Here is a 72,089-nt window from a genome sequence, read left to right on the forward strand (position 1 = left end):
ACAAAAGACAGCAAGAGAGGAAGAAGGGAAGAAGGGGACTAAAAACAACTAAGATGGTATTAGTAAGTCTATACCTATCAATAGTTAATGCAAATATAAATGGATTAAATTCCCCAGGCAAAACACATAGAGTGGCTGAACATTTTAAAAAAAAAGAGGCAAATATATGTTGCCTAAAAGATACTCACTTGAACTTCAACAGTGCACAAAGTCTTAAAATATTAGGGCTGAAAAAAATATTTCATGTAAATGGAATCCAAAAAAGAACAGAGTTAGTTGTTATATTTATATCAATAACAAGAAACAAGAAACAAAGAAGGTCATTATATAATTATAAAGGGCTCAATTCATCAAGTGGATACAATAATTATCAGCATATATGAACAAAACTTTGTAGCACCTAAATATACTAAGTAAACATTACAGATCTGAAGATAGAAATACACAGCAATGCAATAATAGTAGGGGACTTCAATTCCACACTTTCAAAAATGAATTGATTATCCAAACAGAAAATCAAGAAGGAAACATTGGACTTGAACTATATAAATACCAGATGAACTTAACAGATATGTACAGAATATTTTATCCAAAAGAGCAGAATACACATTAACCTCAAGTAAAGGCAGAACTTTCCCCAGGATAGCTCATGTTAGGTCACAAAATAAGTCTTAGCAAATTTTAAAAGTTTAAAATCATTCTAAGTATCATTTCTGACAACAAAGGTATAAAATTAGAAATCCGTATCAAGAGTAAAACTGGAAAATTCACAAATATATGGAAGTAAACAATATCCTCCTGAACAACCAATCGGTTAAAGAAGAAATCAAAAAATTACTTGAACAAATGAAAATGGAAACACAATGTACAAAAACCTGTATGATGCTGCAAAAGCACTTATAAGAGAAAACATTTATAGTAATAAATGTCTACATTAAGAAAAAAAACCTCTCAAATAAACAAATTAATTTTATGCCTCAAGGAACTAGATAGTGGAAGAAAGTAAGCCCAAATTAGCAGAAGTAAGGACATAACAAAGATCAAAGCAGAAATAAAGAAAATAGAGACCAGAGAAACAATTTAAAAAAATCAACAAAGCTAAGCTAAAAATCAAGAAAGCTGTTTTTTGAAAAGGTAAACAAACTTTTGACAAAACTTTAGCTACACTACCCAAGGAAAAAAGAGAGAAGATTCAAATAAATCAGAAATGAAAAAGAATAAATTACAGCTGAGACCACAGAAATATTAATCATTATAAAAGACTCCTATGAACAATTTTAAGCTAATTAATTGCATAACCTAGAAAAAATAAATAAGTTCCTTTAAATGTTAAACCTGCAAAGACTGAATCATGAAGAAATAGAATGTTTGAACAGATCAAGAATGAGTATGGAGATTGTATCAGTAATCAAAAACCTCCCAACAAAGAAAAGCCCAGGATCAGTTGGTTTCAATGATGACTTCTACCAACACTTAAAGAATTAACACTAATCCTTCTTAAAATCTTCCAAAAATTGAGGAGGAGTGAGTACTCCCAAACTCATTTTATTAGGCCAGATTTACTCTGATACCCAGAGCCAGGTAAGGTCACTACAAGAAAGAAAGAAACAAATAAAAACCAACCAAAAACTATAAGTTGATATCCCTGAAGAATAGAGGTGAAAATATTCTCAACAAACTACTAGCAAGCTGAATTCAACAGCACATTAAAATGATTAAACACCATGATCAAGTGGGATTTATCCCTGGGATGCAATTGTTCCACATCCACAAATCAATGTGTATATATTATATTAATGGAATGAAAGACAAAAATCATAAGATCACCTCAATGGACGCATAAAAATTTATTTCTCAAAATTCAACATCATTTTATGATTAAAAACCCTCATCAAATTGTGACTAGAAAGAAAGTACTTCAAGATAATAAAGGTCATATATGACAAGCCAACAGCTAACAACATAGTCAATGGAGCAAAGATGAATGCTTTTCTTCTAAGATCGGGAAGAAGACAAGGATGCACACACTTGCCACTTTTATTCAGCATAGTGTGGAAGTCCTAGCATGAACAAATAGGTAATAAAAAGAAATAAAATGTATCTTGATAAGAAAATAAAAAGCAAAATATTCTCTGTTTGCAGATAACATGATTTTATATATAGAAAACCCTAAAGACTCCACCAAAAAAAAAAGGTTAGATCTAACTTACAAATTCAGTAAAGTTGCAAAATATGAAATCAACATACAAATTCTGTTGCATTTCTATACACTAACAATAAATCATGTGAAAAATAAACAAGACAAATAATCCCACTTGCTATAGAATAAAAAACTGTAAAATACTTAGGAACAAATTTAGACAAGAAGGTGAAAGATTTGTACAGTGAAAACTATAAGGCACTAATGAAAGACATTTTTTGTGGAGAAGTCACAAATAAATGAAAATATATACCGTGTTCATGGATTGGAAATCTTAATATTGTTAAAATGTCCATACCATCGAAGCTATCTACAGATTCAATGTAATCCTTATCAAAATTTCAATATTTTCCCCAGAAATCAAAAAACAATTCTAAAATTTATATTAAACCACAAAAGACTCCAAACAGCCAAAGCAATCCTGAGAAAGAAGAACAATGATAGAGGCATCACACACAGAGATGTCAAATTATATTAAAAAGTTATAGTAATCAAAACAGTGTGATACTGGAATAAAATAGACACATAGTACAGTGGAAGAGAATCAAAAGGCTGGAAGTAAACCTATGCACATATGACCAACTAATATTTAACAAGGGAGTCAAGAATACTCAGTGGTGAAAGGGTAATCTCTTCAATAAGTCATGTTGGAACAACTGGTTATTCACCTACAAAAGAATGAAATTGTACTCCCTTTTATTACACCGTTCACAAAAATTTACTCAAAATGGACTAAAAAGTTAGATATAGACCTGAAATTCTAAAACTCCTAGAATAAAATATAGTGAAAACTGTACTTAACATTGGCAACAGTTTTTTGGTTATGACACCAAATGCATGAACAACAAAAGCAAAAATAAAAAAGTGGGACTACATCAAGTTAAAGAACTTCTGCACAGCAAAGGATATTATTAATAAATTGAAAAGAATGGCAGAATATTTGCAAACTCTATACCAGATAGTCACAATGAGATACACCTCACATATGTTAGAATGACTAACACCCAAAGACAAGAGGTAACAAATGCTGGTGAGGATGTGAAGTAAAGGGAAACCTTGTGTGTTTTGGTTGGAATGTAAATCAGTACAACCAGTATGGAAATTAGCATAGAGATTCCTCAAAAAATTAATAATAGAACTATACCATATGGTCCAGCAATCCCACTTCTCTGTATATCTGAAGGAAAAATAGTCACTATCTTGAAGTGATATCTGCACTCCCATGTTCATTGGAGCATTATTCACAATACCAAAGACATTGACAGTGTCTCATGATGGATGAATGCATAAAGAATATGTGATTTATATATATATATATATATATGTATGTATATACATGATAGAATGTTATTCAGCCATAAAAAGAAAGAAATCCTCTTATTTGCTACAATATGGTTGGACCATGAGGGCACTATGCCACATGAAATAAGTCAGACAGAGAAAGACAAATGCCATATGATCTCATTTATATGTGAGTCTAAAAAAGCTTAACTCAGAAAAAGAGAGTAGAATCACCATTGCTGGAGGCTGACTATGGGAGAAATGAGGGGATGTTGGGCAAAGGGTACATATTTTCAGTTATAAAATGAGTAAGCTTTGGGGATCTAATGTAGATCATGATAACTCTAGTTAACAATACTGTAACTAAAAGTTGCTAAAAGAGTAAATCTTAAATATTCTGAACACACACAAAAATGATGGCTATGTGAGGTGATAGATGTGTTAACTAACATTGTGGTAAGATGTGTTAACTAACACTGTGGTAATCTCTGCAATGTATACATAGACCAAATTATCATGTTGTACATCTTAAACAATGTTATATGTCAAATATATCCCAATAGCGTTGAGAACTAAATAAAAATTCATGTAATAAAATGAAAAGAGATAATGACACAACAGAGGTTCAATTAGCATCCAGCATGGTAAGTACTATAGCAGAAAAGAGTCCAGAGTCATGAAAGAGATTCAAATCATTCCAGGGTGATAACCAGTGAGCCATTAATCTCATTTCTGGGTAGAGATGGAGGAATCACAGTGCAATGTATGAGAATTTAGATATAGACCCTGAGTGGAGAGGGACCTGGTATATTTGAATAACATTAAATAATGACTGTGTAGCTTGGAGTGGATTACTTAAGGGAAGAGGGACACAGTTTAGGCTGGAAAGTTCTGTGCTTACCAGAAGATTCATGGTCCTTCAGGCCATGGTAGAAATTTTGGAATTTACTCTGGATTCTCAGAAAATATATTTCATATTTTAAAAACAAGACAGGCGTCATCAATTTGGATTATCTTACCTCTGTATGAAAAATCTTTGACACTGAGTAGGAGTGGATGTATTGAGAACAGTGAGTATATTATTATCCAAAGAAGATATAATTGTGACTTGTAGTAGAATAAGTTAGCGGGATTGGTAAAGTGGAGATTTAAGGTTTATTTAGAATGTTCATCTCCTCAAAAAAAAAAATCAAGCTGTATTAATCAACGTGTATATACCTTATGAAATATGTTGAATATTAGCTTACCTACAATGAAAATAACAAGCAATAATTTAAAATGTACAACTTGATGAGTTTTAATAGTTGTACACATTCATCAAATTTACTACCATAATCAAGTTACAGATCATTTTTATTCCTTCTTTATAAAGAAGTTCTTTATGACCTCTGGTAAACCATTCCTCCTTCCATCTCTGATCCCAGTCATGCATTGATCTTCTTTTGTCAGTGTAGTTTAGTTTGCATTTTACAGAAATAGAATCACATAGAATATACTATTTTGTATCTGCCATCTTTCTTTTATCATAAAGGTTTTGAGACTCATCAACTCTGTTCATGGATCAGTAGTTTGTTATATATATATATAAAATATATATATATTATATATATATAAATACATACATCTTATGAAATATGTATAAATATAATATATGAGGAATGAGAACTTAGTGTTAGGTAGTATATATTTTTAATGATAACATACATATCGAACTTATTCAGAAGCCTGTGGCTAAATAAATTAATTAATACACTTTAAGTACTATATATACTCATGTTTTACAGATAATAAACTTTCCAAAACTATACATTATTATATTATATTTGCCTATATATTTTCTCCCATGCTTATGTGGGCAAGTGATTAGAGAATTCTGTACAACAATAACTCAATTAAAATGATAAACATAGCCATGGGGAAGGTTGATGTATCTTTCAGAAGTGTCAAACAAACCTAAGGATGGGATTCATTGTTTACCCAATTACTTAGAAACTCCACAAATAATATACTGTAAAATTGTGCAATGAGAATGAGAACACTTTAATGTAAGTGGTTAAATTGTTTTGGCAGGTGCAAGAAGTGCAATCATCAGAATTTTATACCTAAAATATCCTAGTAATTGGAATTTTTAAACATAAGATTGCTGTCTTAGAAGAGGTATTCAATCAGAAAATATTACAATCATATAGAGACAGAAAATATTCTAGCAATTTATTAACAAATATCCTGAGTTGACAACTAGATTAAATAAATGAAAAAAATATAAAAGGTTGGAGACAAGCCATCATGAAAGGAAACTTGCTAAGTGAAGCTGAAATTAATGCCATTAAATATGATGTTGCAGAAGATTTGCCATTTAACCAAATAACAAATGAAAGCTCCCTGCTGTTGATATATCAGGACATGGAAATTAAATGGAGAGGAAAAAAATAGATGAACAAACAATGAACTTGGAATGTGTGTGAATGGAGAACATAGTATATATATATATATATGTTGGGTTGGCCAAAAAGTTTGTTTGGGTTTTTTCATAACATCTTATAGAAAAACCCAAATGAACTTTATGGTCAACCCAATATTCAGTAGAAGGTACTTTCCTCCAGAAACTGTAGTCTCTTACAGTTCAGAAGTAAGAAAAAGAAAAAAGTAATGAAGCTTAATGATCCTATTAATCCTTGAGGCCATTACACTCCTTAGAAACACAGGATATATATCAAAATTGCGAGATTTCTCAAAGGTCTTAAAATGCTAGCATTGAAATGTTTCTTTTGGTCCTTTCTCTGTTCCAAATCTTCTGACCTCCCCACCAACTAACATTTTCCAAAGTAAACATAGACACACATGCATGATTATGTGCACACACACACAGACACACAGCCAGAAAATCAACTGCTTAAATTTGTTTGCTTGGAGGACATGTTTTTTTCTCCATTATTCTGATGAAAAATAGCACGACTAGTAAAGTTTTTAAAATTTAAACCATATCTAAATATTCCATACTTACCGGTGTACTCTGTTATTGAAAATATTCCCAAATGGCTACCTTCATATATTGAAAAGTCGAATATTTCATAGATTTATTTATCCTACCAAAAACAAAGACCACTGCAACAGCATCATAAGAGTACAAAATGTGGACAAGGATAAATCATAGTAATTAGTTTGGAATGAAGAAAATGTCTTACTGCAAATAAATAGTCATTAAATACCAGGAAGATATATCAACTATTTTGCAGGATAAGGTCAACAAACATCGAATGTAAATTGTTCTGCCATTAGTTTAGTATATCTTACTTGCAGTGTTAGATATCTAACACATTAATACATCGCAGTGGATATATTTTGCCATAATTCCACATAATGAACATAATGGACATAATTCCACAAATATATAACAAACATAATTCCACAAATATATAACAAACATTATATTGAGCTACAGAATACAGATAATACAAAATATCCATCATTAATAGAGTGAATATACATTTATAGAGGGTACATATAATACCTGACACCCTTATAGACCCGGGGGATACAACTCAGAACAAGACAAAATCCCTTTCCACATGTTACTTGCAGTCAGAGTGGGGAGACAGAAAGTAAACAAATAAATCAATTAGTGTATAATATATAATGAGTTTCTGACATTACCTCCTTAGACAGGGCTTTACTGACTAAGCTCACAAAAATAGTGGTTCCATAATTCACAATTATTTTACCATGCTTTTTTTCATTTATGCTTGGTCTAATTATATATAATACACCAATTTATTGTTTTAATTGGCTACTCTGATACCTGTCAGCTCAGCTCTCTATCAAGAGTTGTAAAAGCAACAGGCCAAAAGTGAAAGTAACAGTCAAGTCTTTAATCAATTACAGTGATTAAGCAAGGGTTAAAATGGAGAAATTGGCTACTCCCCACACCTCCACCTGCCTCCCCACACACTAGGTCAGGTTGTTGAGCTTAGATGCAGTTGTTGTCTCGTTGCCAGGGAGCCCTGAGTCGAAGGCTTCTGCAGTTGCAATTTTATGAACCGTGGGGGCAAGGGGTAGCAGGGAAGAGCTAGGAGTGGGAAAAGTGCTGAGTAGTGAGTCAGAGTGGAAAAAAGTGTCTTCAAGTTTGCCTTCTCCCTCCAATAAGATGATGTCAACAAAGGCTTCTGAGAAAGTCCTCTGCCTAAGGTTCTAATGGAGACCCCCAAATGAAATGCACCAGAGCTAGAAAAGAAAATAATGCATAAGAGCAGGGCTGGAGAGAGGGGCATGAGACCTTGATTTCAACTTTCTTCAGATACTGCAATGCATGGCAATGCACCAAATCTGGTGTGGGGAGGGTAATTTTCCCCTGTGAGGTCTGACGGGTAAAGCCTTCATAGTTGCCTATAGTCAAACCTAAAATATCACACATAGGTCTTTAACAAGAAACCAGACTCCTCAGTTATCATTTGGAAAGATAGCAGAATGAAGTGATGTCACTTTAATAAATTAATTTATTCATAGAAAGCTTATTTACAGATTACTCATATTCCATGTAGGTGATAGGAGACACTAATTTTATTTAAATTTGTGCAAGTACAGTATGGTATTTATCATCATGGGACTTATATTATCTTGGTGAATATATTTATTTAGCAAAAATATCAATAATAATAACAAAAAATACGGATCTTAATCTTTGCTAGGCTTTGTTCTAAGTACTTAAAATATTGATTAACTGAAGTCTCATAAGAACTTTATACAGAAGCTTTGCTAATAATTTCAGTTTGCAGATAAGGAAGTATAGATACAGAGAAACCAAGCATGGAGGTGATAGCAAATATGGTCACAGATTCTCTTCAAATACTTATTATTTGTGACATTCAATTTCCTTTCTGAGATCAGTTATGTAACTAGTTTTGGTCAGCATAATATTAACAATTGTGATGTGAAGAGAAGTTGTTTGTCCTCTCTTATACTGTTCTTAGTACAAACTACTAATATGTGCAAAAACCAGGACCATACTGATTTGAAGACAATGGCCAAGTTATCCAAATCCTCCCACCCAAGGGCCAGCTAACTTCTAGACAATTGAATTTTCTTCCTTTTTCTGTCAGCTTAACTTGTATATAAATATTTGTATAAGTGAACTCAACTGAGGTCAGTAGATGATCCATCTAATATAGTACAATACCAGCTACAGATTCTCACAGTTACAAGCCACATAATTGGTTAATGTTTTGAGATACTAAGTTTAAGGGTGGTTGGTGGCAAGGCAATAAATAATTTGTACCATGGAAAATACTAAAACTTAAAAGCTAATCATGGAGGTTCCTTTACATTATGTTAACATGTTGGCCTCTCTACCTAATGTTGAGAAGGCACAAATAATATTAAAATAAATTTAAAATTCAACTGTTTTACTATATATCAACAATGAGCAAATTAAAAACAAAATACTATTTACATTAGCTCCCCAGAAATGAAATATTTAGACACAAATCTAGCAAAATATGTACAACACCTCTATGAGAAAAAACTCTGATGAGATGAACACAATTTAAATAAATAAATGAAGAGATATTATGGATAGGAAGACTCCATACTGTCAAGATGTCAGTTCTTCCCAAGTTTATTTGTATATTCAAGGGAACCCCAACCAAAATCTCAGCAAGCTATATAATAGATATCAGTAAACTAATTCTAAAATTTATATGGAGAAGAAAAAGACCCCGAATAGCTAAACAAAATATTAAAGGAGAAGAACAAAGTTCTTTGTTGAACTGACAAAAGGAGAGCTGACATTACCTGACTTCAATACTTAATATAAAGCTACAGTAAACAACAGAGTATGGTATTGGTGAAAAGATAGATCTGTGGAACATAATAAAGAGCCCAGAAATAGACTCCCCTACATAGAATCAACTGATCATAAATAAAGGAAAACATGCAATATAATGGAGCAAAAATAGTCTCTTCAACACATGGTGCTGAAATCTAGACACAGACAGACCTTACACACTTGACAAAAATTAACTCAAAATAGATGATAGACCTAAATGTAAAATGCAAAATTATAAAATTCCTAGAGGATAAGAAGAGAAAACCTAAATGACCTTGATTATGGTAATACCTTTTTAAAATAACTTTATTTATTTTTTTTTTGGCTGCATTTTGTTTTCTTTACTGCGCACAGGCTTTCTCTAGTTGCAGCCAGTGGGGTTTACTCTTCATTTGCGGTGCACTTGCTTCTCATTGCGGTGGCTTCTCTTATTGCAAAGCACAGGCTCTAGGTACACAGGCTTCTGTAGTTGTGGCACACTGGCTCAGTAGTTGTGGTCCTCAGACTCTAGAGCACAGGTTCAGTAGTTTGTTGCTCCATGGCATGTGGGATCTTTTTGGACCAGGGATCGAACTCATGTCCCCTGGATTGGCAGGAGGATTCTTAACCACTGCACCACCAGGGAGGTCCCGGTAATTCCTTTCTTGATACAATATCAATAATAAGTAATTGCTAAGCTGGACTTAATTAAAATTAAAAACTTCTGCTCTGTGAAATACAATGTCAAGAGAATAAGAAGACACAGCACAGAACAGAAAATATTTGCAAAAGACAAATCTGATGAAGAAGTATTATCCAAAATAGACAAAGAACTCTGAAAACTCAACAATAAGAGAACAACAACCCAATGAAAAAAAGGACCAAAGACCTTAACCGTCATTTCACCAAAGAAGATATACAGTGACAAATAAGCATATAAAAAGGTATTCCATATCATATGTCATAATAAAAATGCAAATTAAAACAACGAGATACCATTATACAAACTGCTGGAATGGCCAAAATCTGAAACAATGAAAACACCAAATGCTGGTTTTCATACATTTCATAAACTTTCATACATTGCTGGTGGAAATGCAAACTGGCACTGCCACTTTGGAAGACATTTTGATGGTTTGTTACAAAATTTAACATACTCCTACCATATGATCCACAAATCATGCTCCTTGTTATTTACCCAAAGGAATAGAAAGCTTTGTCCACACAAAAACCTTCAAACAGATGTTTATAGCGCCTTTGTTCTTAATTGCCAAAACTTGGAAACAACCAAGATGTCCTTCAGTAGATGAACAGATAAATAAACTTTGGTACATCCAGACAATGGAATATTATTGAACACTAAAAGGAAAAGAGCTGTCAAACCAAGAAAAGACATGGAGGATCATTAAATCCATATAACTAAGTGAAAGAAACCAATATGAAAAGGCTAAATACTATATAATTCTAACCATATGACATTCTGGAATAGGCAAAACTATGAAGACAATAAAAAATCAGTAGTTGCCAGGATGGGGGAGGGGGAATAAATAGAGTACAGAAAATTTTTAAGGCAATAAAAATACTCTGTGTGATACTAAATTGATGGATACATATCACTATACATTTGTCCAAACCCATAGAATGTACAAACCCTCAAATTAACTCTTGTAAACTACAAAAGGTGGTTATGATGTGTCTATGTAGATTAATTTTTGGTAAAAGATGTACCATTCTGGTGAATGATGTTTATAATGGAGGAGGCTATGCTTGTATTAGGGCAGGAGATAGATGGAAAAATCTCTGTATTTCCCTCTCAATTAAGTTGCAGGATTAAAACTGCTCTAAAAAATTGTCTTTAAAAACCATTAAACATAAATATCATTACACATTAGAAGCAAATGGAAGAAAGTGTATTCTATAGAAATAAGAAGAAATAAATGAAAACGGGTAATGTCAAAAGGGAGGAGATACCAATTCAAATACATTGAAAATTTATTTTTGAGCTCAAAGTACTAATTCAACAAAATTATTGACTTGAAATTTAAAAATTATTTCTAAATTAGTGGAAAGAAATTCTATTTTATAAACTAAGCTTTTGATAAAGACTGATTTATTCTCATGTGGTCTGAGAAATATATCTAAATAATATATATATATAAATATCTAAAGAATATATGGACAATGATTGTAACATGACAACTCTTCACAGTTGCTTAGGACAAATTTTCTAACTTAAGCCTGTGTTTAACATAATGTTTGATAATTTATTAAAACAATTTGACAAATAACAGAGCATTATTCCACTTAATTAAAGTAGTTTTTACTCATAGACATTCTTAGCTTTCCAGTTCAAAGTAACTTTACTGTCAGTATTTAAAAACAGATAGTTTGACATTTATGTCTAGACCTTTCAAGAAACTTCCACAATTCTAGCATAAGAATTTATTTATATATTGAATTAAATATTGCCTATGAATTATGTGTTATGACCAAAATGTATTTTTTTAAATATTCAGGTGTACTTAAATAGTGCCAATTGATTAAGATAGCACTATTTTTAGTAAACACGTAAGATTACTCTTCAGATCTCTTTATGGAACCAGTCATTAGAAATCTAATATGTTCAAATTTCATTTTAAAATAGAATTTTTAATTAATTACTTTAACCTGTATTTCCAGAATTTAAAATAAAATGGAATTTTAAGTTGGTAAGCTTATAAATCAGTGTGATTAAAAGATCACCATCTGTTTTAAAGTTCTATAGTGTGCACATTTATCACAATTTGTCCTCTGCACAGAAGTTATAATACATTTACATATTCGCTGTAATAACTTCAATGATACTTGCTTGAAATTAAACAAGTAGTAAATAAATTTACCCAATGTTACCTAAATAATCCTTATACCAATTAATGCAATTTTGTTACATTTTTCTCTTGAAAATACAGTCATACATTAACTAGCAATACTTATTTTCTTAAAGGCAATACTTTCAGTCAGTATTTATCACTAGTTTTTTAGACCTTGTTCTTTATCTGCAGAGCATTTGAAGTCAACCCTCATAACAACTCTTTGAGTAGCTGAAATCAGCCCTCAGCATTTTGCTTCTCCTCTGGGTCATGCTTTCATTTATCATTGTTAATATTATATCATTAAATTGCATGTCCTATATACTATCACTGATATTGCAGCTTGAAAATGAAGAATAGATAGAAAGTAGAAAAATTTATTGCATTTTTTTTCCCTTTAAAATGTCATTGGGTCCAGACAAATGACTAATTCCACATTTTCTGGTCCCACTCTTTTCAATTTCTTTCTAATCACCAAATTTTTGAATGGGAGAAGAGATGCTATCACACTCAGTTCTCTAGGCTCCCTTTCTGTATAGAAGTCACTAATTTGACTTCAATAATTTAGGCTCACAAATATTTCTGTCATGGTATTTCGGTGATGCCTTTGTGAAATACACTCTTACACCACCTCAAAAATCTCATTTAATTGCCTCCCTTTAGCTTTTCTTAAGCAAAAGAGAGAGGACCCATGGTGGTGAAATGACAGGGAAGAGTAGCTAAGTGTTTCTATCTTATATATAGCAACAATATTTCAATTTTTAAGTTAACTGCCAGAAGTCATGATGTAAAATTATTATATAAAATAGAAATTTATATTATAGATATGTATACATATATATTTATATTGTTATAGGCATTGTTTTAAAATAACTTTTAGTGTATATTAAAATTATTATCTGAAGCATTAAGAAATCTGAACATTTGTTGACACTATGATGAATGAGTCCAACTTAGTTGTTTAGATATATATACTTATTAAAATATTAAATTAAAGTGGTACATTCTAGATGGTTAACATAAAGTATGACGGTTAGGTTATCTCAAAAGGATGCATAACACTGTTGTAAGGGATTCTGCTTTCAACAATGCTGAAGCAACTTCTTTAAAACTAACACTCAGCAGAGAACAATGAGAAAAAATTTACTGTTTTAAGCCATCACAAAACTTCCAGGACAGAAACATTTGTGCGTCTAAGTTACTGAAGTGAGGAGGAGCCTGGAGAATCAAATATAACATACAAGATATCTTTTCTCATTTACAATTGTGCTGAGTAGAAAGAAGCAGGAGACAGTGGTGGATAAAAGGATAAAAAGCTGACCAGAGCATTCCTCAACTACAACTTTGGATAAATATCCAAGTTTAAGCCTGTCAAGAAGGAGGTACCCTATTAAATATCTAAAGCTTTCAGAGAGCTCTGCCCTAGAAGTAAAGTACATTGAAATAGAATAAAATAGATCAACCAACATAAAGACCAAAGTTCAGTTTTAGATCATTAACCCTGAACTCTAATTAAGAATTGCTTCCTATCATAATTGCTTTCTAGAAGAAAAGTAAATCCTCTTGAAAGAGAAATAATGTCATCTAGAGTCTCAAGTTATCTTTATACCATTTTATACATAATAGCCAGTAATCTACAAAAACTACTAGGCACGGAATAACCAAAAACCAACATACCTTACTAAGAAACCAAGACAAAAATAAATAATATAAACAGATATACAGGGGATTCATTTAAAGGGCTCAACACACAGATATGGACTTAAAAATATATGTGGAAAATCAACAAGATTGTGGAATAAGAGGTGCCCTGTTCACGTTTCCCCTTAGAAACAATAATTTCATAGACATCCATGGACAAGTATACCTTAATGGGGCCTTTGGGATCCAGTTAAAAGGAAGTAAAACCTTACTGGAGTCCAAAGCCAAGGAGGCCATTTTGAGAAGTTAGGCTGTGCCAGCGTGGCTGACTCACCAACCATGGTCTCAGTTACAGGCTCAGAAACAGCTCCATGTCCATCTCTGAGGACTTGGCTACAGTCCCATTTGGCTTTGGTTGTGCCACCAGCACAATATGCCAAGGGACCTGATAGGAGTTCTGCTGCCCATGTGCCACTTAATAGGCCCATAGAACTCCATTCCAGCTGTGGACCCTAAGGTGATCCATGACCTGGCTCTAGCCTCTCTCAGCTGTCCCAGAGCCCTTGGGGGCAGCCCTTGATCAGACTATAACTGTACCCACTCCTCCTAGCCATAGCCCATGATCAGTCCTATTAACCCTGGGACCTGGTGGGATACACCACCACTTTTGTCTCCAGAATTCCTAAAATGGCATTATACTTGGTTTCAACCACTCCCAACAGTAGATCATGAACAGTTCTGCCAACTGAGGGTCCCAGCAGGAGACATGCATTAGAGCCCTGGGTGGTAGGCCAGCCAAACTTTGTCTGACAGAGATCCTGAAATAATGCTATGACTTGGCTCCCACCCCTCCCAAGCCCAGTACAATAGCAGTTCTTAGACACCCAACAAGAGACACTCCTGTCTGTGCCCCCTGAGGTAAGCTCACCAACCTAGGTCTCACTGCAGACCCTATCACTTGACTCCAGGCCCTCCCATCCACAGTCATGGAACAGCACTGCCTGCCCAGGGACTTGGTAGGAGACATGCCCAGTGGAGACTCCAGAACCAGACTCCTAGATCTCAAACCCACTTGTGGACCCTGAAGCAGTGCTAGGACTCAGTTCCAGCTCCTCTCAGCTATGGCCTGGGAATAGTTCTGCCCTCCAAGGGACTCACCAGTGAACCAACAGGACCCTTCTCAGGGACCCGGCAGAAACCACACACACCCACACATCTGTAAACAGACTCATTGTTAGCAGACCGAGCCACAGACCCTGAAGCAGACCCTTGTCCCAGCACTACTCTACTGAACAAGGTCCTGGAGACAGTAACATCTACCCAAGCACCAGACAGGATCTAAACATCCCCAAGTCCCTGTAACAGACATGTCAACTGCAGAACCCACTGTGGACCCAGCAATAGCCTCTAGTGTTGCTATGACTTGGATTCAGTGATCCAGCTCTAATCTAACATAACTATGACTCTGGAGGTAATCTCATTAGCCCTGGGAACTGAACGAAAATCTTTGCTTGCTGAAACCTGTCTGTAAGTTTGAAAGAGTTATTTGCTTCTTCGAATGCATAGACACCAGTGCAAACCTACATGTATCATGAAGAATCAGGCAAATGTGACATCATGAAAGGAAACTAATAAAACTCCAGAAATGAACCCAAAGAAATGGAAATCTAAGAATTGCCGGACAAAAAACTCGAAATAATCATCTTAAAGAAACACAGTGAAATGCAAGATAACATAGATAGACAAGTAAACAAATCAAGAAAACAATGAATGAACAAAATGAGAAGTTCAATAAAGAAATAGAAGCCAGTGCTTCCCTGGTAGCACAGTGGTTGAGAATCTGCCTGCCAATACAGGTGACACGGGTTCAAGCCCTGGCCTGGGAAGATCCCACATGCCGCGGAGCAACTAGGCCTGTGAGCCACAACTACTGAACCTACGCATCTGGAGCTTGTGCTCCACAACAAGAGAGGCCGTGACAGTGAGAGGCCCGCACACCACGATGAAGAGTGGCCCCCACTTGCCACAACTAGAGAAAGCCCTCACACAGAAACGAAGACCCAACACAGCCAAAAATAAAGAAAGGAAGAAAGAAAGAAGCTTTCATTTAGAAAAAAAAAAAAGAAAGAAAAGAAAAGAAATAGATGTCATATAAAAGAACAAAATACTAATCCTGCTGCTGAAGAATACAATGACAGAACTGAAAATTCAATAAATAGCTTCAATAGCTGACTCAATCATGCGGATAAAACAATCAGCAAACTCAAAGATGTAATTTTATCCAGCAAGGCAAACAAACAAAAAAATGATAGGATGGGATGCTTGTGATATTGACTGAAGTGGTGTGTAATGGGGCAATTTTGGGTCACTAGTAATTTTTTATTTTATTTCTTAACCACAATAGTAATTACACAAGTATATTCAATTTTGGTAATTCTTTCACATATAAATTTAGAATTGGTCTTTTTGTCTCAGTTATATTGTCTCTTTAGACAGCATTTCCCCCCTTGGATGTACCTTGGCAGAAGTGCTGAATAATACAGCTTGATAGTTTTTCCCATACAACTGCAACACAGCTGTTCTGGGAAACTCCTTCACCTGCATGGTGATTTTTAAATTTTTTCTTTTTTCTTTGTTGAATACCACTTTTTCTCCTGGATTTCATGTCTTCTTCTATATTTATACTTTCACTTCTTTAAAATTGCCACTTTCTTCAATAGCATCCTGTAACTTAGTGTGTGAAATACAAATATTTTTGAGACTTTAGATTCTTAAAATATCTCTAAACAATTGTACTTTATTTATATTTAGCTCTATTCAGAATTCCAAGGTAAGAATCTAATACTACCAAAATTATAAAGGTTTTATTCTATTTGCTTTTGAGTGTCACTCTTGCTCTTCAAAAATCTGATGTCCTTTGTGCTCCAAAATTTTAATTTTACCTTTAACATAGTCTTCCCCTCTGTTTCCATACTTGAATGCCGTCAACTAACAAACAAATAACATTTATAGTGTTCTTTAATCTATTGTAATGTTCTTTAAATACTCAATGACATGCCTTTCATTAGATCTTGCTGTAATCATTGTGTTTATCACTCAAGGGCTCTTTTAACAAGGAAACATGTTTTCACTCACATTAAGTAAATTTGCATCACTTTTTGTTAGTTTTCTTGTCTCAGTTTCTTCTCTTTATCATTCTAGGTATTTGTGTGTGTGTGTGTGTTGTTCTAGACTGGACTGATCTTGTATGTTTTCTCATATTACACAATTTTTTTTCTTTGAGATTTGGCTTTTATTCTTAAGCCCTTCCATTGACCTCTCCACCAACCACCACCCCACCATGTGTTTAATACACAGGAACTCAGACAATCTGAAAAAATCCTGATATACTTATTTCATGAATATAATATTTTATCTCACATCTAAATAGTATATTTTAAACACTATGTACTATGAAAATTATGACAAGTCTTTTCTATGCATTTATTAATTTTGGTCTCTCTCTGTCATGTTAGAGACTTCATTCCCAAATCTGGTGATATTTGAATGTCTATTCATATTTAACAAGGGAAACAATTAAAATGTCAGTATTTGCAGGAATTTGACTTTGGGCCACTCAGTTCCTCCAGAAATAATTCCTCAGACAATCTGACATGGGTAGTATTATTCTAGGTATTTATTAGACATTATCCAAAATCTTCCTGCAACTACTGTACCATGAAAGCTTTTAGAGTGACATATCTTTAAAGTGTTGTCTTAGCTTGTTATTTCTAATTCTTTTCCTCCTATTCTCTATTGAAACCACTAACATAGATTTTCACAAACATTCTGCCATTGAAGAGTTCTTTCTAAAATCTCATATGACTTACATGATGATGAGTTTTAGCAAACCTTCAAGGAGCAGATTATTTCCATTTTATATACACTGTCTGAACACACAGGAAAAATATTTGAATGAATCTACCCAACTCAATGTCACAAGTTAACATTCAAAGAAGCCAAAAGTGTATATGTATATAATTATATGTAAACATTAAACATAAACACAATGTGAACTGTATGTAAAAATATAACAAAACACTAGTAAATTAAATACAGAAGTATAAGTACCACAAAACATTAATATATTTTGGTTCAGCAATGTGAGAATAGCTTAAAAATTAGGAACTACATTCATGTAAATCTTCAAATTAACATATTAAATAGAAAAATTATGAAGATTTTAAAACAATTAACTAAGAGAAATGATTTCTTACTCTTAAGCCATGCACTAAATAACAAACTATTTAAAGCATTACCATTAAAGTCCAGAATCAATTTATGTTATTTAAAGTTACTGTTTTAACATTTTACTGGCAAAGGTAGTCAATTCATTAAGATAAAGAAAAATTATAAATATAAAAGAATCACAATGAAGATATAAAACATTCATTAGTTGCAGAAACATGTTATTGCATACCTGGCAATCTCAAAGAAGAAACTGACAAGCCATTGGATTTAATCAGAGTTTTGTAAAAGGTCGTTAGATGCAAGATCAATGTCAAAAAATTAACAATTTTTTAAGTTCCAATTATCCAGAAATGTTTAATTTCCTCTATTATCTTTTCTCCTCTTCTCTTTTAGGTACATAAACACTAATTTTATTATAGCAATTTGCCACTGTGATTTAAAGACATATTTTAGGTCTTATTTGTAGCTAGTTTAGGCCATGTGACAAATTTTTGACTAATGAACTATGAACAGAAGATTAGTGGGTGATTTCAGGAAGACTTTTTAAATAGAGGACATAAGCTATTTCTGCCTTCCTTCATGCTTACTGCCTGGAACTCAAATGCAAAGGCTGGAATGGCAAAATACATAATTTTCTTTGAAATAACCTTGAGTTTGAAAGCCACAGATAGTAGAGAAATAATCCAGAACAATCCACGTAAGACTTGTGTTCTTGAAAATATTATAGATTTGTTACCTGTGAATTCCTTTTATATTTTTGAAATATTACCTTTTCTTTATAAACCACTATCTTCTTAATCTTGGTTTTGCACATCTGAAATTAGTCAAAATAATTTTAAAACAGCACAGTATAATGAGGAAATGGATTTCAGAAAATTGATTTCATTTACAACAGAAATTTATATTATAGTAAGATAATGGCTGAGAATAGAATACAGTTAATTTTGCTTATTTGCTTATACAATCTAACACAGTTTTTACAGTTGCTTTTACACTTTTAGTGGCCATTTTGTCTCAATGATCCCTTTTGTGCATTTGTTTATCATATTACTGAGGCATTGAAATTTGTTAAACTTACTGGTGACTGTCATCCAAAATCTGGCATATTCATGACTAAAAGTGTTCTCTATATCTTACCTTGGGGAAGATCTAGAAATCCTATGCTTTTCATTGTAGTTTTAATAAAATTGAAAAGGCTTGGTGAGTTACATAATGTAGTAATACTTTTTTATTACCACATCTGTCCAATGAGAGAAGACAGCTTATGCTAAACAATGACATAAAACCAGAACAAGCTTGAAAATAAAGAGTACTCCATACCTTCCTTTAATGAAGAATGCTGAAGTTATTAATTGATACCTCTAGAATCTGAATTATTTCATCTTCTAAGTAATTAGAATGGGAAGAATATGTGTTTTCAGAGAAAAAGAAAGATCACATGTAACACCATAGAGGAAACTTAGAAACATCTCACCCACTCATGCACTCCTTTGACCCCATTTTGCCTTATGTCATTTGAGAAGTGAATTTCCCCCCATCATCCAAATAAATACAGATAGCTGGAAAAGAGCTATCTATATTGGGATATAAGTATCCCAATCACAGAATGTTATTTCTTTGAATGTATTTTATGTTTGCATATTAGTAACAAATTTAATAACATGAACTTTCTCAAACAGTGAATAAAAGCTGACTTGCTTACATGATAATATTTGTTAAATATTGTATAAAAGTTAACAGGTTAAATTCAAATATGTGAGTTAATATTACAATTTCAGCAAATGTAGTTAATTTTTTAAGCAATAAACTGGAAAAAAAACTATAGTTTGTTAGAATGTTATTTTAAAATATTATCCCTATTAGAATGTCATTTTAAAATATTATCCCTGACACATAATCTATTTTTGATATCATTGAAATATGTATAGATACTTTCTTATCTACATAAAATTTAATCTCTGTATGCATGCCTTTATCCAAAAGAAGCTATTTTGAAATTACTTATAAAAATAACTTTTTCAGATGATAAAACCAATCAATATGGAGTTTAAAAGGGAAAAACAATGCCTTTGGAATTGTGATTAAAACGACATCTGGTTGTTAAATAAATAACATGACAATGGCCTCCTTTTGCTTTAGAAATGAAAAGAAAAGCAGATGAATTCATAAGACAATAAATTATCAGGTAAAGTTGAAGTTTACATTTTCAAGTAGAAGAGTCTTTTAAAATACAACATTCTACCAGGGCTTCATTTTTCCTTGTTTACTGATAAATACAATATAATTATTAATGTCTTCAGAGGTGCTAAAGTGGCTTTTGCTTATTTTGCACTGTAATTCTATATTTTGAATAGACTGTGATCTTGTAAATAGGATGTCTTAACATCTCCATTTGCCTATGACCTATCATTGTGCCTAGAGTTTAAAAATCAACCAATAAAATTTACAATCTGAATATTCATGAATAACTTAATAAAAATGGAATATTCTTTAGGGGAAAAACAGGTGAAATCTGAACAAGGCTGGCAGTTAATAATATTTTACCAAAGTTTTTTTAAACTTTTTAAAATGTACCATGCTGTTTAAGGTGTTAGCAGTAGAGGAATCTTTTTGAGAATGTATGAGAAGAATCTGTAATCATTTTTCAATATTTCTGTCAGTCTAAAGTTATTTAAAATATGAATTTTAAAAATAAATTATGGTGAGATTAGATAACACTCTGTTTTCTTCCATTTCATATGGAAATACCAAGTGAGTAAAATAGCAAAACAACTTTACATATACAGAATCATGTTCAAGGACACATTCTAACTGACTTGAAGGCTTATAGTAAAGACAAATTTATCAACATACCGTGGCATACACATAATGATAGAAAAATAGATTGATTAAAAAAAATAGATTGATAGAACAAAACAGAAAAGACTCACTAATTTTAGCCAAAAGTTCATAGCAATTCAGATGAGAAATGACAGCCCTTTTAACCAAGGATTCTGGACAACTGGATAATTGGATAAAAGGGAAATTGAACTTTGATCTTTACCACATATCATATACAAAAATTAACTCAGTTTCCTTAGTAATAATTGGTCTATTTCTTTATAATTCAGTCTTGGTAGACTTACGTTTTTACAAATTTATCAATTTCTTCTAGGTTGTCCAGTTTGTTGATGTATTAATTATTCATAGTAATATCTTATGATACCTTGTATTTATGAGGTGTCAGTTATAATGTCTCTTCTTTCATTTGTAATTTTGAGTTCTCTCTTTTTTCTTGTTAAGTCTAGACAAAGTTTTATTTATTTTGTTTATTCAAAAAGCAAGCTCTTAGTTTCACTGACATTTTCTACTTTCTTTTGTGTGTGTGTGTGTCTATTTTATTCATTTCTGCTCTGATTTTTGTTATGTCCTTCCTTCTACTAATGTTGGGCTTAACTTGTTCTTCTTTTCTAGTTCCCTGAGGTATAGTTAGCTTGTTTATTTGAGATCTTTATTTTTCCTAATATAAAAATTTATTGCTCTAAACTTTCTTTTTAGAACTGTTTTTACTGCATCTCATAAAGTTTGGTATGTTGTATTTCACTTTTCATCTGTCAAATGGAAAAAGACAAATGACCCAATTATTTTTTTACAAAATAAAATTGCATGAAAAAAAGTTCATAGAGGGAGATTATAATAAAGAAGATTTAAAAGATATAGCCACCCCTAAAAAAGGTAAAATTAATTAAATTATTTAATAGTGCCCATTTAAGTGGCAAAATTATAAAGTGAAACAAGTTAATAAGTACCATTAAATTCAGAAAGTGGTCACATCAGGGTTGTGGGGTTTTGATTGGGATAAGGTACAAGGAGACTGTCTGTAATGACTGGAAAGTCTTTTTATTGATAAAAAAGTGGTGGTTACTTGTTCAACATGTAAAAATTCATTAAGCTAACCACATGTGTTAAGCTTCATCTATGTTATATTTTATAATAAATAGGGCTTTCACTAATGGCCTTCAGGGAAGTAAAGTATACAACTCACATTATCTGTAGTAAATCTGATAATCCAGGCTTAAAAATAAGATGAAACCTTGAGATCTGGGTAACTACAACCTCAATGGATTTCACATCACAGGAATGATCCACTAAGGATACTGCTGCCACTGCAACTGACATTGTCATCACTATTGCCACTACCACAACAGCTAGACAAAGGAGTCCACTGTTTGCCTTGCTTCCATTCTCTCTCTCTCTCTCTTTAATTTTTTATTTATTTATTTATTTTGTCATTCTCTCTAGATGCAGAACCTTAGTAAAAATGTCTGATCAGTCAAGCCTAGATCACATGCCTGTAACGGAGAGGAACATTTAATAGGAAAAATTAATGTCTATGTATATCTTTTTTTGCAGTGGAAAGCAGGCCCTGTCTCCTTTGAATAATTGTACTACTGAGAATCTCCAGTTAGAGTAATAGGTGTAAATATTGGGCTCCAAACCCTACAACATGGAATAGACCTAAAAACTTATATCTACCTATAAACATATCAGTTTAAAAGGAAACAGAGATAATTATTCAAAATTATTCAAAATTTTTGAATTTCCCTTCTCAACTGATTTTTTGGCATAAATATTATACCAGTGCATTTTTTCCCAATTAAAATCAACCAACCAACAAATCAAGATAAGCTTCCTGTACTTCAAATTTCAAGAAATAGTTGTTTACATTTGCTTTCTTCATCTCCTTATCATTAATCACATGACTATAATATAGACTTACAGCTCCAATGAGCATGCAGTTGTAAAACTCATTTACATGTTACCAAATCCAATGAACAAATTTGGTCTTCAGTTTCACTTCACTTTCAGGAGACTTTGGCCAAACACTGCCTGTGTAGCATTGTCCTCTCTTGATTTCTATGATGCCACATTGATATAGATAACATTTAATTAGATTAAAAATATGAAAATAAAGAACACATTCAAATAGAGTATATGTTAAATACATTAATATAGCTTCCTATGAGGAAAATTGAATGTGCATATATATGAGGACAAAAGGGAAACTTATGCATGCATGCACATATAATTCAAAAGAAGGAACTAAAAATGGCTAATGATACTAGTCTGCTGAGAACAGAGAGGCATAACTACCTCAGCACTCAGCATATGAAATACTATAATGACTTCACATTGTTCTCTTAAATAAAATAGCTATAAGTAAAATGATGATTAGAAATTTCTAAAAATAACTTAATATGTCTTTCTGGAATGACATATTTTAGAGGATCTGAAATGAACTAAACAAATTTCCTTAGTAAGTATTAAGTAACTTAGTTACTTTAATTGCCAGAACAAATTCATTCATGTAATTTTAAAATGTTAATGCCTTTATATCTGAATTTTCATTTAGAGCAGAGATAGAAAGTTATATTACAACTTTTTGAAATATCAGGTAAGGGACATTGAAAGTGCTCAAAACCTAAAAATCCCTGTTATCAATATATGGAAACTACATATTTTAAACTGAGAAATATAGAAATTAGGGAGCAAAAATTTCTTGATCATTAAAATATGAGTTTTTTCTTAGTGATGAAATATGACATTGAATTTAGTTGAGATAAATTTTCCCCAAATGAGTGGCAAACTAAAACATACGTACTTTAAAAGAATGTAAGTAATTTATTTAGCATGTTTTCTATAGAATTTATTTCTAGTTGTAAAATAAGATGCTCACAGGATTTTCTGGGAGGTTTTGTTTTATGATGGCAGTCTTTTTTTTTTTTTTTTTCTGGCAGTACATGGGCCTCTCTCCCGCCGCAGAGCACAGGCTCTGGATGCTCAGGCTCAGTGGCCATGACCCACGGGCCCAGCTGCTCCGCGGCATGTGGGATCCTCCCAGACCGGGGCACAAACCCACGTCCTCTGCATCGGCAGGTGGACTCCCAACCACTGTGCCACCAGGGAAGCCTGATGGCAGTCCTTTGATAAAACTCATCATCTTAGCTTCCATATTAAAGGTATAATATCAGAGCTTGGACAGATTGTTAAAACAAACAAACAAAAAAATCCTAAAATTTGTCTACTGTGATATTAGAAAGATATTTTTATTGTTGTATTAATAAATTTAATTCCCTCTGTGAAATAAAAAATGATAATGACTCATGTTGACTGATTTATTTTTTCATATCAGTATTATTCTAAGAATTTTACATCTTTTAATACATTTATTTCTTAAAGTCTTTCAGTGGTACACTTCCTCCTCTTTTACTTATTTCCAGTTTACATGGAGAACTTTAAGTTATCTAATGAATTATGAGTGAAAAGTTGATTATGGAAAGGTTAAGTTACCCAAGTTTATACAACTAGTATGTAGTGTGGTGGTTAATGTGAGGCTCTAGCTCCAAGCACACATGTTTAGTCAATGTGATCTGACTATTTAAAGAATACAGAGACCAGAAAAAATTCCCAGTACCCATGTAAAATTAAAACTTAATATTAAAAATATGTATATAACGGCATGTTAAGGGATGGGGATCAAGATGGCTGAGGAGTAGGAATCAGAGTTCACCTCCCTCCACAGAAACATTGAAAATACATCTACAAGTGGAACGATTCACACAAAACAGCTACTGAGTGCTGACAGAAGATGTCAAATATCCAAAAGACAAGAAAACTTCCATATAACTGGGTAGGAAAAAAGGAAAAAGAAAAATCAGTAAGGCGCCTGCACTCTGAGGAGGGAGCTGTGAAGGAAGAAAGTCACCTGCACCTTGGGAAGGCTCCTCACCAATGGAGAGATTATACTGGATGGAGGGGGTGTTTCGGAGCCTGAGAGGGGAGAGAAGCAATTGGGTTTGTGGAAAGCAAAACAGAGAGAAACCTGCAAAGAGGGTCAGCACCCACACCTTATGTTCCCAAACCTGAGACACTCCTCTATTGGTGAGGGTGGTATTTTGGTGCTGAAGCTCAGACTCCGAAGCTCAGTCCCACAGAGAGGACCACGGTTAGGTATGGAAACAGCCTGAAAAAGTTGGGCGATGGCAACTGAGGGTGTGCTAGGAAGAAGCCTTGGCCCATCAGAAAGGCAAATCACCATTTTTGGGAGGTTCACAAGGAGAGGGATGGGGCTATCATAAGAAATTCTTTCCATGTGAGCGCTCCCAGGCAACAGGAACTGCCTACCTGAGCTCCGAGTATGGGTGCGAGTCACCACTACCATCTTTTCCTCCAGAGTTGGGCACTAGCTGCCTTTTCCAGACCCATAGGCCAACACCAAGCCCTGCCTCTACTGACCCAGAAGGGCACGGATAGCTCCCAGCACTCGGAATCTCACCAGCAGGTCACAGGACTTTTCCCCACTTATTTGGAAGGGTGGAGACAGCTCCAGTCACTAGGAATTCTTCCAGCAGATCCCAGGATATTCCCCTGCTGTCCCAGTAGGGTGCAGATAGTTTCTGCAACTAGGAAATCTGTCAGTGGGTGCTGGAAACCGCCCTGCAGTTCCCAGGTGTGTATGGAAACCTCTTGCCACTAGTAAATCTTCCAGTGCGTGCCAGAACATGCCCCACTGTCTGGGAAGGACATGGATAGCTTCTGTGACTCGGAAACTTATCAGTGAGTGCCGTAACCCACTCTGCTGTCCTGGAAGAATGTGGATAACTTCTCCAACTAGGAAATCGCCAGTGGGTGCTGAGACCCAGCCCGCTGTCCTGGGAGTATGTGGAAAACTCTCGCTACTAGGAAATATACTAGTGGGTGCCAGAACACAACACACTGTCCTGGGAGGTCATGGATAGTTTCTGCAAATAGTAAATCCATCAGCAGGTACCAGGACCAGTCCCATTGTCCCAGGAAACAGAGAAACCTCTCGTTACTAGAAAGCCACCCAGAGGAGGGGATGAAACCACAGCTATGCCCCAGGGGCTGTGTGGCTAAGGAAGAAGAGCTGAAATCTCCACTTGCGGCTGCACAAGCTGTGGAGTTACACCTCCGATAACAGCTTCCTAAATTCAGCACCTGCGAAACATCTAAAAGGACAACAAGTGCACTTGCAGCTGGGACGGGTCTGGCTTTAGCAGCTGTGGGCTCTATGGACACGAACATGCAGGGTTGGACCAGACCAAAGCCCAAGCTGCCTCAATAGCTCTCACAGCAAGTCCAGGTGCATGACTAGTGCAGCACTGAGACCTGACCTCAGTAGATCTGTTCTGGTGGCCGGGTGAAAACAACACCTGAGAGACACCAGGACCAACTGTCAGCATAAACACAGTTAAGGTGAGACTGAGAGCAGTGCCAACAACAGTATATGTTGTTGTATATGTGAACCCAAACAATGGGTGAAAGGGGACAAAACAGAACACATTCACAGGTGAACAGCTCCAGAGGAGGAACAGTCAGTGGATTCTCACCCAGTGGGAGTGTGCCAATCTTGCCTCCTCACCCCACAGGTCAGAATCACAGCTAAGAAACAGATCTTGGGAGCTCAACACCAACAACTAGGGAGCAACCTCCACCCCTGACAGGGCAGTGACAACCACAGAACAAAGGGGAAGCCCTGCTCAATATCTAGGGCAGGCTCTGATCACCACAACACAAATCAAACCCCCTATCAAGGGGAGAACAGCACAAATCTCTGGACCAAACTCACACACCAGGGGGCAGACACCAGAAGCAAGAGGAACTACAATCCAGCAGCCTGCAGAAAGGAGACCACAAACACAGTAATTTTGACAAAATGAGACAACAAAGAAATATGTTGAAGATAAAGGAACAAGATAAAAACCTAAAAGAACAAATAAATGAAGAAGAGATAAGCAATTTATCTGAAAAATAATTCAGAGATATGGTAGTAAAGATGATACAACATCTTGGAAAAAGAATGGAGGCATGGGTCAAGAAGATACAAGAAAAGTTAACACTAACTAGAAGAACTAAAGAACAAAAAAACAGAGATGAACAAGCCAATAATTGAAAGGAAAAACACACTAGAAACAATCAATAGCAGAATAAATGAGGCTGAAGAATGTATAAGTGACCTGGAATACAGAATGGTGGAAATCTCTGCTGCAGAATAGAATAAAGAAAAAAGAATGAAAATAAATGAGGACTGTCTCAGAGACCTCTGGGACAATATTAAGTGCACCAACATTCAAATTATAGGGGTTCCAGAAAAAGAAGAAAAAGAGAAAGGGCCTGAGAAAATATTTGAAGAGATCACAGTCAAAAACTTCTCTAACATGGGAAAGGGAATAGTAACCCAAATCCAGGAAGCAGAGAAAGTCCCATACAGGATAAACCCAAGGAGGAACATCCCAAGACACATATTAATCAAACTAACAAAAATGAAATACAAAGAAAAAATATTAAAAGCAGCAAGGAAAAAGCAACAAAAAACATACAAGGGAATCCCTGTAAGGTTATCAGCTTTCTCAGAGACTCTGCAGCCCAGAAGGGAGTGGCAGGGAGTGGCAGGGTATATTTAGAGTGATGAAGGGGTAAAACCTACAACCAAGAATATTCTACCCAACAAGGCTCTCATTCAGATTCAAAAGAGAAATCAAAAGCTTTACAGATAAGCAAAGCTAAGAGAATTCAACACCAGCAAACCAGGTTTACAACAAATGCTAAAGGAATTTCTCTAGGCAGGAACCACAAGAGAAGAGAATAAAAGAGGAAGGGAAGAAAAAAGACTGACAAAAATAAACCCCAAATAATTAAGAAAATGGCAATTGGAACATACATATTGATAATTACCTTGAATGTAAATGGACTAAATGCTCCAACCAAAAGACACAGACTAGTTGAATGGAAACAAAAACAAAACCCGTATATACACTGTCTACAAGAGACCCATTTCAGACCTAGGAACACATACAGACTGAAAGTGAAGGGATGGAAAAAGATATTCCATACAAATGGAAATCAAAAGAAAGCTGGAGTGAAAATACTTATATCAGACAAAGTAGACTTTACAAGAGACAAGGAAGGACACTACATGATGATGAAGGCATCAATCCAAGAAGATGTAACAAGTGTAAATATTTCTGCACCCAACATAGGAGCACCTCAATATATAAGGCAAATGCTAACAGCCATAAAAGGGGAAATTGACAGTAACACAATAATAGCCAGGGACTTTAGCACCCCACTTACACCATGGAGAGACCATCCAGACAGAAAATTAATAAGGAAACATAAGCCCTAAATAACACACTAGATCAGATAGACTTAATTGATATTTATAGGACATTCCATCCACAAACAACAGAATACACTTTCTTCTCAAGTGCTCATGGAACATTCTCCAGGATAGATCACATCTGGGGTCACAAATCAAGTCTCGGTAAATTTAAAAAAATTGAAAGCATATTAAGCATCTTTTCTGACCACAACACTATGAGATTATAAATCAGTAACAGGGGGAAAAAAAACGTAAAAAACATAAACACATGGAGGTTAAACAATATGTTGCTAAATAATAAATGGAACACTGAAAAAAATCAAAGATGAAGTAAAAAACACATAGACACAAATGAGAACAAAAACATGAAAACCCAAAACCTATGGGATGCAGCAGAAGCAGTTCTAAGAGTAAAGTTTATAGCAATTAAACCTTACCTCAAGAAACAAATAAAAAAAATCTTAAATAAAGGACCTAAACTTACACCTAAACCAACTGGAGAAAGAAGAACAAACAAAGCCCAAAGTTAGTAGAAGGAAAGAAAACATAAAGATCAGAGCAGAAATAAATGAAATAAAGATGAAGAAAACAATAGCAAAGATCAATGAAACTAAAACCTGGTTATTTGATAAGATAAAATTGATAAACCTTTAGCCAGACTCACAAAGAAACAAATGGAGAGGACTCAAATCAAGAAAAAAATAGAAATGAAAAAGGAGAAGTTACAATGGACACCACAGAAATACAAAGGATCATGAGACTACTACAAGAAAATGTATGCCAATAAAATGGACAACGTAAAAGAAGTGGACAAATTCTTAGCAAAGTACAACCTTCCAAGACTGAACCAGGGAGAAATAGGAAATATAAACAGACCGATCACAAGTACTGAAATTGAATCTGTGACTAAATTTCTTCCAACAAATAAAACTCCAGGACCAGATGGCTTCACAGGCAAATTCTAACATTTAAAGAAGAGCTAATACATATCCTTATGAAACTGTTCCAAAAAATTGCAGAGAGAAGAACTCTCCCAAGCTCATTCCAAGAGACCCCCATTATGCTGATACCAAAACCAGACAAAGATATGACAAAAAAAGAAAATTATAGGCCAATATCACTGATGAACATAGATACAAACATCCTCAACAAAATACTAGCCAACAGTATCCAACCACACATTAAAAGGATCATATACCATGATCAACAGGGATTTATCCCAGGGATATTAAGTATTCTCCAATATATACAAATAAATTAAGGTGATATACCATAGTAACAAATTGAAGAATAAAAACCATATGATCACCTCAAGATGATCATAAATGCAGAAGAGGTTTTTGACAAAATTCAACACACGTTATGATAAAAACTCTCCAGAAAGTTGGCATAGAGGGAACCTACTTCAACATATAAAGGCCATATATGACAAACCCACAGGAAACATCATTCTCAATGATGAAAAACTGAAAACATTTCCTCTAAGATCAGGAGCAAGACAAGGATGTCCACTTGTGACACTATTATTCAACATAGTTTTGGGAGTACTAGCCACAGCAATCAGAGAAGAAAAATAAATAAAAAGAACCCAAATTGCAAACGTAGAAGTAGAACTGTCACAGTTTGAAGATGACATAGTACTATACACAGAAAATCCTGAAGACGCTACCAGAAAGCTACTAGAATGCATTAATGAATTCAGTAAAGTTGCAGGATGCAAAATTAATACACAGAAATCTGTTGCATTCCTATACACTAACAAAGAAAGATCACAAAGAGAAATTAAGGAAACCATCACATTTCCCATTGCAACAAAAAGAATAAAATACCTAGGAATAAGCCTACTTAAGGAGGCAAAATACTTCTATTCAGAAAACTAAAAGATACTGGTGAAAGAACTCAAAGACAACACAAACAGATGGAGAGATATACCATGTTCTTAGAATAGAAGAATCAATATTGTGAAAATGACTATAATACCCAAAGCAATCTAGATTCAGTGAAATACTTATCAAATTACCAATGGCAATTTTCACAGAATTGAAACAAAAAACTTTATCATTTGAATGGAAACACAAAAGATCTTAAATAGCTAAAGCAATCTTGAGAAAGAAAAATGGAGGTGGAGGAGTCAGGCTCCTCCTATAGTTTGACTTCAAACTATATTACAGGGCTACATTAATCAAGACAGTATGGTACTGGCACAAAAACAGAAATATAGGTCAATGGAACAGGTTAGAAAGCCCAGAGATAACCCCATCCACCCATGATCACCTAATCTATGACAAAGGAGGCAAGAATATAGAATAAAGACAGCCTCCTCAATAAGTGATGTTGGGAAAACTGGACAGCTACATGTAAAGAATGAAATTGGAACACTCCCTAACACCATACACAAAAATAAACTCAAAATTGATTAAAGACCTAAATGTAAGACTGGACTCTATAAAACTCTTAGAGGAAAACATAGGCAGAACACTCTTTGACATAAATCGCAGCAAGGTCTTTTCTTGATCCACCTCCTAGAGTAATGAAAATTAAAACAAAAAAACAAACAAACAACAACAACAACAAAAAGCAAATGGGACCTAATTAAACTCCATAGCTTTTGCACAGAAAAGGTAACCATAAACAATAAAAAGACAACCCTCAGAATGGGAGAAATATTTGCAAATGAAGCAACCAACAAGGAATTAATCTCCAAAATGTACAAACAGCTCATGCAGCTCAATATAAAACAAACAAACAAACAAACTAGTAACCCAATCAAAAAATGGGCAGAAGATCTAAATAGATATTTCCCCAAAGAAGACATACAAGTGACCAAAAAACACATGAAAAGATGGTCAACATCACTAATTATTAGGTAAATGCAAATCAAAACTACAATGAGATATCACCTCACATGAGTCAGAATGGCCATAATGGAAAATATCTACAAACAATAAATGCTAGAGAGGTTGTGGAGAAAATGGTAGCCTCCTACACTGTTGGTGGGAATGTAAATTGGTACAGCCACTATGGAGAACAGAGTGGAGGTTCCTTAAAATCTAAAAATAGAACTACCCTATGACCCAGCAATGCCATTCCCGAGCATGTACTTGGATAAAACCATAATTCAAAAAGATAAATTCACCCCAATGTTCATAGAAACACTATTTACAATAGCCAGGACATGAAAGCAACCTAACTGTCCATCAACAGAGGAATGGCTAAAGAAGGTGTGATACAAATATACAATGGAATATTACTCAGCCATGAAAAAGAACAGAATAATGCCATTTGCAGCACCATGGATGGACCTAGAGATTGTCATACTGAATGAAGTAAGTCAGACAGAGAAAGACAAATATCATATGATATTGCTTATATGCAGAATCTAAGAAAAAAGGTACAAATGAACTATTTAAAAAACAGAAGTAGAGTCATGGATGTAGAAAGCAAACTTATGTTTACTAAGGGATATGAGTGGGGAGGGATAAATTGGGAGATTGGGATTGACATATACAAACCACTATATATAAAATAGATAACTAATAAGAACCTACTGTATAGCACAGGGAAGTCTACTTGATACTCTCTAATGTCTTATATGGAAAAAGAATCTAAAAAAGAGTGGGTATCTGTATATGTATTAATGAGTCACTTGGCTATACACCTGAAACTAACACAACATTGTAAATCAACTGTACGCCAATAAAAAGTTTTAAAAATATATGTTTAATGGCATGTTAGTGACAATTGAAGATTTGTTTTTTTCAGTTACCTTACTCATTATACAGGTGAGATGACAATGATGATGATGATGATGCTGATTTCAGTTAACTGTGACATAATAGTTATACAAAAACCCACTATCTCATGTTAAGTGTGTCCAAGTTGCATGACAAATTGATACAAAATCAAATATCCATCTCAGGATTTTTAATACTTGGAGTTCATTTTACCCAAAACTCTATAAACATATAATAAATGTTCATGACTTTGTTGGGTGGTGTGTTTTCTCTGTTTCCATCATGCTTTTTCAGTGGAGTCCTTATCCAGCAAAGGATGAGAGCCGTTTTCACTAGTATAAGGAACAGATCTTATCAGGTGAATGATCTCCAAATAGCTGTTTTAGTGATGTTCCTTTAATATGCCAACACATAGATAATGGCAGATCTTGACTGCACTGCTAAGCCAAATTGCTAGACCTTATTGAGTCTAAAGAAAATGGCAGGTGAATAAAGACACTCTTCGATTATGTAATATAACAATAATCATGTCTCTTGAGCTGTGTCTTAGCTCAAATGTAAAATTACTACTTTTGATAAGGTCAGTTCCTATATGGATTGATGCGGGTTACTAAGAAATCAATGGCACAAGAATTATTGAGCCAGTTAATGAATAATCAATGATGTTAGTCATGATATAGGATCTAAGCCAGCTCTGTGTGAGATGGGAAATATTCCAGCCTCAACAACATTAACATTCTACAATTGCAGTTTAATTTGACCAAAATTTAAATAACTGTCTAATATATCTGCCATCACTTATTTAATTTCCTCAAAGCATTTGATATAAAAAAATTATATTAGATAATTCAAAGTGTTAACAAGAGCCAGACATGATTCTATGTGCTTTACTGAGGACAAATCTATGAGGTAAGCAACATCAAGATTCTCATTTTCAAAAAGAGTTATGTTTGGAATTTATCTATCTACATGTATTTCTTCTACTATAAAGCAACTGCTTTTTCATCAGGAAAATCTTAACTGGCTGATTTTATTTTGGCACATAATTTTTATCAATCTAACCTATTACTGAAAGGTTCTTGTAAGTATTTAGGTGAATTTTAGGGAAAAATAACTTCTCTGATCTCCAGGTATCTATTTGTGGAATATGTAGCTCCTGGTTTAAAGGACATTAACGTATATCAAAATAATCACACTTTATGAATATGGTAAAAATAACCATTTATGCAGATATAGTAATAATAACAATTATATTTTACATTTAAAAGCCTGGATTAATGGCTATCTGAATCTTACTTATTTTGGAGTATAGTTATGCTTTAAAAACTGGAAGCATGTGATAACCTGGTCAAGTTTTCCCTAAGTCACTTACACATTTAACCAAAAAAAGGAATTTAACACACAAAAAACTGAAATTCTTTGTGCTGTAAAGTGAATACCAGAAAATTTTACCACAGCATAAATCAGTAAAATTGGACAGTTGAATGAGGAAATGCAGGGCAGAATCACTGTTTGTCCCCATGACCCAGGAAAAATGGTAAGAATCCATACCTAGAACACAGTTATAGCCCAAACATTTCATACTCAAGCATTATATCTCTATTTATTGTGTCAGACTATTTAAATGTAAATTATTTAAAAGTATATGTAAATTATTTTTTTGATTATATTTTCTTTAATTTTTTTCTTTATTTTTTTTTTTAAGTGAAGGATAAATTTGCAACATTTGTTACCAAACCAAACTTGGGTCCCCTTTCCCACGTGCAGTAAAGCCAATCTACGGACACTGAGTTGTGGTGAAGGAAAGTGTAACACGTATTGCAGGGCACCAAAGAGTCCAAGTGACTAATAATTAAGAGGTCTGGACTCCTCGAAGGCTTTCAGGGAAAGGTTTTTAAAAACAGGGTGAGGGAGTGGGAGTGTAGAGTGTGTGATCAATTTGAGGACATTGTTCTGATTGGTTGGTGGTGAGGTAATTGGGAGTCAACGTCATCAACCTTCTTGTTCCAAATGACCTGTGGTCTATGTTAACTGTAGGGTAGCCTACAGTTAACATCTTCCACATGGTAGGGGTTTCATATATGCCAAACAGCTCAAAGTATATGGCTCAGAATAGTATCTATAGCCCTTGAGGAGGAACAAAATGTCATTGTTTAATGGTTAAACAATTATTATTTTTTCTTGCTTGACAGTTTTCCTTCCTTTCTGCATTTTCTCACTTCTCTGATTAAATTTACTCTGTAACTTGGGGAAGGCCTAGGAGGCTAAAGTTTTTCTGCAGAGAAAAGGCAGGCAGAATGCTGGTCTGTTGGGGAAGGCCCCATAGGGTCCTGCTTCGTTACACAGTTACCAAATTATGTGTCAAATTTCTAGTCAAGAAAGTTTATTCTTACAGGTTTCAACTTATAAAAACAATAGTTTCCAGGTGAGAATAGAAGAGATGAAAGGGATTTTTAGTGCGGCATTGTTTAGAATCATATTTACCGAATTAAATCAATAGGAATTTACTCAGTAATTTATTCAGCAAGAACCAAAAACATTTTTATTTCAAACGGTAAATTGCATTTTACTGGTGTGATTTTATTTGAGATGGTGAGAATATTTACTTGAAATTTAGTCAGTCCTATTTAGCCAAAACAAAAGGAATCTACTTTAAATGTTTATTTTATAAGACTTTTAAAAAATATCAGTCCAATTGTTACTGGTAGATTCAGAGATGTATAATTGTATAGTGAAGTGCCTCCAGAAATGCATTTAGGCCTGCATGAAAACAATCTCTTCAGATACAAATACTGGATGCTATCATGGGCCTTCTACCTGTACAAAGTTTTATTATTTCAGTGGAATATTTTAAAATTTAAATCTGAATTATCCCTTAACTAATTCAATAAGGTTCATGAAAATATAAAGATTATAACTAAAATAAAGGCACCATGTGTGACATGAAAAATTTAAAAATAAAGTTTTGACTTTATACATATAGAATTTTCTTTGAAATTAGTACCGACAAACACATATAACAGCTTTGCTTATTTACTTAAGTACATGATACTGGCCTAAAGCAAACACAATTGATTAGGAAAAAAATTTATAAATCTTATCTTAATAATAAATAAATACTATTTGAGGATCATTCTGTTGTTCACTAATCCACATTTTCACTTTTTTTTTCATTAAAAATACACAGAATAGGAGGGGCAAAAAAAAACAAAAAAAACATTGTTATCAAAGTCATTAGTTTCACAATTTTTATGGCTTTATTAAAGAAACGCAGTAATTACATTGTGAAATTTCACTTCTGAAGGAGACATATTAATTTATAATTGCCTGTAATATTGATTTCAGAACTCCTGCATTCTGCACACACATTTCTTTTTCTGTGAATATAACACATAAGGTAACATATTTTGGACATAATACATTCTTTGTTCTCTAAAATCAGTTTATATTCAAGTAACAATTTAATTTAAAATCCAGCTTGCTAGCTAGCTACCATCTATCCATCTACTGCCTATCTATATAACCCAATGGTTTTCTATTTGGATTCTACCTGAGGTATAAAACAAAATTTAAAAGTATAATATTTATGAAAAATTTATTATTGGTATTAATGCAAGATGGTATTCACATACTTAAAATTCATAAGACAATATCCTTATAAACATAAGCTAATATAAAATACACAAAAATATCTCAGGGTTCTCCTTTCCTGTTAATGGCCCCAAAGCATTTGTCTTCCACAAATAAAAGTATAATTTAAAAGATTTTTAAAATATATGTTTTGGCTAACAATAAGTAAGATGTAGACATTAAAAAGAATAAATACTATAATATCTATTAAAAATCAATAAGGATACTTAAAGTTTCAAACTTTCATGAATTTTTATAAGAATTGCATTGAAGTTTTAGCTGTTCATTTATTCTATGTCTTTCATTGTCATGTAAGGAGAATGTTGATTTCTCCAGAAAATTGTTATAAAAACAATCAGGTGCTTCATTAATAGAGAATCTCCATTTACTGTTGAAAGGTAGTGATGAATATTGGTCAATTCTAATATATTCATTTTACCTATTTTTCCTACATATTTCAGTTAGCATAAACACAAGAAGGAATTAAAGAAAACAGTTTAATATAGTGAATCTCTTAACTTCTAGTAAATAAATAATGATATACATTGTAAGATGTATTTATTTTGGAACAAAGCTGCTTCCCATTTTAATCATGTATCTTTTGCAAAACCACTGTTCATTTGCAGTCTTCGCTGTTTTTTGCAGTGTAAATTGAATCTCCTGCCAAAGTGAGTCAGCTTTCTTTAATGTAAAACCGTGTGTATGTGCACATGAGACAGAAAATCAGAACCCCTATGGTAGGTACATTGTTTAGTTAGTCTGGAGATTTTGATAAATCCTCAATACTTGGGATTCAAGAAACAACTGAAACTCTCCATTATTTTGAAAAAGAATTATTTTTACTTAGTGGCACTCTTTCATAATAGCTACTTATAAACTGCTGAAACTAGAATTAATAGGCAATATATTTGGCTGGAAAGAAGCACAACAAAATAACTATTTTACTTCATGGATATGTGAATTTGGGTATAAATATATAAAAGAAAGAAAATGTTAGGCCTTGGGATATTGTACAATGTAATGCTTTCAGTTGTCATTGTTTCCAGAGGGATGGAATCAGCAATTTCTGTGTACTAATTCAAATTAAAATGTCATAAAAAATCACGTTTCACAACAACGAACCAGACAGATAGTACATAACATCATTGTTAGAAGTTTTATTTAAGCATCTTCAACATACTTCATGAACTACACAGCTGTTTTATTTATTTATTTTAACATATTTATTGGAGTATAATTGCTATACAATGGTGTGTTAGTTTCTGCTGTATAACAAAGTGAATCAGCTATACATATACATATATACCCATATCTCCTCTCTCTTGCGTCTCCCTCCCACCCTCCCTGCCCCAACCCTCTAGGTGGTCACAAAGCAAAAAGCTGATCTCCCTGTGCTATGCGGCTGCTTCCCCCTAGCTACCTATTTTACCTTTGGTAGTGTATATATGTCCATGCCACTCTCTAACTTCATCCCAGCTTACCCTTCTCCCTACCCCTGGCCTCAAGTTCGTTCTCTATTTCTGTGCCTTTATTCCTGTCCTGCCTCTAGGTTCTTCAGAACCAGTCTTTTTTTGTTGTTGTTTGTTTGTTTTTAAGATTCCATATATATGTGTTAGCATACGGTATTTGTTTTTCTCTTTCTGACTTACTTCACTCTGTATGATAGTCTCTAGGTCCATCCACCTCACTACAAATAATTTCATTTCTTGTTATGACTGAGTAATATTCCATTGTATATATATGTGCCACGTCTTCTTAATCCATTCATCTGTCAATGGACATTTAGGTTGTTTCCATGGCCTGGCTACTGTAAATAGTGCTGCAATGAACATTGTGGTACCTAACACTTTTTGAATTATGGTTTTCTCAGTGTATATGCCCAGGAGTGGGATTGCTGGGTTGTATGGTAGTTCTAGTTTTTGTTTTCTGAGGAACCTCCATACTGTTCTCCATAGTGGCTGTGTCAATTTACATTCCCACCAACAGTGCAAGAGGGTTCCCTTTTCTCCACAGTCTCTCTAGCATTTATTGTTTGTAGATTTTTTGATGATAGCCATTCTGACTGGTGTGAGGTGATATCTCATTGTAGTTTTGATTTGCATTTCTCTAATGATTAGTGATGTTGAACATCCTTTCATGTGTTTGTTGACAATCTGTATATCATCTTTGGAGAAGTGGTTATTTAGGTCTTCTGCCCATTTTTGGATTGGGTGGTTTATTTTTTTGGTATTGAGCTACACAGCTGTTTTAAAATAAGAAAGAACAAAAATATAATTTAGTTACATAATTAAAAATAAAATACATGCTTTAACATAGCAGTGATCGTATGAGGGGATATCATGAAATTGTCAACCAATGTAATAATTAGGTCTACTCTTAATTATGAGGGTAGTCTCAGATGTTTACTTAGGAAGACGTTTTTGCAGCAAACCATTAGAAATACATAATTCTTCAGGTTAAGTGCTAACAAGGATTTTCCTTTGATCATATTTTACGTAAAATATTTTTAAATTTGTCACATTAATAAACATGTACATCATCTTTAGTTCATATTTTACCTACAAGGAGTAATGTATATGGAATTTGCTGTAACATCCTAGCATATTTATAAATATTTTACTGATACCTCCTTGTTACTTAGTGGAAATGATGCTTTATTTTAAACACCACTGTTATATAAGTAATGCCATTTGGCTATGTAATTTTTCATATTTACTCTGTGAAATCAGGCCATTACATGAACTTAGTGAATACCAAGTATTCTTGCACAGTCAGCATTGAGTTGCACACGCTGATACCAACGACTGCATCCTGGACACCTAATAAGCAGAGTTAACTATAGAGTCTATGGCTTCCATGATGTTACATGCTAATACAGATACAAATACTTGATTTGAAAAAATGATACTGATTTTTAAGATTATATGTTTAATTTCTACTTTGATGCATATTAAATGCATAATTGAATTTTTTAAATTGGAGAAGGAGACGCAAATCAATAAAATATCCTGCTTTTAACTGAGATAACATATACAAGAGCATAGACTCTGGAATCTCACTCCAAATTCTCTCTCACTTACAAGCTGTGGGTACTTTGGAAATTTACTTAATCTATTTAGGACTCAGCTTCTTTATCTGTATATTTAGATAAAAGAAGTAGCTACTTACATGTTATTATAAGTATCGATTCAGTTATTTTTGGAAAAGCATCCAGAATCTGGAGCATAGTAAATCTATATAGATTTTTGTTAAATAAATAAATAAGATCAAGTTGTATTTCAAAACAGGGATCATGCTTAATAAATTAAGAATAAACAATCTTTGGAATATTTCTGAGACATAAGTGGAATTGAGACAAAACTATTTAAAAAGCAGATATAAAAAACATGCTTGGGGGAGGAGCCTCAAGACAGTGGAAGAGTAAGACATGGAGATCAACTTCCTCCCAACAAATACATCAGAAATACATCTACATGTGGAACAACTCCTACAGAACACCTATTGAACGTTGGCAGAACACCTCAGACCTCCCAAAAGGCAAGAAAGTCCCCACGTACCTGGGTAGGGAAAAAGAATAAAGAAAAAACAGAGACAAAAGAGTAGGGACGGGACCTACACCAGTGGGAGGGAGCTGTGAAGGAGGAAATGTTTCCACACACTAGGAAGGACCTCTGTGTGTGGAGACTGTGGGTGGCAGACGGGGGAAGTTTCAGAGCCATGGAGGAGACCACAGCAACATGGGTGCAGAGGGCAAGGCGCAGAGAGGATCGGTACCGACCAGCACTCACCAGCCCGAGAGGCTTGTCTGCTCACCCACTGGGGCACGTGGGGGCTGGAAGCTGAGACTCCAGCTTCAGTCGAATCCCAGGGAGAGGACTGGTGTTGACTGCGTGAACACAGCCTGAGGGGGCTAGTGCACCACAGTTAGCCGGGAGGGAGTCTGGGATAAAGTCTGGAGCTGCCGAAGAGGCAAGAGACTTTTTCTTGCCTCTTTGTTTCCTGGTGCGTGAGGAGAGGGGTTTAAGAACGCTGCTTGAAGGAGCTCCAGAGACGGGTGTGAGCAGCGGATATCAGCGCGGACCCCAGAGACAGGCAAGAGATGCTAAGGCTGCTGCTGCAGCCACCAAGAAGCCTGTGTGCAAGCACAGGTCATTATCCACACTTCCCCTCCTGGGAGCCTGTGCAGCTCACTACTGCCAGGGTCCCGTGATCCAGGGACAATTTCCCTGGGAAAACACACGGCACAGCTTCTGCTGCCGCAGACTCACCCTGACTAACATACCCCTCCCGTCCCCTTGCCTGAGTGAACCAGAGCCCCCTAATCAACTGCTACTTTAACCCCGTCTTGTCTGAGGGAAGAACAGATGTTCTCAGGTGACCTACACACAGAGGCAGAACCAAATCCAAAGCTGAAACCCAGGTGCTGTACAAACAAAGAGAAAGGGAAATTTCTCCCAGCAGCCTCAGGAGCAACGGATAAAATCTCCAAAATCAACTTGATGTATGCTGCATCTATGGAATATGTGAATAGACAAAAAAATCATCTCAAATTGAGGAGGTGGACTTTGGAACAACTATATATATATATATATATTTTTTTCTTTTTTTGTGAGTGTGTATGTCTCTGCTTCTGTGTGTGATTTTTGTCTACATAGCTTTGCTTTTACCATTTGTCCAAGGGTTCTTTCTGTCCGTTTTCTTTTTTTTTTTTAGTATAGTTTTTAATGCTTGTTATCATTGGTGGATTTGTTTATTGATTTGGTTGCTCTCTTCTTTCTTTCTGTATTTTTTTTTGTTACTTAAAAGATGTTTTTTTATAATTATTTTTTATTTTAATAACTTTATTTTATTTTTTCTTCTTCTTTTTTTTTTGTTTTTTTGTTTCTCCCTTTTATTCTGAGCCGTGTGGATGACAGGCTCTCAGTTCTCCAGCCAGGCATCAGGACTGTGCCTCTGAGGTGGGAGACCCAAGTTCAAGAAATTGGTCCACAAGAGACCTCAGAGCTCCACATAATATCAAATGGTGAAAATCCCTCAGAGATCTCAGTTTCAACACCAAGACCCAGATCCGCTCAACGACCAGCAAGTTACAGTGCTGGAAACCCTATGCCAAACAACTAGCAAGACAGGAGCAAAACCCCACCCATTAGCAGAGAATCTGCCTAAAATCAAAATAAGGCCACAGACACCTCAAAACACACCACCAGACGTGGACCAGCCAACCAGAAAGACAAGATCCAGCCTCATCCACCAGAACACAGGCACTAGTCCCCTCCACCAGGAAGCTTAAACAACCCACTGAACAAAACATATTCACCGGGGGCAGACATCAAAAACAACGGGAACTATGAACCTGCAGCCTGTGAAAAGGAGACCCCAAACTCAGTAAGTTAAGTAAAATTAGAAGACAGAGAAGCACACAGTAGATGAAGCAGCAAGGGAAAAACCCACCAGACCTAACAAATTAAGTGGAAATAGGCCGTCTACCTGAAAAATAATTCAGAATAATGATAGTAAAGATATCCAAAATCTTGGAAAGAGAATGGAGAAAATACAAGAAATGTTTAACAAGGACCTAGAAAAACTAAAGAGGAAACAAACAGTGATGAACAAGACAAAAAATGATATTAAAATTTCTCTAGAAGGGATCAGTAGCAGAATAACTGAGACAGAAGAACGGATAAGTGACCTGGATGATAAAATAGTGGAAATAACTACTGCAGAGCAAAGTAAAGGATAAAGAATGAAAACAATTGAGGACAGACTCAGAGACCTCTAGGACAACACTAAACATATCAACATTCAAATTATAGAGGGCCCAGAAGAAGAAGAGAAAAAGAAAGGGACTGAAAAAATATTTGAAGAGATTATAGTTGAAAATGTCCCTAATATGGGAAAGGAAACAGTTAATCAAGTCCAGATATCAGATAGAGTCCCATACAAGATAAATACAAGGAGAAACACACCAAGACACATATTAATCAAGCTATCAAAAATTAAATACAAAGAAAAATTATTTAAAGTAGCAAGAGATAAACAACAAATAATACAGAAGGGAATCCCCATAAGTTTAACAGCTGATCTTTCAGCAGAAACTCTGCAAGCCAGAAGAGAAGGGCAGGACATATTTAAAGTGATGAAAGGGAAAACCCTACAACCAAGATTACTCTACCCAGCAAGGATCTCGTTCAGATTTGATGGAGAAATTAAAACATTTACAGACAAGCAAAAGCTAAGAGATTTCAACACCACCAGCTATACAACAAATGCTAAAGGAACTTCTCTAGGCAGGAAACAAAAAAGAAGGAAAAAACTACAATAACAAACCCCAAAGAACTAAGAAAATGGTAATAGGACATACATATCAATAATTACCTTAAATGTAAATGGATTAAATGCACTAACCAAAAGATATAGACTGACTGAATATATACACAAACAAGACCCGTATATATGTTGTCTGTAAAAGAACAACTTCCAACCTAGGGACACATACAGACTGAAAGTGAGGGGATGGAAAAAGATATTCCATACAAATAGAAATCAAAGAAAGCTGGAGTAACATTCTCATATCAGACAAAATAGACTTTAAAACAAAGACTATTACAAGAGACAAAGAAGGACACTATATAATGATCAAGGGATCAAACCAAGAAGAGGATATAACAATTGTAAATATTTATGCACCCAACATAAGAGCACCTCAATACATAAGGCAAATACTAACAGCCATAAAAGGGGAAATCAACAGTAACACAATAATAGTAGGGGACTTTAACACCCCACTTTCACCAATGGACAGATCATCCAAAATGAAAATAAATAAGGAAACACAAGCCTTAAATGATACATTAAAAAAGATGGACATAATTGATATTTATAGGACATTCCATCCAAAAACAACAGAATACACTTTCTTCTCAAGTGTTTATGGAACATTCACCAGGATAGATCATATCTTGGGTCACAAAACAAATCTTAGTGAATTTAAGAAAATTGAAATCATATCAAGTATCTTTTCTGACCACAGTGCTATGAGACTAGATATCAATTAAGGAAAAAAAAAATTGAAAAAATACAAACACATAGAGGATAAACAATACACTACTTAATAACCAAGAGATCACTAAAGAAATCAAAGAGGGAATCAAAAAATACCTAGAAAAAAATGACAATGAAAACATGACTACTCAAAACCTATGGGATGCAGCAAAAGCAGTTCTAAGAGAGAAGTTTGTAGCAATACAATCCTACCTCAAGAAACAAGAAACATCTCAAATAAACAATGTAACCTTACACCTAAAGCAATTAGAGAAAGAAGAACAAAAAACCCTAAAGTTAGCTGAAGAAAGCAAATAATAAAGACAAGATCAGAAATAAATGAAAAAAAGAAAGAAGGAAACAATAGCAAAGATCAATAAAACTGAAAGATGGTTCTTTGAGAAGATAAACAAAATTGATAAACCATTAGCCTGATTCCTCAAGAAAAAAAGGGAGAAGACTCAAATCAATAGAATTAGAAATGAAAAATGAGAAGTAACAAATGACACTGCAGAAATACAAAGGATCATGAGAGATTACTAAAAGCAACAATATGCTGATAAAATGGACAACCTGGAAGAAATGGACAAATTCTTTGAAATGCACAACCTTCCAAGACTAAACCAGGAAGAAATAGAAAATATGAACCGACAAATCACAAGCACTGAAATTGAAACTGTGATTAAAATCTTCCAACAAACAGAAGTCCAGGACCAGATGACTTCACAGGCAAATTCTATAAAACACCTATCCTTCTAAAACTCTTTCAAAATATAGCAGAGGGAGGAACAGTCCCAAACTCATTCTAGGAGGCCACCATCAACCTGATACCAAAACCAGGCAAAGATGTCCCAAGGAAAGAAAACTACAGGCAAATATCACTGATGAAAATAGATGCAAAAATCCTCAATGTAATGCTAGCAAACAGAATCCAACAGCACATTAAAAGGATCATACATCATGATCAAGTGGGATTTATCCCGGGAATGCAAGGATTCTTCAATATATGCAAATCAATCAATGTGATACACCATATTAAAAAATTGAAGGAGAAGAAACATATGATCATCTCAATAGTTGCTGAGAAAGCTTTTGACAAAATTGAACACTAATTTATGATAAAAAAAAAAACCCTCCAGAATGTAGGCATAGAGCGAACTTTCCTCAAAATAATAAAGTCCATATATGACAAACCCACAGCCAACATTGTCCTCAATGGTGAAAAACTGAAACCATTTCCACTAAGATCAGGAACAAGACAAGGCTGCCCACTCTCACCACTATTATTCAACATAGTATTGGAATTTTTAGCTACAGCAATCACAGAAGAAAAACAAATAAAAGGAATCCAAATCGGAAAAGAAGAAGTAAAGTTGTCACTGTTTGTAGATGACAGAATAGTATACATAGAGAATCCTAAAGATGGTACCAGAAAACTACTAGAGCTAACCAATGAATTTAGTAAAGTAGCAGGATACAGAATTAATGCACAGAAATCCTTTGCATTCCTATACACTAATGATGAAAAATCTGAAAGTGAAATTAAGAAAACAATCCTATTTACCAATGCAACAAAAAGAAAATAATATCTAAGAATAAACCTACCTGAGGAGACAAAAGACCTATATGCAGAAAATTATAAGACACTGATGAAAGAAATTAAAGATGATTCAAACAGATGGAGAGATATACCATGTTCTTGGATTGGAAGAATCAACATTGTGAAAATGACTACACTACCCAAAGCAATCCCTATCAAACTACCACTGGCATTTTTCACAGAACTAGAACAAAAAATTCACAATTTGTATGGAAACACAAAAGACCCTAAATAGCCAAAGCAGTCTTGAGAAAGAAAAACTGGAGCTGGAGGAATCAGGCTCCCTGAATTCAGACTATACTAAAAAGCTACAGTAATCAAGACAGTATGGTACTGGCAAAAAAACCATAAATATAGATCAATGGAACAGGATAGAAAGCCCAGAGATAAACTCATGTACATATGGTCACATTATCTTTGATAAAGAAGGCAAGAATACACAGTGGAGGAAAGACAGCCTCTTCAATAAGTGGTTGTGGGAAAACTGGACAGCTACATGTAAATGAATGAAATTAGAAAACTCTCTAACACCATAAACAAAAATAAACTCAAAATGGATTAAAAACCCAAATATAAGACCAGACACTATAAAACTCTTAGTGGAAAATATAGGTAGAGCACTCTATGACATACTTCACAGCAAGATCCTTTTTGAACCACCTTCTAGAGAAATGGAAATGAAAACAAAAATAAACAAATGAGACCTAATTAAAAAATCTTTCCACAACAAAGGAAACCATAAACGAGATGAAAAGACAACCCTCAGAATGGGAGAAAATATTTGCAAGTGAATCAACTGACAAAGGATTAATCTCCAAAATTTACAAGCAGCTCATGCAGCTCAATATCAAAACAACAAACAACCCAATCCAAAAATGGGCAGAAGACTTAAATAGACATTTCTCTAAAGAAGGTATACTGATTGCCAACAAACACATAAAAGACTGTCAACATCACTATACATTAGAGAAAATCAATCAAAACTATATTGAGATATCATCTCACACCAGTCAGAATGGCCATCATCAAAATATCTACAAACAATAAATGCTGGAGAGGGTGTGGGAAAAAAGGAACCCTTTTGCACTGTTGGTGGGAATTTAAATTGATACAGCCACTATGGATACAAGTATGGAGGTTCTTTATAAAGCTAAAAATAGAAATACCATATGACCCAGCAATCCCACTATTGGGCATATACCCTGAGAAAACCATAATTCAAAAAGGGTCATGTACCACAACGTTCATTGCAGCTCTATTTACAATAGCCAGGACATGGAAGCAACCTAAGTGTCCATCAACAGATGAATGGATAAAGAAGAGGTGGCACATATATACAATGGAATATTACTCAACCATAAAAGGAAACAAAATTGAATTTTTTTAGTGAGTTGGATGGACCTAGAGTCTGTCATACAGAGTGAAGTAAGTCAGAAAGAGAAAAACAAATACCATATGCTAACACATATATATGGAATCTCAAAAACAAAAACAAAAAATGGTTCTGAAAAACCTAATGGCAAGATGGGAATAAAGACTGTGTCCTACTACAGAATGGACTTGAGGATGTGGGGAGGGGGAAGTGTAAGCTTGGACAATGTGAGAGAGTGACATGGACATATATGTACACTACCAAACGTAAAATAAACAGCTAATGGGAAACAGCCGCATAACACAGGGAGATCAGCTCAGTGCTTTGTGACCATGTAGAGCGGTGGGATAGAGAGGGTGGGAGGGAGGGAGATGCAAGAGAGAAGAGATATAGGGATATATGTATATGTATAACTGATTCACATTTTTATAAAGCAGAAACTAACACACTATTGTAAAGCAATTATACTCAATAAAATGTTAAAAATAAATAAATAAATAAGAAAGAAACATGCTTATGCAGGACATATAACAGAAGAACTAACTATGATACAACAAAACAACATGCAAAACAAAGCAAACCCATCTATCTTTTCTATTATTAAAATCTATATCTGCATACATATATAAGATATAGATCTTATTTGATAACTAATAAGTCATTTTACAATGACACATTAAAATAAATTTTAAGTTGGCTTTTCAAATTAATGTATTCTTAATACATCTGCTCATATTTCACTGTCAGCAGAGAGGGATTGCATATCTGTTTATATGAGATCAGTGGAGAAGACTTCCAAGCTATGTGAAATTAATTGCAGCGTAATAATCCCTACACAAGGGAAAACATGTGAAAAGGAGGATTAGAGGCTAATATGACCTGAAGAATAGTGTATGTTTTCCCCTCAAATAAACTGGATGTCAGACTATTGGTGAGAGGTAGCTGTGAAAGTTTCCATTAAAAAAAAAAAAAGAATACAAATGTTAGATTCTGAAAACTAGCATATTTAAAACTTTGTCATAAAATCTAGCTTATTTTATAAAGCAGTTATATGTGTTGCTCTTAAGAAATTTTGTATAACAGTCTTTATGATCTAGGAAAGAAAATCAGAGAACCTATCTGGTATCAATTTTTCTTAGTAAAATTAACAATGTAGAATATTCTTAAGGCTATGCAGCATTTTAAAATAATGTGATGTTTTGACTATTAGTATATAAGGCCTCATAAAAATGGGTTATTCATAAATACTTTTATTTATTCAACCAAAAGATATTAATTACTGACAATGTTTCATATAGTATCCTCCCATATTTCATACATACTGCTAGAATTTAAGAAACCTTAACTCTATAAAAATGGCTATACTGTCAACAAAGTATGAACGAACATTGAGGTTAGCATTGTGCAGTGTTTCAGGAGCAGTATGTATGGAGGGAGTGGGCAAGTCTTATTAAATAGACTCCTGTATGAGAATGAGAGTCTTTCAATGAAGACAGTAAATTCAATAAGGAAATCTTGTCATTTCTTTTTACTGTTGCATCCCCCAAATTTAGAATAGTTCTCAGCATATATTAGGGTCTCAAAACTCTTTGACTGTAAGAATGAATGAAAAAAAAATGAATAAAGAAAGAAAAGTAATGGGAAAGTTGAGAAGTATATTTTACATAGACAGTATACCATGTTTACATGTAAAGGACCCCCAAAGAATATCTTAGGATATTCAAGAAACCACTCATGATATAGTATAGCTTGAATTTAGATTACTGTTGAAGAAGAAAATAAGGTTAGAAAAGTGAATGAGTGTGACATTATAACTGAGATTTTCTATGCTTTACAAGAGTCTGGATTCTGAATGATGGCATAATGATATTTTCACTTAAGAAAGAAAATGTATGAATCAATAAAGAGCAAAATTGGGATCAGTATCTCAGAATGTGATTGTATTTGGGACATTACTTTAAAAGGTGTAAATAAGGTTACATGAAGTCCTATGAGGGTGCCCTAATCTAGTATAACATGTGTCATTTTAAGAAGAGAGGAAGAGGTACCAGGATGATCACACACAAATAAAAGACCATATGAGCATACAGCAAGCAGAAGGTCATCTGTAAGCCAATGACAGAGGCTCAAGAGAAACCAAATCTGACAACACCTTGATCTTGGACTTCCAGCTTCCAGAACTTTGAGAAAGTAACTGTTGTTTAAGTTACACAGCCTTTGATATTGTTATGCCAGCCCTAGATAACTAATAAAAATTCTATTTGATTATATCACAACACAAATGAGTGTAGATTGAAAGGAGAAAATGTCTGCTTTATAAACATTTAGACATTTGACTGGTAAAATGAAAAAAAAAATGATTAAGGGGCATGGACAATGGTATATATGGAAAAATAGGAAAATATAGTATATCAGGGAAATATAAGCTCTCCTAATATTTAATTTTGAAAATGGATAAAAGAAAAACTGCCTATCTGTGCTTTGTAGAAGGGAAAAAATATGTCCAGTTGGATTTCATCACTGACTGTCATTTCTATTTTGAGGGATGCTGTGAAACAATTTCCTACTCTCCCCGCATCGAAGCAATTACCGTATGTGTTCTTCATTTACTTCTTGTGGCAATAGTAATAATTTCCACATTCAAAGAAAAGTATGTCTATCAGAAAAAGATATGCAAGATGGGCTGCTAATATCTGGCTATAGCTCAATACCTTTTTCGGCAGGGTAAAATACACAGTTACTTGTAGAAAAGACAATATTTACTTGATTTCTTGATTATTGTGTCTTGTGTTTTGATGTTATAAATTTTTATTTGCCTCCATGATTGTCAGGTTGTAATAGGTTCTGAATGAGAAAGCTGGGAAAACATAACATATTAATTAATGCAGGTAATTATGTACCTCACTTCTTTATTACATTACTTCTGATAAACTGATTATAAAGGCCCTCAAAACACATGTAAACATGTTGGAATATTTTAGAGAATATATTATGCCCCCATTTTACCCAATTTTATAGATTTTGGCTTGTAGTTTGAACTTCCCTCATCCACAATCTTGCTTCTTGCCTCTGATTTATGAGTAAGGTGAACACTTGAGAAGACAGTACTCAACTCACAGATCTGGTTATTTTACATACAAACTTCAGCATAGGGCCAGTTGCAAACTTACAAGACTAAATAAGATATATCAATGGTGAGCAAAGCTTCAGGTGATGATCTCTTGATCTATGTATTTAGATATTCATGTATACATGTATACCTAATAAGCACACATCAGCAGGTACTTTGTGTGCTCTTTTCAGTTCATATTACTTTTGCATTCTACCTTTATATTTAATAAATGAAAACATTATATTGAAATATTATATGTATACTGTAGAGTTATCTGCAAACATGAAAATTCTCATTATTGATTTTAGCTAAATATTGCAGCAATTTATAGTGATGTTTCTCATTGAATGTTGAAAATATAATAATCAAGAATATTCTGTAATTAATGTATTTATGTTTTTAATGAGTTTTTTAAATTATACACATTTACTGTTAAGCTGATTCGCCTTTCATATGAAGTTTGTGAATGTGATTCCTGAGTGTCAAGATAAAATGTTTGGAGCTATTCTTTAATGTGATTCTTCTCTTCTCTGTCAGTGTCTTTATCCTTATATTCATTCATTCATTCACTCTTCTCTCTTTCTCTCTCACTCACTCTTCCTCTCTTTCTCTCTTCTTGTCTCCTTTTCTTTCCCTTCCCCTCTGATGCTATTCACCTAATATCCTTTGTCCATTAAAAAAAAATAACAAATCAATATTCCTCATTGGAGACTACCCATGTGGATCAAAAAGGGAGAACAACTTCTCCCACAATTTTTCCTTTGGAGGAAGAGGTTAGAACGTGACACAAGTAGGCCAATAAGAATACTCCATTCCTCTGATGACAGTCAAACTATTGCTCATTTCAAAGAAGCCCACATGCTTCAAGTTGGACTAATTAGAGTCTGTTGTAGAAATTTTTGCCTGACGTATAGAAAAAGAGTGTCTCTTTCCATTAGGGTGACTAAACTGGAAATCACATATTAGCTTCCTATGGTTGTTGTAACAAGTTCCCACCAATTCAGTGGCTTAAAACAGCACAGATTTATTATTGCATAGTTTTGGAATTTATAAAGCCAAAATCAAGTAATTGGCAAGTCCGTGTTCCATATGGAGGCTTCAGGGAAAAATCTGTTTCCTTTCCCTTTTCAGCTTCCAAAGGTCATTTGCATTTTTTGCCTCATGTCTCCTCCACCTTTTTGTTTCTGTCATCACATCCTTATGGGAATTCCCTTTTATGTTATTTGTTGCTTTTCCCTTGTTGCTTGTAATATTTTTACTTTGTATTTAATTTTTGATAGTTTGATTAATATATGTCTTGGTATGTTTTTCTTTGGATTTATCCTGTATGGGACTCTCTGTGCTTCCTGGACTTGATTGACTATTTCCTTTCCCTTATTAAGGAAGGTTTCAACTATAATCTCATCAAATATTTTCTCAGTCCCTTTTTTTTTTTCTCTTCTTCTTCCATTACCCCTATAATTCGAATGTTGGTTCCTTTATTGTTGTCCTGTAGGTCTCTGATATTTTTCTCAATTCTTTTCATTCTTTTATCTTTATTCTGCTCTGCAGTAATTTATTTCCACTATTTTATCTTCTAGGTCACTGATCCATTCTTCTGCCTCAGTTATTCTGCTATTGATTCCTTCTAGAGAATTTTTAATTTCATTTATTGTGTTGTTTATCATTGTTTTCTCTTTAGTACTTCTAGGTCCTTATTAAACGTTTCCTGTGTTTTCTCCATTCTACTTCCAAGATTTTGGATCATCTTTACTATCATTACTTTGAATTCTTTTTCAGGTAGACTGCCTATTTACTCTTCCTTTGTTTGGTCTCATGGGTTTTTACCTTGCTCCTTCATCTGCTGTGTTTTTCTCTGTCTTCCCATTTTGCTTAACTTACTCTGTTTGGGGTCTCCTTTTCGCAGACTGCACATTCGTAGTTCCTGTTGTTTTTGATGTCTGCCCCCATTCGGTAAAGTTGGTTCAGTGACTTGTGAAGGCTTCCTGGTGAAGGGGACTGGTGCCTGTGTTCTGGTGGGTGTGGCTGGGTCTTGTCTTTCTGGTGGCCAAGGCTGTGTCTGTTGGTGTGTTTTGGGTTGTCTGTGAAATTAGTATGATTTCTGCTAATGGGTGGGGTTGTGTTCCTGTTTTCTAGTTGTTTGGCATGGAGCGTCCAGCACTGGAGTTTGCTGGCCACTGGGTGGAGCTGGGTCTTAGCGTTGAGATGGAGGTCTCTGGGAAATCTCTTGCCGATTGGTATTATGTTGGGCTGGGAGGTCTCCAGTGGTCCAATATTCTGAACTCGGGTCTCTCACATCAGAGATTCAGGCCTGACACCAGGCCAGAGCTCCAAGACCCCCTCAGCAACATATCTTGGAATGACCTTTCACACCAGCCAGTAAGAATCTGTTTATGTGAAGGTCTCTTTCTTTTTTTTTTTCTTTTTTTTTTTTTTGTGTGCTTCATCTGGTTTCACTGGCTCACAAGGTGTTGTGTGTGCAGGGCCCTCACCCCTGGCCCTTCAACCGGAGTTCCTGATACAAAAATCTAATTTTTTTTCTTAAGTTTTAAATTTAACATTTATTTTTATGTGTGCTTTTCAATTGTAAACTTAAAGAAAGGTCACCAAAAATTTTAAAAGTTGATTTTCAGTGGACAATATTTAACACATAAATATTGTATAACAGAAATATGGGTAATTCAGTATTTTGACGCTATTGGTCACTGGACGTCCTCTGGCCATGAAGAATCTAATCTCCTCATCTCCAGCTACAGCCACTTATTCTGGCATCTGACAAGAAAGGACTTTCACTTCTCCAAATATGTTTCCGGTCTGCAGGGTTTGTAGGAGGTGGGAATAAAGGAGTAAAGATTTGTCAGTATTGACTTCAGCACACTCAGGAGAAATACCGAATTTGGGTATTGAACTTTTCCTTACCTGCTGTACCAACTCGGTGTTTGGGATCTACTCAATACTCTCTGGTTAAAAATTCTAGAGGAGTATTTGAAGAGGTTATTTTCTGCCAGGAGGTAGTAGAGAAAATTTATCCCAATATTTAGTATTTACAGTTTATATGTAACCATCAGTGCCTGTTTATATTTGATCATTTTTTATATGTCTATGTACTCATATAGCAATTTATCATTTTCCAGTTTCATGCCTTATATTCTTAATCATATGGAAAATTAATTAAAATAATATTTATTCAAGTAATCAATTTGTATTTTATTTAATTTCTCCATAGTCTATTGTAAAGTTTTTTCCTCCTCTATACCCCCTAATATTAAGTTTTTTAACTATTCTTTCACATTTAAATTTGAAAAGATGAATTGTATTAATAAAAAATATCATCCTATATGGGAGAATAAACACTATTCAGGATCAATTTCTTTGAAGTTATAATATCTTTAAAGGTCAAATATGTCAATATTATATTTCAAACTGATTATTTTCCTTTTTTTTTAAATATTGAACATGGTTAAATTTAATACAATGTGTTACCAGTGTAAGTTAAATATTTCCGATTGATCCAGTACTGAACTGATTGCCAAAATAAACACAGGAAAAATGTCCTACTTGGATAATGGTATCTGTCTATCTGTCTATCTAATCATCTGTCTTTCAATAGTTCTTTTCCATGGACTTGGAAGGTGGAATACTCTTCACTTAACAATTTGCACATGAAAGTTTCCTGGTGTGTCTATTTGGGTATCATATTTTAAGGATGACAGCAGACATTTCTAACATAAATTCTGGCATTTCTTTTTGTAGACAATCTCTGTTCAAAAAGGTATTCTTTGTAAGCCTTCTCAAATTTTATTTCTCCCTGATGAATAGGAAACCACATTTGAGGGACATCCATTAATTTATTTTCTATTCAGTAAATTCAAATTATAGATCCATGGAAACTTAGAGATGAAATACTGCAAGGTCAAGCCTCTACACTAGACTAACCTCAAACTACTTACTTAATCTTTCTAAGCCTTAGCTTCTTCATGTATAAAATGAATAAAGTAATAGCTATGTCATAAGTGTGTTTGTAAAGTATTTAATGAATGTGTTATAGTGCCTAGGATAAAGTCTTAAGCATATTAAGTGCTCAACTCATGTTATTTTCCTCTTTTGATCAATCTCATTATATAAGGCAATTGGTCTAACCTACTGCAGCAATGTTGAATGTGTCTATCTTGATTTTGGAGTTTCTAAGTGATGTTTAATGCAAACCATGTAAAAATACAACTAAATTAACAATTTAACAGGAAAACACTGAGTTTATACATATTGAGTAAGAGAGGAACTGCTTTGTCAGAGTTTAGTAGCATCTTAGAGAAGGGAAAAGTAAATTTGATATAATTGTGAGGTTTCAGAGTCTGATTTAAGGTGATTTTTTTCAATCAAGGGGTTTGGTTGTATAAGGATCATGATATAATGGTTTAAAATTGGGGGCACAACAAAGTGATGATTTTATTTGATGACTTCAAAACTCCTGGAAATAAAACAATTGTCCAATGATGTCCTTTGTAGAGTTGAACAGTTTGATGCTCATTTGGGGGGAAGAGAAGAAGAATCATGGGGAGAAACACTTAACTTATTCTCAATATTTTCTTTTCTGGATGAAACATTCCTGTAATAATAAAGTAGAAAACCATTGTTGTATTAATGTAGACAGTAAGATATTTGCTTCTGGGGTGCACCCTGATTGATATCAGTGAATACCTTTGAGGGAGGAATTAATTTATCAAGTTTGGGTCTAGTCAGCAGGTAGAAGCCAGTTGACTTTTGTGCCAAGAGATCTAATATCAGACATTGGAGGTCATTTTTTTTTTTTTTTTTTACCAAAATAACCCTATTGGTTTGCTAAATAGTATTATAATGTTATGGTGCTACCCATTTAGAATGGTCCAGTGCCAGGCAATTAACTTGTACTGTTGAGATCATTAGGTAGATCTAAAGTGAAAGAGAAGTTTGTCTTACTTGTGAGATCTGTGAAAATGAGAGAGACTCCAAATAGTCACCATCTGTTCTCTCTTTCTTTTCCAAGTTTTATTTCTTAAAAGTTTAGTTACAAAAGCGAATTCCCATATAAGATCCTCAAGTCATGTTTAATTGAAGAAAGTAATCTAGTTTTCTGTGTAAGATGTGATTTTTAGATTTTTAGACTTTGGGATGTCTGACCTGTTGTTTTGTTTGCCACCTACAAAGTCCCATATAGGCTGAATTCAGTTAACCAGGAAATTGACTGATTCATTACAAATAACTAGTATTAAGGGAAGCTGGGTCGTTCTCAGAAAAAAAATACAGTATGTGCACAACTCCAGCAGTCATTTTGTTGTATGATTTAGCCAGTTCACAAGCCAATTGTAGCCAAGGATTGAACTCATATCGAAGATTGGATAAAGAGGTAAAAAGCAATATTAAGAACAGAGACTTGTTTTATAGCTATGAAAATGAAGAAAAGAATGCAGATAAAATACAACAATCTGTTGTTTTCTTCACTGAAACTTCAGTGAAAGCTATTGATGACAAACTGAAATTTGAATGTAGAAATCACCATTCAGATATACAAAATTGGAGTTGGGCAGCCAATGACAATCAGGTCTCAAGCACTTCTCTGTACCACTGAGAACTTGAACCTTCTTTGAACTGAGCCAGACCCAAGGACACCACTGGCACTATTCAGAACACCTGCCAGCTGCAACCTTCTGGTCTCAAGTTTTCCCTCCAAAACTATGCAAAAATTTCTGACACCAACCAATACCTACGTGAAAAGCAACCTTACTTCTTGTCAGCTCCAATTATAATTATTGATAACCAACTCATGTAACTAACTGTAACATTGTGATTTTTGCTTTTTAAAGCACCCCATGAGGAAACTTGCACAAGCCTCTTAAATACACTCATCCACCAGAGAGCAGACAGCAGAAACAAGAAGAACTACAATCCTGCAGCCTGTGGAACAAAAACCACATTCACAGAAAGATAGACAAGAGGAAAAGACAGAGGGCTATGTACCAGATGAAGGAACAAGATAAAACCACAGAAAAAACAACTAACTAAAGTGCAGATAGGCAGCCTTCCAGAAAAAGAATTCAGAATAATGATAGTAAAGATCATCCACTTCCTCAGAAAAAGAATGGGGTCAAAGATCAGGAAGGTGCAAGAAATGTTTAACAAACAACTAGATGAATTAAAGAACAAACAACAGAGATGAACAATACAATAAGTGAAATGAAAACTACACTAGAAGGAATCAATAGCATAAAAACTGAGGCAGAAGAATGGATAAGTGACCTGGAAGACAGAATGGCGGAATTCACTTCTGTGGAACAGAATAAAGATAAAAGAATGAAACGAAGTGAAGACAGCCTAAGAGACCTCTGGGACAACATTAAATGCAACAACATTCACATTTTAGGGGTCCCAGAAGGAGAAGAGACAGAGAAAGGACCCAAGAAAATATTTCAAGAGATTATAGTCGAAAACTTCCCTAACATGGGAAAGTAAATAACCATCCAAGTCCAGGAAACACAGTGAGTCCCATACAGGATAAACCCAAGGAGACACACGCCGAGACACATAGTAATCAAATTGGCAAAAATTAAAGACAAAGAAAAATTACTGAAAGCAGCAAGGGAAAAATGACAAATAACATAGAAGGGAACTCCCATAAGGTTAACAGCTGATTTCTCAGCAGAAACTCTACAAGACAGAAGGAAGTGGTATGACATATTTAAAATGGTGAAAGGGAAGAAGCTACAACAAAGAGTACTCTACCCAGCAAGGATCTCATTTAGACTCGATGAAGAAATCAAAAGATTTACAAACAAGCAAAACCTAAGAGAATTCAGCACCATTAAACCAGCTCTACAACAAATGCTAAAGGAACTTCTCTAAGTGGGAAACACAAGAGAAGAAAACGACCTACAAAAAAAAATAATAATAAAGTGGTAATAGGAATGTAGATATTGATAATTACCTTAAACATGAATGGATTATTATATGTTCCAACCAAAAGACACAGGCTTGCTGAATGGATACAAAAAAAAAAAAAAAAAAAGACCCATATATGTGCTGTCTACAAGAGACCCACTTCAGACCTAGGGACACGCACAGACTGAAACTGAGGAGATGGAAAAAGATATTCCATGCAAATGGAAATCAAAAGAAAGCTGGAGTAGCAATACTCATATCAGATAAAATAGACTTTAAAATAAGGAATGTTACAAGAGACAAGAAGGACATGACATAATGATCAAGGGATCAATCCAATAAGAAGATATAACGATTATAAATATGTATGAAACTAACATAGGAGTACCTCAGTATGAAAGGTAACTGCTAACAGCTATAAAAGAGGAAATCGACAATAACACAGTAATATTGGGGGACTTTAACAACTCACTTACACCAATGGACAGATCATCCAAACAGAAAATTAATAAGGAAACACAAGCTTTACATGACACAATAGACCAGAGAGATTTAACAGATATTTATAGGACATTCAATCCAAAAACAGCAGATTAAACTTTCTTCTCAAGAGCACATGGAACATTCTCCAGGATAGAACATATCTTGGGTTACAAATCAAGCCTTAGTAAATTTAAGAAAATTGAAATCATATCAAGCATCTTTTCTGGCCACAATGCTATGAGTTTAGAAATCAATTACAGGGTAAAAAACATAAAAAACACAAACACATGGAGGTTAAACAATACGTTACTAAATAACCAAGAGATCACTGAAGAAATCAAAGAGGAAATCAAAAGCATCTAGAGAAAAATGACAATGAAACACGATGATTCAAAACCTATAGGAAGCAATAAAAGCAGTTCTAAGAGGGAAGTATATAGCAATACAAGCCTACCTCAAGAAACAAGAAAATTCTCAAATAAACAATATAAACTTACACCTAAAGGAACTAGAAAAAGAACAAACAAAACCCAAAGTTAGCAGAAGGAACAAAATCATAAATCAGAGCAGAAATAAATGAAGTGGAAACAAAGAAAACAATAGCAAAGATGAATAAAACTAAAAGCTGGTTCTTTGAGAAGACAAAAAAATTGATAAACCATTAGCCAGACTCATCAAGAAAAAGAGGGAGAGGACTCACATCAATAAAATTAGAAATGAAAAAGGAGAAATTACAACAGACACTGCAGAAATACAAAGCATCCTAAGAGACAAATAGAAAATATGAACAGTCCAATCACTAGTAATGAAACGGAAACTGTGATTAAAAATCTTCCAACAAACAAAAGTCCAGGACCAGATGGCTTCACAAGTGAATTCTATGAAACATCTAGAGAAGAGCTAACATGTATCCTTCTCAAACTCTTCAAAAAAATTGCAGAGGAAAAAGTACTCCCAAACTCATTCTATGAGGTCACCATCACCCGGATATCAAAACCAGACAAAGATACTACAAAAAATAGAAAATTACAGACCAACACCACTGATAAATATACATGCAAAAATCCTCCACAAAATACTAGAAAACAGAATCCAACAACACATTAAAAGGATCATACACCATAATCAAGTGGGATTTATCTCAGGGGTGCAAGGATTCTTCAATACATGCAAATCAACCAATGGAATACACCATATTAACAAATTGAAGAAGAAAAACAATATGATCATCTCAATAGATGAAGAAAAAGGTTATGACAAAATTCAACACCAATTTATGATAAAAACTCTGCAGAAAGTGAGCATAGAGGGAAGCTACCTCAATGTAATAAAGGCCATATACAACAACTCCCCAGCAAACATCATTCTCAATGGTGAAAAACTGAAAGGATTTCCTCTAAGATCAGGAGCAAGACAAGGATGTCCACTCTCACCACTATTATTCAACATAGTTTTGCAAGTCCTAGCCATGGAAATCAGAGAAGAAAAAGAAATAAAAGGAATCCAAATTGTAAAAGAAGAAGTAAAACTGTCACTGTTTGCCGATTACATGATACTCTACATAGAGAATCCTAAAGATGTCACCAGAAAACTACTAGAACTAATCAATGAATTTGGTAAAGTTGCAGGATACAAAATTAATGCACAGAAATCTCTTGCATTCCTATACACTGATGATGAAAAATCTGAAAGAGAAATTAAGGAAACACTCCCATTTACCATTGCAACAAAAAGAATAAAATACCTAGGAATAAACCGACCTAGGGAGACGAAATACCTGTATGCAGAAAACTATAAGACACTGGTAAAAGAAATTAAAGATGATACAAGCAGATGGAGAGATATACCACATTCTTGGATTGAAATAATCAACATTGTGAAAATAACTATACTACCCAAAGCAATCTACAGATTCAGTGCCATCCCTGTCAAATTACCAATGGCAATTTTTACAGAACTAGAACAAAATATCTTAAAATACGTATGGAGACACAAAGACCCTGAGTAGCCAAAGCATTCTTAAAGGGAAAAAACAGAGCTGGAGGAATCAGACTCCCTGATTTCAGACTATACTACAAAGCTACATTAATCAAAACAGTATGGTACTGGCACAAAAACAGAAATATAGATCAATGGAACAGGATAGAAAGCCCAGAGATAAACCCATGCACCTAGGGTTCAACTAATCTCTGACAAAGGAGGCAAGGATATACAATGGAGGAAAGACAGTCTCTTCAATAATTGGTGCTGGGAAAACTGGACAGCTACATGTAAAGAATGAAATTAGAACATTCCCTAACACCATACACAAAAATAAACTCAAAATGGATTAGAGACTTAAATGTAAAACCCGACAGTATAAAACCCTTAGAGGAAAACATAGGAAGAAGGCTCTTTGACATAAATCACAGCAAGATCTTTTTTAATCCACCTCCTAGAAAAATGGAAATAAAAACAAAAATAAACTGAAACTTAAAAATGCTTTTGCAAAGCAAAGGAAACTACAAACAAGAGGAAAAGACAGCCCTCAGAATGGGAGAAAATATTTGCAAATGAAGCAACTGACAGAGGAATAATCTCCAAAGTATATAAACAGCTCATGCATCTCAATATTAAAAAAAAACAAAGAACACAGGGATTCCCTGGTGGCGCAGTGGTTGAGAGTCTGCCTGCCGATGTAGGGGACACAGGTTCATGCCCTGGTTCAGGAAGATCCCACATGCCATGGAGTGGCTAGGCCCATGAGCCATGGCCTCTGAGCCTGTGCGTCCAGAGCCTGTGCTCCGCAACGGGAGAGGCCACAACTGTGAGAGGCCCACATACCACAGAAACAACTAAACAAAAAACAAAACAAAACAAAAAAACAACACAATTCAAAAATGGGCAAAAGACCTAAATAGACATTTCTCCAAAGAAGGCATACAGATGGCCAAGAAGCACATGAAAAGCTGCTCAACATCACTAATTATTAGAGAAATGGAAATCAAAGCTACAATGAGGTATCATCTCACACCAGTTAGAATGGGCATCATCAGAAAATCTACAAACAACGAATGCTGGAGAGGGTGTGGAGAAAAGAGAACCCTCTTGCACTGTTGGTGGGAATGTAAATTTATTCAGTCACTATGGAGAACATTATGGAAGTTCCTTAAAACACTAAAAATAGAATTATCATATGACCCAGCAATCCCACGACTGAGCATATACCCAGAGAAAACCATAATTCTAAAAGACACATGCACCCCAATGTTCATTGCAGCTCTATTTACAATAGCCAGGTCATGGAAGCAACCTAAATGCTCTTCGAGAGATGAATGGGTAAAGAAGAATTGGTACATATATACGATGGAATATTACTCAGCCATAAAGAGGATCAAACTTGGGTCATTTGTAGAGACATGGATGAATGTGGAGACTGTCATACAGAGTCAAGTAAGTCAGAAAGAGAAAAACAAATATCTTATATTAATGCATATATGTGGAACCTAGGAAAATGGTACAGATGAACTGGTTTACAGGGCAGAAATTGAGACACAGATGTAGAGAACAAATGTATGGACACCAAGGGGTGTATGCAGCGGGGGCGGGGGTGGTGGTGATGTGATGAATTGGGAGATAGGAATTGACATATATACACTAATATGTATAAAGTGGAAAACTAATAAGATTCTGCTCTATAAAAAAAGAAATAAAATTTCTTTTTATTTTATTGAAATAAAATTCAAATATTAAAAAAAAAAGCCTCCCGCATTTTGCAGTTCAGTGGAACACAATTCAGGTACACTTTGAATCTGTGTCTCCCAGGCTGCCATCCTAACAAACTTCAAATAACACCTTTCTATTTCAATCAGGTCCCATTTCTGAAATTTTGGTTAACACCTTCTACATCTCATGTCATTGTTCAGTTGATCCAAAGGTCTTGAGTGGAATCTGTCTCCTTACAAAGATCATATACTTCTGGAGTTTTCTAAATATTCCTCTTCTTGAAGGCTCTAGAAAGGATTATCTTCCAGTGGTTCAAGAATGGTATATATGCTTTTTAATTGTGATATATGGACCCCTTTCCATCAGAGTCCAAGGTCTGTATTTCTCTAATGCCTTTGATACCTTTGTTTCTAGAATAGGCCTCCAGGTATTTTTATGAAATATATATTGTTTAAAAATTTGAGGAAAGCCTTCTCATAGCTATTGATGGTAGACCTGAGTGCATTGCTTTCTCTTGTAATTTTGGCAATGTATTCTTGCAATAATATGGTGTCTAGAATTGTAGATGCTACATCTAAACACATGTTTCTTCCTATTACTATCACATAAAGGGAGAATTGATTGATGATACCCAGAAGGAGCTGATCTCATTGTCCATCTCTTAATAAAGCATCTGAGAGACAAAAGTTCATGTATCGACTACTCAGATGTGGTCAGGAACCCTCCTTATTTTTAAAAGAATTCCAAAATTATGGTCCACTCCCCAAAGCTTACCCATTATTACTGTTCACATTACTCTATAATCTCTGGCTAAATGAACAGCTCTGGTGAGCACTTGGATTTCTGCCTTCTGGGTATAATTTGCCTCTAGCAAGAAGTCATATTCTGGGGGTGAAGTCAGATCTATCAGAGGGACATCCATGATGTTTTTCTGGGTTCAATTTCAAAATACAGAAAATCAACCAGAAAGATTAAGTCTGTATTCTAAAGGGTTTTCTAATAAATCTACCAGGAACATAGTTCATGAACAAGAGATTAGACAAGTATGAATTTTCCCTTTTCCATGTAATGTAATAAAAGGAGCAGGGTTTGAAACATTCCAGTGATTAATGGAAACATGTGAGGGAGAAAAATAATTGAATTTCATAGGGTGTAAGCCTACATGCTAAGAAATGTGTTTTTCAGTGAGCAACCATTTTAAACCATGAGGGGATGAACTAGTTGAAAGGAGATGCTAAAATCAAATTGGCAGAAACCTCTGATTATCTATCTGCTCTGACTATTACCTTTAGACAAAGCAGATGATATGGCATGTGACATGGGCTCAGAAAGAAACTATAGTTAGCTATTGGTTTATGGTCATTCCAAAAATATTAAGAACACTAAGGGCTTGTCTAGAGCTTTCATATATGAAGAGGTAGAAATGCTTATGATAATTAGGTAAACTCATATCAGATGTTTGAAGATCTAATTTAACTCACACACACACACACACACACACACACACATACATCTGCCCCTCTTTAGGTTTCCAGGGAAAAGGTTCACCTAACAAGGATTTGATTAAGTCATATAGTGTGATGGTGATTTCAGAAAAATTGGGGCCCATTGCTGGTAGAATTCAATAAAATCCAGGAATTCCTTTTAATTGTCTTTTTGTTATTGGTCTGAGAAAGTTATGAATGACCTGTACTCTGTCAGAAACAAGACATCTATCTCCTTGGGATAAATCGTGATCCAGGTAATGAACTTTACTTAAGAAAACATTTAAATTCTCTTCAGAAATCTTATAACCTTTCTAAATTATAATAGTTAATAGATATATAGAATCAGTCTTAGAATTTTCTTTACCTTTAAAACACAACAAATGGTCATATAAATCTTGAATAAGAAAAATGTAATGTTTCCTTTAGGTATTGGTTGTGGACTTGTGAAAAGTAGTAGAGTTCCTTACCAAATTTTGGGTATTATCTAGATGTTTTGCTATTTGATGTTTTTCCAGGAGAAGGCAAACAAATATTGCTTATATTGATCTAATTCTAAAGGGACACTAAAATAAGCAGTGCAGAAACCTGCGACTGCAAAATATGCAGAATCAGGAGGTACTGAGGGTAAAACAAATCCCAGCTTCATAATACAGTGAAATAAAATGAGCATTATATGGGCTTCCCTGGTGGCACAGTGGTTGAGAGTCCGCCTGCCGATGCAGGGGACACGGGTTCGTGCTCCGGTCTGGGAGGATCCCACATGCCGCGGAGCAGCTGGGCCCGTGAGCCATGGTCACTGAGCCTGCATGTCCGGAGCCTGTGCTCCACAACGGGAGAAGCCACAACAGTGAGAGGCCCACGTACCGCAAAAAAAAAAAAAAAAAAAAAAGAGCATTATATTTATTTATTTACAGCTCCCAGCTTCCAAATAAACCTATATCTTTGTGTAGTGTGTTTTAATAGAGAGGTTAGGAGTAGTATAAGAGCGAGTTAAGGTATGTTGTTGATTCCTTTATTACTAGGATTTTAATGATTGAGCCTAGTCTAGTTTTGTTAGTTTGGCTAGAGGTTTAGATGTTTCAGTGGAAACATAAATGAACTCAACTTTCAAGATCCAACCTATGAAAATAGATTTTTTTCCTCCACAAGAAGTCAACACCTTGTTAAATTCTTTAATTTGAACTTAGTTTAGGCACAAGAATACTGATAAATCAGTGTTCAATACAGCCATTACTTCATTATGAAAAGAGATGTCTTCAGAAATTTCAAGAAGACCATTAGGAGAGCACTTAAACTAGCAGTTCCATTTGCCCAGTAAAAAAATCTCATAATTAAGTTAGTGGGTGTGGGCTCAGAAATAAGGAAGACTGTTTCTTGTGTAAAGGAGTGAGGTAACAAGTCTGGACTGGGACGAAGGGAATGTCTGAGGATTATGATTGTTAGAGATACCCACTAGCTCTATTAAAGCCCCACCTGTTTTTAATTTTAAGAAAATGGTAACCTAAAGCTAACATTCATATAGAAATACAAAGGATCTAGAATAGTCAAAACTCTCTTAAAAAGAACAAATTGGGAGGACTCATCCTTCTTGAGTAGTATTGTCACGTTAACAATGTTAAGTCATCTAATCCATGGACATGGAATCTCTTTTATTTATTTAGTATATCCTTTCAGTTTCTTTCAGTGATATTTCATAGTTTTCAGTGTGTCAATTGTGCACTTTTTTGTTAAATGTATTTCTAGTATTTTATTCTTATAGATGCTATTATAAATAAAATTGTTTTCTTAATTAGGTTTTTAGATTTTCCACTAGTGGATAGAAATACAATGAATTTTAAAATTAATATTCTATCCTATCACATTGCTAAACTGGTTTGTTAGTTCTAATAAGTTTGACACATTCATTATGATTTTCTATATGTAAGATCACGTCATTTACAAATAGAGCTAGTTTACTACTTTCTTTCCAATATGGACAGCTTCTACTTTTGTTCTTGCCTGACTGCCCTAGCTAAAACCTCCAGTACTATCATTAAATATAAGTGTGAGATAAGATATCCTTGCCTGGTTCCTGATCATGGGTGTAAGGCATTCCATATTTCACCGTTAAGTTATGGCTTATTGGTAGTTGTTCTTTAACAGATTGAGATAATTCCCTTCAACTCCTAGTTTAAGTGTTTTATGTTTTGTTTTGTTTTTACCATGAAAAGTTGTTGGATTTTGTAAAATGTTTTCTCTGTGTCTATTGAGGTGATCATGTGTTACTTTTGTCCTTTATTCTATAAATGTGGTATATTACATTTATTGATTTTTGGATGTTAAATGAACCCTGCAAGCCTGGAATGATTGCCACTTGGCCATGGTATATTCTCCATTTTAATCATTGCTGGATTCAGGTTGCCAGCAATATGCTGATAAATTTTATGTATACATTCATAAGGAATCCTGCTCTGTAGTTTTCTTGTGTTTATCTAGTTTTGTTATCAGCATAATGATTGTCTCATAGAATGAGTAGAGAAGTGTTTCCTCCTTTTCTATATTTTGAAAAAAATTGTGAATGGTATTGATTCTTGAAATGTTTCATCAGTATCACCACTGAAGTTATCTGATGTCAGAATTTGTCCTTGTTGAAATTTTTAAAGTTATTAGTTCAATCATTTTACATGTTACAAATATATTCAGCCTACCTATTTCTTCTTGAGTCAGTTTTGGTACTTTGTGTCTATCTAGGAATTTGACTATTGCATCCATTTTATCTGATTTGTTAACACACAGATGTTCATAGCATTATTTTATTACCCTTTTTTTACTTCTCTAAGACCAGTTATAATGTCTCCTCTTTCATTCCTGATTTTAGTAATTTGTATCTTCTCTTTTTCTCTTGGTCCATCTAGGTAACGAGTTTTTATTTAATTTTTTTGACCTTTTCAAAAATACATTTTTTACTTTACTGATTTTCTAATTGTTATACTATTCTTTTTTTAATAATTTTAATCTTTATTTTTTTTGCTTTACATTTAACTTTATCATTTTCTAACTCTTGTGATTTAGAAGTTTATTACTGATTTTACATCTTTCTTCTGTTTTTCAGTAAAAACACTTATGGCTATAAATTCCCCTGTAAACACTGCTTTTGCTGCATCTCATAAAGTTTGGTAGGTTGTGCTTTCATTTTCTTTCATGTCACAATATTTCCTAGTTTCTCTTGCTATTTTTTCTTTGACCCTTGATTATTTAGGATATTGTTTTTAATTTTCATATATATATGAGTTACCCAAATTTACTTCTGTTGTTGATTTTTTATTTATTTTCAATGTGATCATAAGGCATAATATGTATGATTTTAACATTTCAATTTATTGAGGCTTGTTTTATGGTAGAGATTTTCCTAAGATTTCAAGTTCAAACAAAATATTGACTATACTCTGAATATAGTTATTTTAATAGATCTCCAAAAACTGTTAGTCCTGTCTGTTGCCTGTAGTGCTACTGGTTTTTGTTTATCACACCACTGAGCTGGGAAGGAAAGAAGTATGGGAATAGTCCCAATTTAAAAATTACTGAACCAGCTGTCTTACTGAGGTTGTCATTTTATTTGATAGATAAATTAATTAATGGCCAGATTTCTGATATGTTTGATTTATAGTTATCGTGCCCATATTTTTGTTATAGCAAGTCCACTGAGGTACTCACTCATCTTTTCTGGAAGTTGTTTTCTCAAGGTTGTCCTTATGTATATTAGGAAAATTATCCTTTTTGAGTTAAAGAAAACAAAATGAAACTGAAGTGCTAAATTTTCTTAGTACCACCTTCACTGATCACTAACATTTTATTTTACTTTAGCTAACACAAGAAACTTAAAAAAAAATCAATATCTTTGGTATTGTACCGAGAGACCTTGTTCACTGACTAGGGTGGTAAATTTTATTTTTTGTTTTGTTCTAATCAGTAAAGACATCATTTATCTGAGTTGTATTATGTTTTTATTCTAAGACTCTTTCAAAATATTTAAAATTAAAAAGTTAAAAAAATAAAATAAAAATAAATGAAAAGCTTTCAGTTTTTCAACATTGGGTACAAGGTTTAAAAAAAATGTTTAACAAAGTACTGGAGGTTTGCAATAGGATAGTGTATGATTCTAGTATTTTGTTCCATATTAAATTTCTTACATCTGACTTAAAGACATTAGCAAAACTTGAGGAAAGAATTGGGGTCACATATATTTTAGGATCTACTCTTGCCTGTTGTCCACTTAAAATTTTGAGAGAGCTATTTTGAAAGTCCCCCAAAGATTCAACCTGTCCTTGCTTAGAGGACTGGATCATAGCAAAACTATTTCATAGGAAAGACTTTGGAGATATCCTCCAAAATACCATGTTTAATGTCTATAGTTTTCCCAACCATTTCTGATTTTCTGTTCAGTTTGGGGTCCTTTTAAGTCACTCTGGATTCTTCTCATTCTGTTTTTTCAATCCAATTTTTTACATTTGAGATTGCCACTAACATTTGAATTAATTGTCATATCTCTAAGAGCCCTGGGTTTTACATCCTTATAACTAATTTATATTCCTCTGAAAATTTCTTTCTATTTTGTATAAGTTTTGAAAAGTCTTTGATGATAGCTGTCAGTTCAGTGTAAACCTAAATCTTAAAATGGTCCTTCCTTGTTCTAAGCATGATTTAACTTTAAGAAGTAATTGAGTTTGGGGGCATTTTTTTACCAGGCCAAGAGGGAAGGAGAGCAGTTCAGAGGATTAGGGGCAGAGAGAAATGATGGAGCAAAGAATTAGGGAAGAGTTAAGTAAGATAAAAGCATTTAGCTTCTAGTTTTGAGGTAAAGAATCTAAAAGAAGATAGCTTTAGGTTTATTTCAAATTTTTCTTTAGTTCAGTCCAGGAATAGCTTAATGGAGTAATTTTTGGATCTGAATATTGTTAAAGTGTTCTTATGCATATACAAATGTACAATGTTTTTGGTGTGTTCTTCCCCCCCCCCTTTTTGTTCTGAGCAAGAGGTTCAAAGATTCTTGGTAAAAAAATAAACAAATCCAAAAGCAATCAACCCTTCCCAACCAAAATATACAACAGTCCTTTGATATTATTTATCAAGAAGTTGAACAGTTTCATATACATTTAAATGTTTTGTTTTGTTTTTTCCAGAAGTTCCTGGAAGAAAAAACTAAAGTAGCTTATAATTTGAATATTTCTGTTCAAATGATTTTAGGAATAAGAATGACATGCTGATGGATACAATGGAATAATAAAGTTAGATTAAAGGAGACAGAAAATTAACTGTGTAAGTGTGAATTGTTTCAGTGATTTCAGTTCTCACTGGAAATATCCAGTGGACAGTTAAACATATAAATATATGCATTTTCCCCATAAACAAATACACTTTTTCATAAAAATAAAATAGAAAAGATTATTTTAGATAATTTAAGGAAATGGTTTAGGTAGCTTTGCTGTGTTCTGTAACTTTTATCAGACACGTGCTTTATTTGTAGAATCTTGAATTTAATAAATGTGAGACATAAATGTTTCTTATGGTAATTTTACAGTAGTCATTCTGACTATACATGAAACTACTTATAGAATATAATGTTCAGTGCTATTTTGTAAGACAGTTGGTTAAGCATAAAGATAAGGGTGGTGTGAACAGGGTTAATGGAGAGATAAAAAATAAGGTCCTCTTCAATGATAGTATTGTAAAAATGAGTTCTTTTGAAGATTTCTATTCTTTTGCCAACTGACCTTCATGGCACTACTGATTGCATAAATTTCTAAAAGTTTGAGGCTACTCACAACTGCATGAACTGTAGGAACCCATGCACTATATATTTAGGTATAAAATGAAATAAAGTATTTTGATATTCTTAGAGACTAAAAGCATCTTGTAACATATTTCATCCTGTCCAACACCACTCTAAGTTTCCATGTCTGTAAAATGTAGATAAAATAGTGCCTACTTAAGAGGATCTTTGCATTTAAGGCCCTTAGGATAACGTCTGCCATTGTTAATTTCTTAGCTTTTACCTTTATCATTGTTCAAATGAAAGGGATTATAACTTACCAAAACTTATATTATTATGAAGACTGTGGTTCCCATGGACCTTCTTAAGGAGGAGAGCCAAACTAATGTCTTTATAAGTTCATTGATTGCAATTCTTACTCCTGGTTAACCTTAGAAATTTATGCATGGTTGGCATTCATTCACCTAATTTGAGACTGTAAGAATATTTGATATAAACTAAAAGGAAGGTCAAATTCAAAGGTTTTCTTCAGTGGTTATTGTCCTTTTCTAATCTCTGAATATGGGGATCTAGGCTGTGTCACACAATCTCTCTTGTTCTACAGTTCTTTTTTAAATGGAGCTGTAAATAACAAGCTTGGGCTAGTATCAGTTCCTATGTGCCTTTCACTCAGCCTCTCTCTCTCTCTCATTAGTAGTTTTACCATCATCATCATTCTTAAACTTGCTGGATTTAAATGGCAACCTGCTCTGAGAATTTCACTTGTCCTTGCTTCAGTAACTGCTTGATTTAAGTCTTAACTTTCTAGCCAGCAACTTACACACACATCTACCAACAAATGGCACTCTTTACCAATAATATCTCACTTTTCATTCTTCAGCATCTAAAGTTAAATTTAACAGAAATAGTGAGGAGTAACAGAATGATCTGTGGACTTAATACTGGAAATCTTTAAGCTATCCTCACCTACACAACCCAAGTGTTGTTATCTAAGGCAAGGAGAAAGTCGTCTGAAACATTTCTTTGCTTTAATATTAGGGCAATCTTGATATGTTGATGTTGTGATGTTGAAAGAGGAGAAATATTTTTAGAAAGTAGGGCACTTGGAAGGATTTTGTTTTGAGGGAGAACAAAGTGGAAATCATTAAGAAGTGAGAACCTGCATATGATTCTCCATGGAGGTGCTATTGGCTTTTGGGTAGAATGATCCTTTACTAATTTGACTGTCCCATATTGCAGACCATTTAGTTTTTTTCAGTCCCACTCCAGGTTAACCGTGACAGCTCTCTCCAGTCACTGTGACAACCTAAAATACCCACATTTTTCCCTGGAATAAAGATAATTCCGAGGTTAAGAACTCCTGTTAAAGAATAATTGGAAAGTATTTACCAACTGAAATGGGGGTCTGGAAAGAGTGAAATGAGAGGAAGGATATTTAGACTGGATTAATAACACATTACTTGAAAATGAAAACAAACCATTAGTGAATGTTTTTAAACTGATATTAGGTGTTTAGGCTTTCTTTCTTTTTATAGGAGAATGATAATGGGATGCCCTAAATTAGAAGATTAGGTATGACTTTTAATATATATTCTGTGGAAGAAAGTATCATGGGAGAAAAAAAAAACAAACACTAAGATTCAAAGAAATAGTGAGTAATGGAACTAGAGGCTGCATTATTATTTGTCTTTACTACTACAGTATTCAATCTTCATGAGAGCAGAGACCTGTTCTAATGTATTCATATTTGTATATCTAGGGAATAGCAGAATGCCACAAATATAGTGTTCAATTAATAATATATTCAATAAATGAATATTTGAACTAATAATTGATGAGCTTAAATTATTGGTATTACTTTATGCTAATTCATCCATTTTCACGGATTATTTATTTATTTATTTATTTATTTTTGCAGCAAAACTCCATCCCTGGATGTGTAGAATAAATTAGTCCTCAACTTTACCTACTGGTACCCTTTGTATCTCATCTTTAGAGAATTCCTCTTCAAGTATTGATATACCCATCTTCCTTGAGCTATTTTCTGAGGTCCAAAGAATTTGCTGATGATATTAAGAATATTTTGCTATTGTTTTAACTGAGTCCTAAACCTTGGTGATTTTGCTCAACTGTAATAGAAAAATTTATGTCATACTCTAAGACTTTTTTCATTTATTTTCATTTGTATAAACTAATTTGTCAGAGTTTTTCCTAATTACTTAAGGAAAGAGATGACATAGAAGAGGAAGCTCAAAAGTCAACAAGGAGTCTAAAGGATAATTTAGTTGTCTATTTAATGGGATTTTATTCAAGATTTTTAGTTTATAAAATAGATGCATATATTTTTTTTCTGAGAATATCTAAACAATTATTCAATGTAGCAAGAAAGTGCTCACTTTCAAATTAAATACCACCTGAGACCTAGTTTGGGGAGTGGAGGCTTATCAAATTAGTTTGCTCAGCACAGGTAAAAATGCTAGTTGATTTAAAATAACTCTTACCTTAAACAAAGATACAAAGTGCTAATTCAAATATCTTGTTATTTTCAATCATATTATAGAAAGTGGAAGTGTAAAGGAAATTTTCATAAGAAAAAATTAGCACCAAACAATTCTACACTATCTGGATTTGTTACCATAGAAGTATTTTTTCTTTGTAAAAAAAAGGTCTACTTTTTTTCGTATAATTTTTATTTGTTAGTTTGTCATATAACCAGGTATTTGGTCAGTCTTTAAAAATCTTTTCCATTTTCTGTTCTTTTACATTCTTTTGCACAGTAGCTACTTAAATATGTTTTTAACTAATTATTTGTTTATTTTATCCATTCTTTAACATAGTAGTTTATATTACAGTTAATTTATATTCATTATGTAAACTCTCTCTTCTTTAATTGCAAGGTGAGTTTAAAATGTTTTATTTTTTTATTTTAGTTAATATTTAACTTCTAAGGTTGTCTAATCTTATCTGTTTTCCCATATTTCAGTTTTGTCATCCCAAAAATAAAATATAGCAGGTTGTACAAAATCATTCTTCTTGAAAAGCCTCAGTAATGATAAATGAGTAGTCCACTCCCAATGAAATAAGTGAATCTTGTAAAAAGAGAATTCCAGTATACATTATTTTACTGTTATCCATACTTTTACACCTCCTTCTAGGTTTGGGTTTATGTAAATAATCTGAATAAAAATTCAGGAATTATCCATATGAACAGCACCTTCACCAGTCATCAATTCACTGTCCCTAAGCCATAATATTGGAGAACGGATTTTTATTGTCCATCACATTTATCTCTAAACGTAGAATCATATTTGTTCATTAGTTCTCATCAGATGCAAAATCCTTTTCAGAATGAGTCATGATAGATGAAGACATACCATATTGTCTTATGAGCCCTGGATATCTTATTCTGAAAACATAGATAAGTGAACTGAAAATTATTCCTTGCTTATACTTCTTAAGCTTCTGATGAATGGTGTGAAGAGAGTTTTCCCTTTGTGGCTAGACAAATTTAAGCATATGTTTGACACACAGCAGAGGTGTGTGAGTATGTCTGTGGTTAATAAAATCGTTATTATGAGGTTTCTAAATACATTGTAAAATCATAAAAAGATGGAACTTTTAGCAAAGTAATAAATATAAAAATCTAACAAAGAACCCGAATAATAACTTTTTAACCTTGTTTTGAAGTAGTTTACTTGAGGAAAGTATGCCATAAAATATTTGACTGTGTTGCTAATGGAAATATTCACTCTCTGAATTTTATAATATTATTTATACATTTGTTTATCACCTATCATATATATATATATATCATATGTATCATATATTCAAACATGCTATTAAATTATAGTAATAATATTATATATTTATACCCATATTAATTTTCTTCAGTGTATGAACATTGTTTCTAAAGAAAAAATTGGTAGATTCAGCATCTAGATATGAATCTTTAGTTGGTCAGGAGGAATAAGAAACACTTAATTACTTCATGATGTAAAGTAATTTTTCTTTGGGGGTACTTTATTATGTAATATGTAAAATAATATATTTAAATCATGGAAAGATAAAGTATCAGTTCATTTTGAACATTTTGGAGAAGATTTTGTTTTTCATTTCTGAAGTTTCAGTAGGTTCAGAAAATATGTATCTTTTAGCTTTGGTTGAACTCTTTTAGATGCATATTTATCAGTACAACAAAAAATTTCCTCCAGTTCATCAATCAGCCAATTGTTGAGGTATACTTAGGGATTTGTTTCATTTGATTAAATTTTTATATTTTATTTTCCCTTGAAAGATAACAAAAGACAATTTTTTTTGAAGAAATTTGTGAAAAAAATAGATAACTATGTAATTATTTGTACCTGTTTGGTCTTCAGGGTGAGTTTCAGTGTTTCAGGTCCTGATATCCTTCTTGCCTAGGTCTGTGAGTCTTTCAGTAATCAGTACTAGAGGAGAACATTTTTTGGCAAGAAGGGAAGTTCCTACATATAATTCTCCAAGATAAGTGAAACATCTCTGTCTGGAAAATACATCCTTCTCTAAATAAGCACAGACTCCTTACCTATCAAGAGCTCCTGGGTCTACCTAGGAAGATAGTTGTTCTGTGGTGACACATATGATGTCTGGGGGAGAGGAGAAGGAAATGGGGCAAAGACAAAGAAAACTGGGGATTACTGGAAAGCATCATAATTTTAATTTTTGAAGACAATATCTTTTATGTTAGGAACTACTAAAGCAAAACCATGAAAACTCATTTTTCCTAATCTACCCAATAGAGCTATTCTCCTTCATCATTTGAGGGTAGTGATTACAAATGTTAACTCCAGAGTCAGGCTGCCATTAAATTCTAGATTTAACACTTTCTAGCTCTGTTATCTGGGGCAAGTTATTCACTCTCTGTGCTCCAGTTTCATAATATGTAAACAAAAAATAATAATCCCTGTGCAATAGTAATTTTACTTGATTAAATGTGTTATTATGGGTAGAATAGTCAGTATCTGACACATTATTGTTACTCAATAAAGTTATCATAAGATATGACTATCCCTTTGAAACTTGTAAACTCCCAAAGGTATAAAGCATGTAAATCACCTTATGTCAA

Source organism: Grampus griseus (genome assembly GCF_964374135.1).
Source record: "Grampus griseus genome assembly, chromosome: 18".
Lineage (NCBI taxonomy): Eukaryota > Metazoa > Chordata > Mammalia > Artiodactyla > Delphinidae > Grampus > Grampus griseus.